We start from the raw sequence: 72,089 nt of genomic DNA on the forward strand, positions 1-72,089 counted from the left end.
TTTACCATTCCAAATAGAAGCCTTTTAATTAATTTTTAAATTATCACGTTTGACACTATCATAACATTTGTCTGTTGAAGAAACTTCGCCCTTTTTTTTATAGTCAACCAACAAAAATAGTATATGCATTTATCAATGCAATTATATTTTACTTTCTCCCACAAGGGCACAACAAACTTGTGTCTCAGATCTCTTCATATTCAGACTTTAATTACATTTGGTCCTTTGCAAGAAAGAAGAGTATCAATAGGGTACTTTACTTATCACAGGCCTTCATTTCTAGACAACCTTTAGTCCTGATGGGATACCTCAAAACTTAGTGTCAAATTAGTTTTGTTTTTGCCTTGATTGAAGTAAACATTTATAGAATTTAAACACTCTTGAAAGTCAGCTGGAAAGCATCTGAAGACAGATGTTGTCCAGCAGTCAAGTGGTAATTTTTCATGAGTCATGACGTGTTCATATAACCTCTCCTAAAAATTCTTTGGTCTATGCCAAGATATTTGGTAATTTCTATAGCTTTTAATTGTTTTGCCTGACATAGGACAGGCAATCTTTTTTTTTTTATACACATTTATTTTTGGCTTTGTTGGGTCTTCGTTGCTGCACGCGGTCTTTCTCCAGTTGTGGCGAGCAGGGGCTACTCTTCGTTGCAGTGCGCGGGCTTATTATTGTGGTGGCTTCTCTTGTTGCGGAGCACGGGCTCCAGGCACACGGGCTTCAGTAGTTGTGGCTCGCGGGCTCTAGAGCGCAGGCTCAGTAGTTGTGGCACACAGGCTTAGTTGCTCCGCGCCACGTGGGATCTTCCGGACCAGGGCTTGAACCCGTGTCCCCTGCATTAGCAGGCGGATTCTTAACCGCTGTGCCACCAGGGAAGTCCCGGGACAGGCAATCTTTTTTGCATGTGTCTCAATGACAAGGGCATAGAGTTTTGCCTACTTGTGGGTATCTTCCCTTTGTTTTTCCTGTCATGTACACTTTTATATCATGAATTTATGCCATGAAGATCTGTTTCTCTGCTCGTTTGCATATACAATGACTTTTCATTTTAATGCAGCATCACTGGCACATCCAATGTGCCATTTCTGTGAAAACATTTTAAGCTAAATGTAGAAATCCAAATGTAAAACTCAGTAATTCGTCGGTACTATTAGTGCAAATATTACAGTAAGACGATCATTAGGTAAATAGATACATTCTATCCTTGTATAAGTTTATAAATACAAACAACAGTTCTATCAAGATGTTCTTCTTTTAAGAATGTTAAAATTTTAATGAAATATGTTGTAAATTGAGGGAGTAATATAGTGACTGCCTACCCCATAAGGAGCACTTTCGCGTCATCCTTTCTTTAAGCTTACCAACAGCCCTTTTGGCTTCCAAATGAGGAGACTAATGCTCGTGAAGCTTAGATAACTGTTCAGGCACGTAAGAGGTAAGAAAGCCACTCAGAATTTAATTCTCATTTTTCCCCTTCAAATACTGTGCTCATTCTAGCACACACTGCTGCTTCTCAAATGATCTTATTGATTTTACTGTAGTCTTTAGCAGTATCAGTGAGAACAAATTCTGTTTGCTTTCAGCTTGGGAAATGGAAAAGGATCTATACTCCTGCTGCCGTCTCCATAATCACTCTGTAACTGAACTCACACTCTGTGTGCAAGCCTTTCTGGATAAAACTTCACACCTTTTCATTTTAAAAAGCTCTTCTAGCTTTGGTTTCAGAGAGTGGTGAAAAAAGAAATGTCAAAGTGATTACCAGCAGGGAAATCTAAGAGTTTTCTAGAAAATAATTAATTTCACCCACTGTAACTCAAAAAAGTGTCCAAAATGCTGGTTGTTGATGGAAGATATTGCCTTTGAACATCTTACAGATGAGATGCTGTTATGCCTAAAAAATCTGCACGTGTGAACCAGGAAGTGCTAGAGGTAATGCACTTGCTCATAGAAGCACATGTGTAACAAAGAAAGAGCTTTCATTCTGTTGCCTCCATTCCCAGGATTTCTCTCCAGTTACTTAAATAAAATAGTTTTTAATTAAAGGGACTCTCTACAGGGAGACTGCATGATTCAAATAAGGATGAAATTCCACAGAGACACCTTAGCAATTTAGGGTGACATGTCAGCTAGAGTTAAGGAACCATTTTTCCAACCAGTTAGCTGCTGCTTTATTTAACTTTCTGGTCAACCCATACCTATTACAAAATCTAAGCGTACATCTACTTTTATATCTTAATTTGCCTGTAGAAAACATGATGGAGCTTTTTCTGAGGATGATTAAAGTTATCATGTGCCTTCCAGATGCAATGAGGGTCTTCTCTAATTTTGGTGTTTAATTTGAAACTTCATGTTAATGTCTCATTTTTTTTAGACTAAAACTTTGTGTGCCTACCTCAAAAATATTGTAGAATTTCCCCCCAAATAAAGAAAATGCCATAAAACAAAATAATTGTATAAATAAATAATTTTGATAGTAAACTGCCAATACTTATAGATCAGACTATAACGCGTTATAATTTTTAGAAGTCATGCTGACTAGCTTCTGTACTAGTTGAGGAAATTGAGTTTAGTCTAAGTAATATGTTATTCAACCACATACATTTTTTAAATGATGAACGTACTCTCTGTTGATACCTGCTCCTCTGGTGATTTCATCAAACCTCATGGCTTTAAATGTCATACGTATGCTACTAGCACCCAAGTTTATATTTCCAGGCTGTACCTCCTCCCTGAACTCCAGACTCAGATGTCCACCTGTCTACTTGGCATCTTCTTTGTGACGTATACTAGGCATCTCAAGTTGATTATATCCAATACGGAACGGAGGCCCTGACCTTCCCATCAAAGACTGCCCCTCTCTGTCTGCCCCATTTCACTGAATGGCGGTTGATTCTTCTAGTTCTCTGCAACACAAAATGTGGAGTCATCCTTGATGAGTCTCTCTCTCCCTCTCATAAGCACATACTATTAGCTCTACCTGCAAAATAGATACAAATAGTCCTTACCTCTTACTACCTCTACCGTCCCTACCCTTGTTCATGTCAATATCAAAACAGCCTGAGTGACTGTGTTAAAACCCAAGTCAGCTTATATCCCACCTCTAATCAAAACCTTCCAAAGGCTTCCCCTTCCACCCAGAGTAAAAGCCAAAGTCCTGCGGAGGTTATGGAACGTGTACCCATCCTTTCACATCCTTCCCTCCCCCCTCATATTGCTAACCCCTTCTATAGACTCTTGCTATTTATACTTGTATTTACTCTGTTCTGGTCTCACTGGTTTCTTGCAGTGAGTCCTTCAAATGCGCCAGGCACGGTCCCCTACCACATGCATTTGCCTCATCCTGGAACATTTTTCTCTCAAATACTCACGTGGCTAGCTCCCTGTCTTCAAATCAATGCTCAGATGTCACTTTCTCAGTGGGGCCTTCTCTGACACTCTCTTTAAAATTGCAATCCCAGTTCCAGCTTCCTTATCACCCCTTTCCTGCTTCATTTGCTTCTCTAATTAGAATGAAAGCTTCATAAGGGTAAAAATTGTGTCTGTTTTGCTCAAAAATGTATACATAGTACAAAGGACAGTGCATGGCATATAATCTGTATTCAAGAAATAACTGAATAGGTGAATAAATGAGTGAATGCTTTTTGTTAATTTCTAGGAATCAATGAATACATTAAAGCCTTAGAAAAATATCTGCGCAAGATGCCCTCACTTATCATATATATATATATATATATATATATATGATAATTACCCAACAGGAAATGTTTTTTGGATATGAATTGCTGTTAGTATATTAGTGACTTTTTGGTTACTGAATGATTTAAAGGCTACGGTACCACGTAAACAGTTTTTTCATTCATAAAGTGCCAAAGTCATCTCAGGATCGAATGCCAGTCTGGGCCATATGAAGGTATACTGTCTATCTTTTAAAGAAAATGATCAGGAATTACCTTCTTTGATAGTTATGGTTTAAAAGGATGTTGTAGATGGTGGTGGAGAGATGGTAGATATCTGACTGACATTCTCAGTTACAGATTAGAGGAATTATAACTCATATTTTTAAAAAATATGTTTAGGTCTAATAAGGGACAGCTGCAGAAATCCACCGGACACGTCCTTAGAATACTCAAACCCTAGCCCCCACTTAAACCATCTACCCAAGTGACTTTTACTGCATCATGTCAGAGCATTTATGCAAGCGGTTAACTTATTTATAAATCTAGAAATTTAAGGAATTATGAATAAGTTGTGACGTCTCTTATGGAAGGAGTCTGTTCCGTATTTCTCTGAACTTGACAGAGGACTTGAGACTCAGCACTCAAATGATAGCTGATTTGATTGAAAGCCAATCAAAACAAAGAATATTTACTTGAGAAAACTGTCAATTATTTGTGTATATGAACACAATGTCAAATGTTTCCTTCATTTTATTGGTTTAATGCCGTGCTGCGTCAGTGCTGTCCGTTCTTCAGCATAAATTCCTAGCAGGCAGGACTTTTGGCTGCTGGACCTTTCTCTGAACAGAAATATGCGCAAAGCGATGTTTAATAAATGCCATTAGACAATGACTGTCTGTGTTTAATATTTATTGAGCACCAATAGGGACCTTGAGACCTTGGTCCAGGATAAAAGGCTTTTAAGAAGTCTATACCTAATTAAGAAAAACATGGTCCCTGCTCACAAGAAGCTTATCTGCTAAAACAGACAACGGCGGTGTGGGTGCACAGAGAAAATTCATTTTTTTACCTAAGTGCAGCAAACCACCGCCACCTTTATGAAACTGCAGGATTTATCTCCTTCTCTCTTAAACTTGTTTTCTTTGTGAGGGCCTCATGTTAAATGCCTGGCAAGGAATGAAGGCAGAGGAGGCTGGAAGAAGGACAGGGGAATGAGGCAATGAAGAAAAGGGATGGTAACAGATGGTGAGGCAGTAGGCTATATGGCCCGAGGGAAGGAGCAGTTGCAGAAGAAATTCCTGTAGAAGAATTCCTGTAGCTGGTTGCTGTGTTTTCTGTATTTTAAAATAAGTATAATGTACCATCATCATCATGATTAATTAATATGTAAGTTCAGGTTGCAAAAGAGACCAAACAGGAATGAATCAAACATTGATTTTTTTTTTCTTTTATGCATGCTAAAAAGCACAGCTGTGACAGAGGGCAGGACTGGTATGGATTTAAAACATATCCCAGTTTATTAGGAATGATTTCATAATGCATCCATATTTATACTACCAGAGATTAGAGAACTGAGAATAAACTGGGAAATAATAACAAACTATGGTTCCGTTTATACTTCCAAAGCACAAATTACTATCTGTTAGCTTATTTTTGTTCCATATCTTAAATATAACAGGGTCAGCACAGGAAAGTTTTGCTTATGTGTGGAAGATACGTCTGGTTGTATAATAAAAATGTCTGATACAGGAAATTTTTCGATTCAATCAAGAAAATAAATTTAGTCCCCCAATCTACACGTGCCAAAAGTTATCTTTTGCCACATCAATTGGTATTTGATTTTTGTGTGATAATTGCATTCCTGGTTTCCCAGTTCAGGATGACAGTGAATGTAGGGAGACAAGATGAAGAGTGAAAATCCAAAGGAAAGGCTGGAAGTGAAGTTTGGGAGAAACCAAACAGATGTTAACCTCCCAAATTGCAGAGAAATAAGAGGCAGAGACAACAATCGTTTTTCAAGGAGAAGGAAAATATCAAGATAGAGATGGTGGAAACTAGCAAAGGAAGCAAACACAGTCATGTTCCCGAAGCCAGTGATTCTTGGGCAGAGTTGCTCTTAGATTAAAATCATAAAAGGCACTGCAATTCAGCTCATACGTACCTACCCACAGGAACACGCGTGTGTGCGTGCACACACACACACAACATCCCTCACACAGTCTCACTTACACTGAGTCAATTAAAGAAAATAATATCCGAATAAAGTTGAGGAAAAACCACCCATCCAAGTATATTCAACAAAATGACATTCTTTTGCCACAAAAATTCCTTGGGAGGATGAAAACCCTTTCATCACGTGCCTGAATTCTCTGTTGCTGGTCCCTTTGTTAACTGTTTCCTATTTCTAATCACTTTACTTTGCCATCAAATTCTATCGTTTCAAGGTCTTTCTCAAAAGCCACCTCTATGATCTTTTATCTGATTCATCCGAACAGATGTGATTTCTCCTTTGACCCCTCAATATTTTGTTTCAATGATTCATATGAAATGTATTATATCCCACTGTACATTGTTATTATTTTTCTATTTGTTCACTCTTCAATAGAATAGAAGATCTTTAAAGTAGGGCTTATTCATCATCGTGAATCCTGAACTGTTTATCATCAAATACCTGCATCTAGTCAGGAGTCAGTAAAATTTTGTTGTGACATTTGTAAATGTGGAAGAAAAGACTTGGCTTTAAACGCACACCTGGAAGATCACGTGTACCATCATCCTATCTCTTACCTGTGTCTAGATTCGTCCACTTGATAATCCTTAGGTACCCACTGTAGTGAAGGCCCTCAGCTATTACTAATAATCTATAGGACTAGTAAGATATTTTGGATACGTTATGGACTAGGAGATAAAAATAAATACTTCTCTATACATTTTGATACTCAAGCAAATATTTTACTGTAGAAATGTGTAACTTTTCTCTTTGGGAAAAAAAGCATTCACAGTGAGGATCAAGATATATAATTCCATTTGAATTTCATGTATGTCCTAGAACTGTCTTTTTCAAATTCACCTTTTCTCCTGTGATACATCTATGTTGTGGATCTGATCGCTCACTCTCATTTCAGGCTGACACGGGCTTGAATCATCTCAAAATATTTATTAAGCTTTCAATTTGTGCCAGTCCCTACAAGGTGTACAGAAATGAATCAGACACAAATGCTATTCCTGAAAGCTTCCTAAGGTGGTAGGGGCTCAAGTCTGCTTGAAGAAAGAGTTAAGTGCCATGAAAGTTGCAAGAGGATGGGGGGAGAAGGCGGAGGAGGCATTTGCCTTGAGTCTTGAAGGATGGGTACACTTTTATAAGAGAAGGGGAAAGAATGGTCCATTGAGGAAACAGCAGCTGTCGTAGGCAATGGACTCTCATATTTGTCTCCCAGGCAGAAACATACCTGAACGTGTCCAGGAGGATGCCTGCTCTCTAAAACTGTGTCCACGTCGTCTTTCCTCCATGGAAGGTGGATCATAAATCATTTCTTCATCGCCTTCATTCTCCTGTCAAAGGGGACACTTTATTTTTTATTAATTTTTATTGAAGTATAGTTGCTTTTACGATGTGTTAGTTTGTGCTGTGCAACAAAGTGAATCAGTTATACACATACCTCCTCTTTTTTAGATTTCCTTCCCATTTAGGTCACCACAGAGCACTGAGTGGAGTTCCCTGTGCTATACAGTAGTTTCTCATTAGCTATCTATTCTATACATAGTAGTGTATGCATGACAACAAAGGGGCACTTTAAATGTTAACTAAATCCATGACTACAGAGTAACTGGAACTCTTAGAGGACAAAAAAGTGCAAGATAAATCGAGTAAGGTGAGGTGATCTTTCTGTCTCTAACCTCTCCAATCTTTTCAGCGTTTTAGCAGTAAAGATGCAGAATTTTTTTTTTCTTTCTTGGGGAAGGGGTGGGACGTGTGAAGCAATAAAAACCTATTCTGTGTTGCCCTGGGAAGTCTCTGTTCAGTGGTTAGTAGCACATGGCTGGCACTTGAGATTGAGGGTTTGGGGAGTTAACCAGAGCGCACTAAAGCTTGGAGGAAAGGCTCCCTTGGGGAATTAGATGCTTTAGTGGGACAATGAAATTTCATCAACTGAGAAGGGATAAACAAAACCTTTTACCAAAGGTTGTGGGAAGTGGAAAGAGCACTTGGGAGAACTGTGATGCAGGGGAAGATACTGTATAATGTGTCACAGAAGGGAGAAGCTCTCTCCTTTCTGCCACGGTCTGCCTGAACCCAGACCAAGTGCCTACACCCAAACCCTGGTCTGGAGGACCCTACTCACTTACCTCACCACCAGCCAATCAGAAGAACGTCCACGAGCTGATCACGCCCTCTTTGAACCATTACTATAAAACTCCTCACTACCCTCTCCAGGTCAGGACACAGTTTTGAGGGCATTAGCCTGCTATGGCCCCTTTTACCTGGCAAAGCAATAAGCTATTCTTTCCTACTTCATCCAAAACTCTGTCTCTGAAAATTAATTCAGTGTCAGGGTACAGAGGCTGGATTCAGCTTCATGAGCAAGTTAAATCCACAGAAAATTATTTGTGTGACTATTTCCTTAGTTATTCCCAGGATGGTTATTTAGTAGATATATTCTAGTTAGTAGACGTATTCTAGATGCATAGGAGAGAAGTTAATTCATTACATTCAAGGATGCCTTAAGTCATGAGGTCTTAAGTTTTTCCTGGACCCTGAGGAAGTCTCCCCTGGGTGCTAACAGTGCCATAAAGTGGAAAGATCCCAAATCCCAGAGTCACTACTTGGCAGGGAATTGCCAGGTTTCACACTTAACTTCACAGAAGGGAAAAGTAAGCTACTTTCGCGCACACTCTCTAAGACTTGGGAGTTTAAGTATTTAACAGAATAGCCTAGCCTACTGGATAATTCATCTCCCAACCAGCTTTATCAGTAGGAGTATTTCTCCTCTCTTCTTCAAAGTATGCCCACGTTAAAGTGTGCCTGTTGTGAGATAAACTTTTGTGTAACTTTCCTGTTCTGTTTAGTCCTCACTGTGCAACATGATTTCTTTGTCCCTGCTCTCTTTCAAGTCCACTCATCACATCAGGAACAGGATGATTCAGTCTGGCTTGAAGTAAGAGTCATCTAAACAGGCGATGATAGAAAATTTGTTCCAAGAGGCAGACAAAGTTTTGTCTGAAAAGACAAAACTAAATACTTCAGAAAGTAAACCTAGAGAGGAATATTTACATTCCTTGAAGAGAAGTTTCAGAAATGTGGCTATTGGAACCTCCTTGGTGGCGCAGTGGTTAAGAATCCACCTGCCAATGGCAGGCGACATGGGTTCCATCCCTGGTCCCGGAAGATCCCACGTGCACCACAACTACTGAGCCTGTGCTCTAGAGCCCGCGAGCCACAACTACTGAGCCCGCGCACCTAGAGCCCGTGCTCTGCAACAAGAGAAGCCACCACAATGAGAAGCCCGTGCACCACAACAAAGAGTAGCTCCTGCTTGCCGCAAGTAGAGAAAGCCTGTGTGCAGCAACAAAGACCCAACGCAGCCAAAAAAAAGTGCCTATTGTTCCAAGAAACCGTGAGTTTTTTCAAATTTTTTTTTAATATTCATTCATTTATTTGGCTGCGCCAGGTCTTAGCTGTGGCACACGTAATCTTTTAGTGTGGCATGTGGGATCGTTAGTTGAGGCATGTGGGATCTAATTCCTTCACCAGGAATCAAACCTAGGCTCCCCGCATTGGAAGCACACTCTTAACCACTGGACCACCAGGCAAGTCCCCAATTGTTTTAGTGGTTATGAGAAATAGGGTGAGACTGTTATGACTCTGATACATAGACTAGGTTAAAGTCTAACTCTAAAAGGAGGTGAATTTTATGGTTTGAATCTGGTGTGGGTGGGAGAGGGCAATGTAGACTGCAGTGTTTTATAGACCCAAAGGTTTCCTAAACTCTGCCAGTCACCTTATATTAGCAGCAAAAGCAAGGAAGAGGGAGAAGAGGGGTCAATGTACCTTACCTTCCAGAAGCTGCTTCAAAGTCCTGTCTTCTCTGGGAGGGAAGTTAGGCTAAAGATCTCCAAAATTTCTGATAAGTTTAAAACTCCGATAGTTAAGAAACAGAAGAGATACTGACAATGGTAATGCAGCATTTGCTTATGCTCCATCGCCTCAAGCCTTGTGGCGTGGACTGAATGATGTAACATTTAATGAAAGCCTAGGCATTCTTCTCTCATTGTCTGCTTTCAGGATGGGTGGGTGCCGGGGTTGGAACAGAGCCCCACTCTACAAAGAGAGGATGACTACTGCCTCATTGTTTCATGTGTTCCCAACTAACCTATACCCTACTTGAGCAGAATTCAATTTTATATTCCTTTTTTACCCGCTTACCATCCCTACCCAGTCGTACCTAGGAAAGCTTTCAGTATTTAATAGGTGCTGAGACTGATTTATTGGTCTCCACAAGTGACGAACTGCATGCTCTCATTATGTGAGTCACATTTATGAATTGTTAGAAAAATAATGACTAATTGTATTTTTGAAGACTAACATGAAACGTGGTGCTCTTGATTTAAAGACATTTATTCAAAACTTTATTATGAAGGCAGTCTTTATTATGTGAGCAATCATGCAAGGCTTAAAGCCTCCAAGTTATAATAACAAGAACATTAGGTTTATAGCATGAATATTAAAATATGGGAATTCTTTAATAATGCAAAGTAGTAAACACTTTTGAATTTAACTCTTTTCTTCTTACTCCCCCCAACTTCATTTGAATAAATTGTCACTTTAAATGTTTGTCTATAGTGGTGATCATTTTGTAAAGTGTAGAAATATTGAGTCACTTTGTTGTGTACCTGGAACTAACACAGTACTGTAGGTCAATTATACTTCAATAATGAAAAAAATGTTTGTCTATAGTATTTTCCTTTTAGTACTACAGCTCCAGATAGGGAGTGTGTCATCATTTCAGACTTGTGTAGTATACATATGGTGCCATTCTTCCCTGGAGTTTTAATATAAATAGTATTTATTGAAATAAATGTGAATTTTCGATCACAAACATTCATTGGATATCTTTCATTTTTCAGGAAATGTGTCAAATGCTTTTGGCCATGAGAAAACGTAAGGAAATAGTAAATTCGTATTAAGATACAAGAGCAATTGGGGGAAAGAAGATTGCTAGTTCTTAAAGAAAGAAAATTTTCAAGAGTTGTTTTGTAAGTTAATGCATGGACCATTCAGCTCCCTTCAGTATGGCATGGGGTAAGTCCTAATTTCCATTCTGAAGGGCCCCTCCATCTGTAATTAATTTCTCAATCAGGGTAGATGACTGGTTAACTTAGGTGATTAGAGAACGCAGGCCTAGGGGTTTGTGGCTTCAGAGTTGACCTTGTTGCCAACTTCACTCATTTCAGCGATACAAAATGTGCCCACCCCCTGTCCCCTAAGCCTACAGCAGTGCCACTCAAAGTGTGTTGGGTTTTTTTTTCGGGGGGGGGGAGGGGAGGGCACTAATGGTCCATGGTACATAAAGAAAGTGACAGTAAGCATTGAGAAAGCACTTAGAAATTTTTGTAGCAATTTACAGAGTAACTGCAGGCATGTTGAATCTAATGGTAATTTAAGAATTTGAGTTCCAGTCTGGATATCTTTTAACTTCATTTTTCTACTGATTTTTAGTGTAGTTTATAAAAGTATTTGCTCACAATATGTTATAAAACAAAATAAACCTCTGACCATAGATAGTATGAGAAGAACTGGCATGAGACACATTGTCCTGGGTATAAGCACGTGCCTTAGAGGTAGAGTTCACGAGTTCAAGTGCCAATTCCATTGTTTCCTGGTGGTGAGACACCAGGCGAATTGCTTAACTCCTCTGTGCTTCACTTTCATTGTTTCATTATGGGATATCATTAGTATTACCACCTAGGATTACCTGAGAATCTAAAGTGCTTAAAACAGAGTCTGGTACATTGTGAGGCTCCTATTGTCCTCGGACACTAAGGGGACAAGGCTGTGGCAAGGTAGTTCAGTCATGACAAGAACTCAGGAGGGCGGAATCTAGGAAAAAGGTTCTGTCAGCCTAATGGATCCCGCAGTGATTCTCTCCAGAAAGAGACTTCTGATATGCTGAAGGGATCTAACCCTTCAAAAAGTGTATCACAAGAGTTTAATAGTTTAATTACAGTCTTCCTATCTCCGCTTGTCAATGGATGGTAACAAGGCTGTACAAAAGCTAACTAGGTCTAAGGTACAGAGGTGGATAACTATTTCTAACCCTTTTCCATATAATTCTTCTCCTCCTGATTCAGGTAGATGAACCACATATTATGTCCACATCCCCTCTCTATAGATGATGTGTTCAGTCCTTCTTTATACTTTTTCTCAATCTAAGAACTATGTCTCTATTCATTTATCTTAAGCTTGTTCTATGAAATAATTTAAGTGAGTGCAGGATATATTTGATTCCTATGTCATCCCCCCTCCCCTAATTTCCCTTCCTTCTTCTACTACTCATGGCCAATTACATCATCATCCCTCCAATGTATTGATACCTCTTTAATAGTAAGCACATTCAATTAAGGACTAAAATCTCATGCAATTCAGAGAAAAAAGCCAAGGCAAAGAACTGGAGGCTTTTAAAAATTTTTGGTTATCTGTCCAATTTCTGAGTTCTGGAGAGATGGAACTAATTGTTTATATATTTGAGTGATGTGTTTGGGTCTTGGTTTTTTTTTCTTCCAGCTCTGGATCCTGGGCAAATCACTGAAATCTGAGCCTCCATCTTCTCACTGATAAAATGACAATCATCCTAAATCACATGGCTCTTGCTAAGTCATGAGTCGCCATTTAATGAGAAGCTCTATATTCTAATAAATGTGGGATTCAGATATAACACTTAAACTACATACGGATTTTAATCCAAACAATGACTTTAGGAAGGTGGGCATGATTACCCTCCAGTTTATAGACAGAGAAACTTTTGTGTTAAGAGAGCATTAATAATTAGTTCTAGGTAACACAACTAGTAAAGAGCAGAGCTGGGATTTGAATTGAGATCTCTGACTGAAAACCCATATTTTTGCCATTATATCTTCAAAGAAGTTCATAGAAGTGAGTGTGGTTTGTAAACCAAGTTTTTTATAAATATCTCATAATCTCATCACCGATTCCCACTTCCAGAAAACTCCATTCCTACCCATAGCAGGTTGATAGCATGATCTTCAAAGCCCAGGAACAATCAGTTCCAATTACTTTACTAGGCAGGAGGAGACACCTTGACACTGTTGTATTCCACGGCAGCCATAACCATTTGCCATTTTTAGCCTCCAATACCAGTTGCTTCTCCTACGGTCATCTTCACTGGTGCGCCAGTTGCCAAAGCAGATCTGTCTCTTTGAGGCTTGCTTTTGCTCAAACTCTATGGGCTCATTTGATAAAGAGGCTGACTCCAAGCCATGCTTAATCTTTTGCTCCATGGGCTATGCTTGGGAGTTGGCTCACAAACTGCCCCTCAAAGGGAGGAGGGAAAGTGACAGTAAAAGGAGAGTGGACTGTGAAACCTTGCCCAACAGGCTCTCTTTCCTGGGAATTAGCTAGGAAAGCAGAAATGTATGTTATTAGAGGGCAAGTGTCTGGCGTTGCAGCTCTCACTGGGCTCTGTCATTGGTAAGACTCCTTAATGGCTGAGCTTGGAAAGACTACACAACAGCTGTGCCTGGAGATAGCACACACAGTGTGTGATTAGGGTAATGTTTTCTTCATTGCTTAAGCAACAGAAGGAAAGAGCAGAGCTAATGCGTCAGGCTTTCCTCTCAGGCACAGGGGGGACAAAAGGATGCCAGACAGCTACAAAATGGTAGATCCCTGTGATCCAGATATAATTGAGTTGTTCAGCCCATGCAAAATCAGAAGGGGGAAAAAATATATCACCTCCTCTTATAAAACAACAAAAAAACCCCTCAGAATGATCTATACAGAAATCATGTGAAAACCATGGAGTTATTTATGGGATTGTGGAAGGAAAGTTAGAAAGTCTAATCCCTTTTTAGACCTGCCTGCCACTCCGTTTTTGTGTAACATTAAGAAATACATTATCCAGAACTGTGTCTCAGTTTTTTCACCTGTAAATTGGAGATAAGACACTTATTCTATCAACATCAGAGCCATTTTGTGAGAATCAAATACATTAATGGATCTGAAAGTGTTTTGAAATGTATCTATATATTATTGTATTCATATTAGGAATTTGATGGTAAAGCATATTCAGTGTCTGACTGCATAAAACATAGGAGAAAATATCAGAAAACTCTTATGTGTATTGTGTCAGGAGTTTAAAAATGAACTCATTTTTTTTTTTTTGCGGTACACGGGCCTCTCACTGTTGTGGCCTCTCCCATGGCGAAGCACAGGCTCCGGACGCGTAGGCTCAGAGGCCATGCATGGCTCACGGGCCCAGCTGCTCCGTGGCATGTGGGATCTTCCCGGACCGGGGCACGAAACTGTGTCCCCTGCATCGGCAGGCAGGCTCTCAACCACTGTGCCACCAGGGAAGCCCTAAAAATGAGCTCTTGAAAATCACACTTAGGTAACTACTTCTAAAGCCTTCTTACATTTTTGTTTGTTTTGATTTTTACCTGCTCAGCTTCTTTTAAAAAGTGCTAATTACACACAATGCTTTTCAGTGCTTTTCCCAAGAAAATGGCAGTCGTCAGAACTCTTCTAAAGGTAAAGAAAGCCTTGATTCTACTTTATGTGTGCCTCATCTGCCAGTGGAGGAATAATCAAGAAAAAATGCAAGAGTCAATTTTGATACACTCACATATATTTCTATGGCAATACAAACCCTTCCATATATATGCCCCAAGCCACGGCAGGAGTAAAATGTCTACTCTGTGTTTCTTTTACTCTCAGTTCAAGTCAACTGGATTACGTACCTGTTTGGTTTTTCATGTAGCCTAAACTTAGTTTTGGATTTCTCTTCTTGGATGTCCTTATCCTTTGCAAAGACACTTGACTTAACGGCATCATATAAGTATTTTTGCCACATTATTGTTATGAACATTTTTTTTCCAAAAGGAAATAACACTGAAGGTCCACATTCCACTTGGTGTTTCTGGAGGGTGTTTTTGGATGAATTAGCATTTAAGTTGGTGAACTGAGTGAAGCAGATTACCCTCCCTACTGTGGGTGGGCCTTTCAAGTCAGCTGAAGGCCAGAATAGAACCAAAAGGCTGACCCTCCCCCAAGCACTCAAAATAAACCATCAACTCTTCTGGGTCTCCAGTTTGGCAACTCACCTTACAGATCTTGGGATTTGTTAGCCTCCGCAGTTGCATGAGCCAGTCAGCCAATTCCTTATAATGAATCAGTCTCACATAAGTCCTGGGGATGTAATGTACAGCATGGTGACTATAGTTAATAATACTCTATTGTATATTTCTAAGAGAGGAAATCTTGAAAGTTAATCATCACAAGAAAAAACAATTTGTAACTAGGTGTGGCTGGATGTTAATTAGATTTATTAACAATATATACAAATATATACAATATATACAAATATTGACTCGTGTTGTACACCTAAAACTAATATAATGTTATATGTCAATTATAACCCCAATAAAAAAATTAATCTCTCTCTCTATATAGATATAGGTATATGTGTATATATGTAATATAGTTTTACGTACACACATCCGTTTAGTTCTGTTTCTCTGGAGAACACTGAAGAATACAGCCAGTTACATTTTGTATTTTTAGATTCCTCATGAGAGAAGGTAGGCCGTTCCTCAATATTCCATTGTTTTCCATCTTCCAGTGTTTCCTGCACTGGTTTTCCATGTAAATTTCAGACTATCTTGGTTGGAAAGAAAAAAGATATTACTCTGTGTGTGTGCATGTAAACACAGACAGTTCATATACAGAGAATTTTGCCAATGTAAAGGATCTTCATTATATTTAAACTCACACTCTTTTATGTACATCTCCTACCTGTTAGCTGTTTTCCTTCACTTTTGGTCAGTAATCCTTTTCTTGGCTAGTTTGCTGACGTTTTCCATCTAAGATATGCCACAAGATTGATGGCCTCAAACCTTCAACTTCAGCTTTCCTCCTTTTGCAAGTTAAGATTGGGTTTGGGTCAACTCTGGGTCAAAAATATATTAGGTTAGTCTTTTCAGATTGTGTTTAGGTCCATATATCAAGAACATACTAAAATTGAGATGGCTTCCTTGGCTGCCCTATCAAACCATTCGACCTTTTAAGATTCTTTTTCTAGTTTTGGTTTTCTCTCTGCACTCTGCCTATACAGTTTCTGTTGAAAGTGCAAAAGGAAATCATTTCTTAAAACCTCAAAGCGCTACACTTATTTCATTTTTTAAAATTTCACTTTTATTCCAGAAATCAAAGTGCTCCAAACAATTCTGGTAGTAGTATGTTAGCAAGAACACTGTGCTAGAGTCAAACCACTCTTAAGGTGCTAGAGTCCTAGCTTGGAGCTGTGTTACTTTAGGTAAATCACTGAACTTCTCTGACGAAAATTGCACTGCCTACCTTAATGGAACTGAGGAACAGATGATATTGGATTTGGAAAATTAATTTGTAAGCTGTCAATGAATGTAAGTGTATTAAATTTTTCTTCATTTCCTAACCTATCTACCACTTTCCATTTTCACATTAAATCAAAATTATAATCTCTTATATCCTTGGTGTTGGATAGTGAATAGACATACTGAAACCTCTAAGCATATCTGGTCTAGGTGTTTCCCAATGTCTTCTTGTATATGAAAATATATAATGTAATTTCATTGGAATTTACAATTAAAATATGACCTGGAAGTTTCATACCAAGGACATGAGGTCTCCCCATTCCATATTTCTTCTAGTGCGACTGGTTTGATCCTATTATCTCAGCACCTCTTGTGGTGATAAACTGATCCCCACAGAGAGGACCCAAGTTTTCATAGGATAGATAAGGTATATTAAAGACATAGAAAGTAAAGCTGCAAGACTGTAAATAATTTAACCTAGAAATGCTAAGCTTGGAAAGCAATTCATTATAGACAAAAATTTATAAAAAGAAAAGAATGATTTAGTTGAATGAATGATGGAAAAAATCTAGAGATCTGGGTTCTAACCCTGTCTATACCATGAAATAGCACTAGGATTTTAGGTACATTTTTTAGCTCAGATTCAGAGTTTTCATCTGTTTAAAAAATAATGAAGATGTCCGTACCAGAAGATCTTTAAGAAACTTCCTAGCACTAACTCTCTGATTCTGCCCCTCTCCTCAAGGCTCTAGTTCCCAGGACAGCCACCATGCTATCATAACAGCAGCTTCCTCTTTGACTCTCATATTCCAACCTCCAGATAAGCTTATGTGGAAACTGAAAGAATTGCCCTCTCCAGCAGAATATATATTATAATCCATTCAATCATTCACAATAAAAACTATGGCACCTACCTTTACAAAGCTTCTTTTATTGCTACCATTTAAAGGTTAGTTCTGATGCAGGAGACTGTCAATTTGAACATCAACTGGATCCTGTTGATAACAAAAAATACAATTATTAAGATTGATAGTAACTTCCATTTATTGAGCACTTATTATACTCCACACTTAACATTCTTATCTCACTAAAACTTCACAACAATGCTGTAAAATAGGCACTATTACCGTGTTTGAGATGAGGACCCTGAAGTTAACATGGTCAAATCAGACGGGTGGTAAGCACATCTCCTTCCAGATGGCTTCTTTGATGGGTCTTTCTGTTATCTAACAGTCATCTAAATTCAACAGCAACATTCACATGAAAGCCAACGTGTGAATGTCTTATTCTTGATCTACTGTGCATCTTTAGTTTTTCTTTCTTTGAAACAGGAACACTGAAGTTCATGTAAACCTCACATGGACACTGTGAAGGTAATATGTGACACAACAATCAGACTTCAATCATAGATACTGCCAAGTTGTCTTTATTTTTTAAAAATTTTAATTTTATATTGGAGTGAAGTTGATTTACAGTGTTGTGTTAGTTTCAGGTGTATAGCAAAGTGATTTAGTTATACATATATCCATTCTTTTTCAGATTCTTTTCCCATCTAGGTTATTACAGACTGTGAGTAGAGTTCCCTGTGCTATACAGTAGGTCCTTGTTGATTATTTTATATATAGTAGTGTGTGTATGTTAATCCCAACCTCCTAATTTATCCCTCCCCCACACCTTTCCCCTTTGGTAACCACAACCAAGTTTTCTGTATTGTAACACTGCCCATCCTGACTTTGATTCTGAATGGATTCCCAACCATTTTTTAGAAGTTATTTTAGAGATCAAATAACAGAAAAGAGACAGAATTTTGACTATACTTAGGGTGATCCTGCATGTGCAGAGAAGGCTCAATAATTTTCAATTCTTGATAATGATAAAATAAATTAATGTAAAAAAAGAACAAAAAGTATTAATTTAACCCTACAGAGGGGTTCCATGTTATACTTGTTTGCGGTTTTTGTGTTTTCCACCTTACAAATGAGGCATCATCTTAAGAGATACACAGGTTCTAAATAAATGGTGAAAAAAATCACCTTGCAAGAGAGATTATTTCCAAAGGAAGATTAATTTGAAAACAAACTATTAAATATTTTCTTTAGTCATTCAGACCCTCATTATCAGACGTCTGTGCCCTGTGTCTGAAATATTTTCTGTTTCTTTACTCACAGACTCTCACTTGCTGTTAAAAATTCTCTTGAGGGGGGGACCTTGAAGATGGCGGAAGAGTAAGACGCGGAGATCGCCTTCCTCCCCACGGATACACCAGAAATACATCCACACGTGGAACAACTCCTACAGAACTCCTACTGAAGGCTGGCAGAAGACCTCAGACCTCCCAAAAGGCAAGAAACTCCCCACGTACCTGGGTAGGGCAAAAGAAAAAACAGAGACAAAAGAATAAGGACGGCACCTGCACCAGTGGGAGGGAGCTGTGAAGGAGGAAAAGTTTCCACACACTAGGAAGCCCCTCCGCGGGCGGAGACTGCGGGAGGCGGAGGGGGGAGTTTCGGGACCGCGGAGTAGTGCACAGCGACGGGTGCAGAGGGCAAAGCGGGGAGATTCCTGCACAGACGATCGGTGCCGACCAGCACTCACCAACCCGAGAGGCTTGTCTGCTCACCCGCCGGGGCGGGCGGGGCTGCGAGCTGAGTCTCGGGTTTTGGTTTTGGACGGAGCTCAGGGAGAGGACTGGGGTTGGCGGCTTGAACATAGCCTGAAGGGGTTAGTGCACCACGACTAGCCGGGAGGGAGTTCGGGGAAAAGCCTGCACCTGCCGAAGAGGCAAGAGACTTTTTCTTCCCTCTTTGTTTCCTGGTGCGCGAGGAGAGGGGTTTAAGAGCGCTGCTTAAAGGATCTCCAAAGACGGGCGCGAGCCGCGGCTAAAAGCGCGAAGCCCAGAGACGGGCGCGAGCCGCGGCTAAAAGCCCGCCACTGCCGGGTTCCCGGGATCCAGGGACAACTTCCCCGGGACAACGCACGGCGGGCCTCAGGCTGGTGCAACATCACGCCGGCCTCTGCCGCAACGTCATGCTGCCTCTGCCGCCGCAGGCCGGCCCCGCACGCAGTGCCCCTCCTTCCCCCATCCCCCAACCCCTGGCCTGAGTGAGCCGGAGGCCCCGAATCAGCGGCTCCTTTAACCCCGTCCTGTCTGAGCGAAAAAACAGACGCCCTCCAGCGACCTACACGCAGAGGCAGGGCCAAATCCAAAGCTGAGCTCCTGTGAGCTGTGAGAACAAAGAAGAGAAAGGGAAATCTCTCCCAGCAGCCACAGAAGTAGCGGATTAAAGCTCCACAATCAACTTGATATACCCTGCATCTGTGGAATACCTGAATAGAAAACGAATCATCCCAAAAATTGAAGAGGTGGAATTTAGGAGCGAGATCTATGATTTTTTTCCCCTTTTCCTCTTTTTGTGAATGTGTACGTGTATGCTTCTGTGTGAGATCTTGTCTGTATACTCTTGCTTCCACCATTTGTCCTAGGGCTCTATCCGTCCATGATTTTTTTTAAAAAATTCTTTTCCTTAATAATTAAGTTTAATTGTAATAACTTTATTATACTTTACCTTCGTTCTTTCTTTCTTTCTTTCCTTCCTTCCCTCCTTTAGACAACGAATCACCCCAAATTGAGGAGGTGGTCTCTGGGAGCAGGATTTATGATTTTTCCCCCTTTACCTCTTTTTGTGAAGGTGTATGTGTATGCTTCTGTGTAAGATTTTCTCTGTATAGCTTTGCTTCCAACATTTGTCCTAAGGTTCTATCCGTCCCTTTTTTTTTTCTAAATATTTTTTAATTCAGTAACTGTATTATACTTTATTTTATTTTTACTGTATCATCTTTCTTTTTTCCTTCTTTCCCTCCTTCCTTCCTTCCTTCCTCCCTCCCTCCCTCCTTTCTTTCCTTCTTTGCTTCTTTCTTCCTTCCTTCCTTTCCTCCTTTCCTTCTTTCTTTACTCATACTTCTACTAATTCTCTCTACTTTTTCTCCCTTTTATTCTGAGCCGTGTGGATGAAAGGCTCTTGGTGCTCCAGCCAGGAGTCAGGGCTCTGCCTCTGAGGTAGGAGAGCCAACTTCAGGACACTGGTCAACAAGAGACCTCCCAGCTCCACATAATATTAAATGGTGGAAATCTCCCAGAGACCTCCATCTTAACACCAGCACCCAGCTTCACTCAACGACCAGCAAGCCACAGTGCTGGACAACCTATGCCAAACAACTAGCAAAACAGGAACACAACCCCACCCATTAGCAGAAAGGCTGCCTAAAATCATAATAAGGCCACAGACACCCCAAAACACACCACCAGACGTGAACCTGCCCACTAGAGAGACAAGATCCAGCCTCATCCAGCACAACACAGGCACTAGTCCCCTCCACCAGGAAGCCTACACAACCCACTGAAACAACCTTAGCCACTGGAGACAGACATCAAAAACAACGGGAACTACGAAAGTACAGCCTGCAAAAAGGAGACCCTAAACACAGTAAGATAAGCAAAATGAGAAGACAGAAAAACACACAGCAGATGAAGGAGCAAGATAAAAACCCACCAGACCTAACAAATGAAGAGGAAATAGGCAATCTACCTGAAAAAGAATTCAGAATAATGATAGTAAGGATGATCCGAAATCTTGGAAGTAGAATGGACAAAATGCAAGAAACAGTTAACAAGGACCTACAAGAACTAAAGATGAAACAAGCAACAATGAACAATGCAATAAATGAAACTAAAACCACTCTAGATAGGATCAATAGCAGAATAACTGAGGCAGAAGAACGGATTAGTGACCTGGAAGATAAAGTAGTGGAAATAACTACTGCAGAGCAGAATAAAGAAAAAAGAATGAAAAGAACTGAGGACAGTCTCAGAGACCTCTGGGACAACATGAAACGCACCAACATTCGAATTATAGGGGTTCCAGAAGAAGAAGAAAGAAAGAAAGGGACTGAGAAAATATTTGAAGAGATTATAGTTGAAAACTTCCCTAATATGGGAAAGGAAATAGTTAATCAAGTCCAGGAAGCACAGAGAGTCCCATACAGGATAAATACAAGGAGAAACACACCAAGACACATATTAATCAAACTGTCAAAAATTAAATACAAAGAAAGCATATTAAAAGCAGCAAGGGAAAAACAACAAATAACACACAAGGGAATCCCCATAAGGTTAACAGCTGATCTCTCAGCAGAAACCCTACAAGCCAGAAGGGAGTGGCAGGACATACTGAAAGTGATGAAGGAGAAAAGCCTGCAACCAAGACTACTCTACCCAGCAAGGATCTCATTCAGATTTGATGGAGAAATTAAAACCTTTACAGACAAGCAAAAGCTGAGAGAGTTCAGCACCACCAAACCAGCTTTACAACAAATGCTAAAGGAACTTCTCTAGACACGAAACACAAGAGAAGGAAACGACCTATAGTAGCGAACCCAAAACAATATAGAAAATGGAAATAGGAACATACATATCGATAATCACCTTAAATGTAAATGGACTAAATGCTCCCACCAAAAGACACAGATTGGCTGAATGGATACAAAAACAAGACCCTTATATATGCTGTCTACAAGAGACCCACTTCAGACCTAGAGACACATACAGACTGAAAGTAAGGGGATGGAAAAAGATATTCCATGCAAATGGAAACCAAAAGAAAGCTGGAGTAGCAATTCTCATATCAGACAAAATAGACTTTAAAATAAGGACTATTAAAAGGGACAAAGAAGGACACTACATAATGATCAAGGGATCGATCCAAGAAGAAGATATAACAATTGTAAATATTTATGCACCCAACATAGGAGCACCTCAATACATAAGGCAAATACTAACAACCATAAAAGGGGAGATCAACAGTAACACATTCATAGTAGGGGACTTTAACACCCCACTTTCACCCATGGACAGATCATCCAAAATGAAAATAAATAAGGAAACACAAGCTTTAAATGATACATTAAACAAGATGGACTTAATTGATATTTATAGGACACTCCATCCAAAAACAACAGAATACACATTTTTCTCAAGTGCTCATGGAACATTCTCCAGGATAGATCATATCTTGGGTCACAAATCAAGCCTTGGTAAATTTAAGAAAACTGAAATTGTATCAAGTATCTTTTCTGACCACAACGCCATGAGACTAGATATCAATTACAGGAAAAGATCTGTAAAAAATACAAACACATGGAGGCTAAACAATACACTACTTAATAATGAAGTGATCACTGAAGAAATCAAAGAGGAAATAAAAAAATACCTAGAAACAAATGACAATGGAGACACAACGACCCAAAATCTATGGGATGCAGCAAAAGCAGTTCTAAGGGGGAAGTTTATAGCAATACAAGCCCACCTTAAGAAGCAGGAAACATCTCGAATAAACAACCTAACCTTGCACCTCAAGCAATTAGAGAAAGAAGAACAAAAAAACCCCAAAGCTAGCAGAAGGAAAGAAATCATAAAAATCAGATCAGAAATAAATGAAAAAGAAATGAAGGAGACGATAGCAAAGATCAATAAAACTAAAAGCTGGTTCTTTGAGAAGATAAACAAAATAGATAAACCACTAGCCAGACTCATCAAGAAAAAAAGGGAGAAGACTCAAATCAATAGAATTAGAAATGAAAAAGGAGAAGTAACAACTGACACTGCAGAAATAAAAAAAATCATGAGAGATTACTACAAGCAACTCTATGCCAATAAAATGGACAATCTGGAAGAAATGGACAAATTCTTAGAAATGCACAACCTGCCAAGACTGAATCAGGAAGAAATAGAAAATATGAACAGACCAATCACAAGCACTGAAATTGAAACTGTGATTAAAAACCTTCCAACAAACAAAAGCCCAGGACCAGATGGCTTCACAGGTGAATTCTATCAAACGTTTAGAGAAGAGCTAACACCTATCCTACTCGAACTCTTGCAAAATATAGCAGAGGGAGGAACACTCCCAAATTCCTTCTACGAGGCCACCATCACCTTGATACCAAAACCAGACAAGGATGTCACAAAGAAAGAAAACTACAGGCCAATATCACTGATGAACATAGATGCAAAAATCCTCAACAAAATACTAGCAAACAGAATCCAACAGCACGTTAAAAGGATCATACACCATGATCAAGTGGGGTTTATTCCAGGAATGCAAGGATTCTTCAATATACGCAAATCTATCAATGTGATAAACCATATTAACAAATTGAAGGAGAAAAACCATATGATCATCTCAATAGATGCAGAGAAAGCTTTCGACAAAATTCAACACCCATTTATGATAAAAACCCTCCAGAAAGTAGGCATAGAGGGAACTTTCCTCAACATAATAAAGGCCATATATGACAAGCCCACAGCAAACATCATCCTCAATGGTGAAAAACTGAAAGCATTTCCACTAAGATCAGGAACAAGACAAGGTTGCCCACTCTCACCACTCTTATTCAACATAGTTTTGGAAGTTTTAGCCACAGCAATCAGAGAAGAAAAGGAAATAAAAGGAATCCAAATCAGAAAAGAAGAAGTAAAGCTGTCACTGTTTGCAGATGACATGATACTATACATAGAGAATCCTAAAGATGCTACCAGAAAACTACTAGAGCTAATCAATGAATTTGGTAAAGTAGCAGGATACAAAATTAATGCACAGAAATCTCTGGCATTCCTATATACTAATGATGAAAAATCTGAAAGTGAAATCAAGAAAACACTCCCATTTACCATTGCAACAAAAAGAATAAAATATCTAGGAATAAACCTACCTAAGGAGACGAAAGACCTGTATGCAGAAAATTATAAGACACTGATGAAAGAAATTAAAGATGATACAAATAGATGGAGAGATATACCATGTTCTTGGATGGGAAGAATCAACATTGTGAAAATGACTCTACTACCCAAAGCAATCTACAGATTCAATGCAATCCCTATCAAACTACCACTGGCATTTTTCACAGAACTAGAACAAAAAATTTCGCAATTTGTATGGAAACACAAAAGACCCCGAATAGCGAAAGCAATCTTGAGAACGAAAAAAGGAGCTGGAGGAATCAGGCTCCCTGACTTCAGACTATATTACAAAGCAACAGTAATCAAAACAGTATGGTACTGGCACAAAAACAGAAAGCTAGATCAGTGGGACAGGATAGAAAGCCCAGAGATAAACCCACGCACATATGGACACCTTATCTTTGATAAAGGAGGCAGGAATGTACAGTGGAGAAAGGACAGCCTCTTCAATAAATGGTGCTGGGAAAACTGGACAGGTACATGTAAAAGTATGAGATTAGATCACTCCCTAACACCATACACAAAAATAAGCTCAAAATGGATTAAAGACCTAAATGTAAGGCCAGAAACTATCAAACTCTTAGAAGAAAACATAGGAAGAACACTCTATGACATAAATCACAGCAAGATCCTTTCTGACCCACCTCCTAGAGTAATGGAAATAAAAACAAAAATAAACAAATGGGACCTAATGAAACTTCAAAGCTTTTGCACAGCAAAGGAAACCATAACCAAGACCAAAAGACAACCCTCAGAATGGGAGAAAACATTTGCAAATGAAGCAACTGACAAAGGATTAATCTCCAAAATTTACAAGCAGCTCATGCAGCTCAATAACAAAAAAACAAACAACCCCATCCAAAAATGGGCAGAAGACCTAAATAGACATTTCTCCAAAGAAGATATACAGAATGCCAACAAACACATGAAAGAATGCTCAACATCATTAATCATTAGAGAAATGCAAATCAAAACTACAATGAGATATCATCTCACACCAGTCAGAATGGCCATCATCAAAAAATCTAGAAACAATAAATGCTGGAGAGGGTGTGGAGAAAAGGGGACACTCTTGCACTGCTGGTGGGAATGTGAAATGGTTCAGCCACTATGGAGAACAGTATGGAGGTTCCTTAAAAAACTACAAATAGAATTACCATATGACCCAGCAATCCCACTACTGGGCATATACCCTGAGAAAACCAAAATTCAAAGAGAGTCATGTACCAAAATGTTCATGGCAGCTCTATTTACAATAGCCAGGACATGGAAACAACCTAAGCGCCCATCATCGGATGAATGGATAAAGAAGATGTGGCACATATACACAATGGAATATTACTCAGCCTTAAAAAGAAATGAAATTGAGCTATTTGTAATGAGATGGATAGACCTAGAGTCTGTCATACAGAGTGAAGTAAGTCAGAAAGAAAAAGACAAATACCGTATGCTAACACATATATATGGAATTTAAGGGAAAAAAATGTCATGAAGAACCTAGGGGTAAGACAGGAATAAAGACGCAGACCTACTGGAGAACGGACTTGAGGATATGGGGAGGGGGAAGGGTGAGTTTTGACAGGGCGAGAGAGAGTCATGGGCATATACACACTAACAAACGTAGTAAGGTAGATAGCTGGGGGGAAGCAGCCGCAAGGCACAGGGATATTAACTCGGTGCTTTGTGACAGCCTGGAAGGGTGGGATGGGGAGAGTGGGAGGGAGGGAGACGCAAGAGGGAAGACATATGGGAACATATGTATATGTATAGCTGATTCACTTTGTTATAAAGCAGAAACTAACACACCATTGTAAAGCAATTATACCCCAATAAAGATGTTTAAAAAAAAAAAAAAATTCTCTTGAAATCTTTCTTTATCACGAATGTTTTAGCCTTATTGCAAAGAAATAGGCAATTTATTGATGAATTTACTAAGAATGTTTCAAGAATATACATATATTCATAACGTTATTACTTGTTATATACATTTATACATTATATATTACATTATATTAATCATATAGATATATATAGGTATCTCCTAAGACTTGTTTTGGGTTATAGGACAAACATGATTTGATTTTAGCCAATATACTTGCTGGCGACACACTATGTGTATCTGTTTGATCTTTTATGTGTAAATTACATTTCTCAAGCCACAGCTACCTGGAGGAGTACCCTCAAATGAGTGGGTGCGGCTCATCAGAGCCTTAGTCTTTAGCTCCAGGGCGTAATGGCTTAGCTGTTTGAACCAGCCTATCCTGTCCCTCCTTTTCTGTATGGCAGTGGTTCTTAACCCCTGCTGCACATTAGAACTCCTAAGGATCCTAATCACTGATCACAAGGTTTCATGCCAGACCATTTGAATCTGGATCCCTGAGGGTAGGAGTCAGGCATCAGCGTTTTTAAAAAAGTTCCCTAGGTGATTCTACCCCGCAGCCAAGGCTGAGAAACACTCCTTTACAGGAAAAGACTTGAGCCCTGTTGCCGTCCTGAGCTACGATCTCTGTGAAGCGTTCTCTGCCCAACGGGGTACTCTCCTGCTCCCTGTTGTAGGGCCTGTTACTCTCAGCTGGTCCTGAAGTTGAGTTTAGGGGTTGTAGGTATCATTTCATGTGTCATCTCCAGTGTTGCTCTAGTTACTAATGTCTAGTCTCACTTCAACAGTCACCATGATGGAATGGAGAAGAAGGACTCTATCCCCTCTGTGTTAGGATTACTTATTAAACCGCAAACAGTAGGGGCTTGGACGTCCATTGCTTGTTTTAAAATCACTCACTGTATTACTTCTGTTATTTAATACTGCTTGTTCAGTTTATTGAGACAGCACCTGTGCATGTCTTCCCTGAAGGACTAGGTCACATAATGCTTTAATTAACATCACACAGGCCCCAGCACGGCCTGCTCCCAGGAGCACGTGACCGTGGGAGGAATGACACAGTCTGGTTTATTCCTCCAGATTAAACCAGTGGAGACAGGGCACGGGAAGCGGGAGGAGAGGACACAGCAAGTTGGTGAAGGCATCCTCCTGGTCTGTCAAATCATTTCTTATACTGATATTTACGATAAGATCACAAGCTCTTAAGATATTCAAGATCATAAGATACACACCAACTTTATTTTCCTTTGAAGTGATTTCCTCTACTAATAAACTTCCCAAGAGTTTAAAGGACTATTACTACATACGGTTATTCCACTGCTCCAACTCTGGCATTGGCCATTTACCACCATATACCTTAACTGTTTCTCGCATTAGGTTTTTGTTCCTTAAAATTTATTTTATTTTATTTATTTTTGGCTGCATTGGGTCTTCATTGCTGCGCGCGGGCTTTCTCTAGTTGCGGCGAGCAGGGGCTACTCTTCGTTGTGGTATGCGGGCTTCTCACTGTGGTGGCTTCTCTCATTGCAGAGCATGGGCTCTAGGCACGTCGGCTTCAGCAGTTGTGGCACGCGGGCTCAGTAGTTGTGGCTCGCGGGCTCTAGAGCGCAGGCTCAGTAGTTGTGGTGCACAGGCTTCGTTGCTCCGCGGCATGTGGGATCTTCCCGGACCAGGGCTCGAACCTGTGTCCCCTGCATTGGCAGGTGGATTCTTAACCACTGCGCCCCCAGGGAAGCCCTCGCATTAGGTTTATTGGGTCTTTGTATAAGGAGAATCTCCAACAATTTACCTCCACGATGCCCAATTCCAGCAGAATAACCCCTTTCCCTCTCCCTGGGATCTAGATGAACAGATCCATATTGTTCAGTTCAGATTTCATGTTGGTAAGAATCAAGGTCTTAAAAGACAGTTGCTAGAAACCTATAAACAATCTCAATAAACGTTGGGTGAATGAATGAAGTCAGTGAACAGTGTCCAGTAAAAGGCAACCAGCAAGTGAAAGTCTCAAACATTATTGCTCGGGATGCTCATAGAAGTGGAGTTGGGCGTTTTGAAGAACAGGAGCACAATTTCATATCCCTTTTGCTCCCTTCCCAAGTTCAGCACATACTCCGTCCCTGTCTACATATTTACTCTATCCCTATCACACAGATCAAGTAGATGCTGGTCCAGGACCTTTCAGGGAGAAGCAGTCCCCTGGCCAAATGAGGGGGAGAGCATCTCATGTTTGCCCCAAACCCCTGCCTCCTTCAAAGACTGGTTACAATAATCAATGCTGCTGTGACAGGTAAGCAACAAATTAGACATCAGCGCCATAGCTCAGAGAACAGAAGCAGATAGTCACCCTCAAATGTGTAAATCCATTTAGCTGTAGTATCTGGCTGCCTCAGCTAGAGTTAAGTCCCTGACAAGTTAAAAGGATGCCTGACATGTATGCTTGGTCCTCCCTGGGGAGCTGATAAGAGGGGGGCAGGTGGGAGGGAGAAGGCATGGGAGGAGGGGAAATTGAGTCCTTTGGGATTTAATTTACAAGCTGTTTACTGAAAAATTTAACATCTGAACATACCCTGCTGGGTGGCATCCTCATCTTTTTGTGCTCAGTTTCTGGCCATTCTCCCTCCCTCTGCCCGCCAGCCCCCGCCTTCATTGCTGTCTGACTTGGATGGGAAATCACCATCTTCTTTCCCAAAGACCCATTAAAAATCAGTAATGTAAGGGATCAGTCAGGCCAGCCTGCTGGCCACTCATTCCTTATGAATCATCTGACAATTTTTTAGTTTGACAATTGCACCTCATATATTTTAATATTGGTTTTCAAAGAAGAAAGCAGAGAATTTCCATTTCTTTACAGCTCCCTGTAATTTCAACTTGCTCTTTACTTATATATGAAGTCGACTTGGGTGGAAAGGTTAGAGGCAGATGAATTTCTAGTTTCAGAACCGAGGAAAGGCCAATAACATGTGCCATAATCTTAATGCTAAGGTTTCATGGAGCTTAAAGTATGCTTTATATTCATGGATGACACTCATTGAAAATGATGACAAGGATCTCATATTTCTAAAGGTTTTTAAAATTTTTTTCCTACATCCTAACCCCTGTTTAAACTTTCTTAGACAACTGTAAAAGACAAAATAAAATAAAGCAAAATTGAAAACAAGCAAAAATTTTAAAAAATGAAAACAAGCAAAATTTAAAACAAGCAAAAAATAAAACAAAATGAAACAAAACAAGCAAGAGCCCATCATGACTGAAAAGTTTTCCTGATACTTTCAGGTCCAACAAGCAAGGAATACGTTAGTTTGATTTTAACCCTCCTTAGACCATTCGGAAAAGACCTGACTATTTTTCTAACCCCAAATATTTACCAATCTTCCTACCTATGAACTTTGCTTTCTTTAATTTTTATTCATGAATCAGCTTGCTTTTTATTGACTGCTGTGAACAATTACAGGATTGGATTAAAAATTCCGGAAGACATAAAAGAGGATTAGATATCTGTGTTTTATAGGTGTAAACATAACATCATAGGACAACAGTTACTTATTTAAATTCTTACATTTACCATGATAATGAAGTAAAAACTTTGTCCCTTCTTTCCTTCCTATTGCCCTAGGTAAAATAAAGGAGAGACTCAGGAATTAAGGGAAGGAAAGAAATGAAGAGATAGGATGTCTTTTCAAACATGAATTTTGGGATCTGAACAACTATAGCATATGTCTACCCTAAAATCGTCTGTTCCATCCTATTCTAGAAGTTTAGATCCTATTCAGTGCCAGCAATTGTACTTATCACTACACTACAAAACATCAAAATAATAGCGTATTTTTATGGAGATTCATACTTTTCAAAGTACTCTCATTTTCATTATATCATTTTATCTTAACAACACCCCTGAATCATAAAATTGTATACTTAGAAGGACCCTCCTATAACATTACCTCTAAAATAGTCCCCCAAACTATGGTCTCGTCTCTAATTTTGGAGAATTCACTATATCACGAAACAAACAATTCCACTTAAAAAAAATATACTTTTTTCTTTGTAATAAAAAGTAGCACTTGTTCAGTTTTAAAAGTTTAAGAATTACAGAATAACAATAAAAATCACTTTCATTTCTACCACCAAGAATTAACTGCTATTAATATTTTGGTAGACCCCCATGCTTTCATCTATACAAATATATATATAATTAGTTGGGAATATTATCACTGTAACAGGCAACATACATATAACTGTTGCAGGCGTTCAGAATGAGCCTCCCCTTAAATGTGGTACTTTTGCATGAGGATTAGGATTACTTTGAGCAAAAGGCAATCGAGACCCTGCAGGTTCAAGAGAAACTACTGCCCTCTCTTAGCTACCTAGAAGAATTTAAACTGGGGATTTTTCCCAGAGAAGAGTTATTATCAGACAAAAATTTTATGTAAGTGGCTCCATCTCTATGGTAGAGGGCAAACAACATCTAATCTCCAAACTTCTGCTCTTCTTCTTATTGTCCTGTGAATGACCCTCCTGTCCTTGGAAGCCCCAGGCCCCTAGTCCATTCCTTAGCTCAGGATGGCATACAAACCTCATTTTACCTGTCTCTAACCCTCTCATGTATGCGGGATTCTTGTACATACGTAATGAAATTTGATTTTCTCCTGTTAATCTGTTTTATATCAATTTAATTCTTAGACCAGCCAGAAGAACCTAAAGGGTAGAGGGAAGTTTTTTTTCCTCCCCAACACTGTATTTGTTGATCCTTGAGGCAGAAGTTGATCCCTAGGCAGGGCCTGGTGACACCAAGGCACCAAGAGGGAGGGAGTGAGGACCAGGGGTGAGAAGAGGGGAAAGGGTGGATGAGTAGGAAGTGTGGAGGCCAAAAGAAGTGGTGGAAACTCAAGGGTACTGCAGTGTAACTCCTCCCTGTAACCCCCAGCCTCTTATCTTCAGTGAATTCAATAAGAATTCATCCACTGCTTAGTGTGAGTGGTTATTTTATGGAAACTGATAAAAGGGGGGAACATTCTACCCGAGGTGATGAAGCCTGAAAAAGACATCATCCATAAATTTAGGCACTGGATCAGGAGTGCTTGAGCCCTTGGGAATGAGCAGAAAGTTGGGAGGTTGTGCATTTCCACAAATCATGACTAAAGGATGGAAATCAAGCTTTAATGGTTCTCTGAGAGCCAGTGTGCTCCTGAAAGACCCCTGAGTTGTATATGCATTTGTAATGTGACTTTATACAATGCTGTTCAAATGATCTTGTATTTTGCTTTTGTCTTTCAGTTTTGCACATTATTTATCTTGTAATTACATACTATTTATAATGTGATTTTTTATTGAAGTATAGTTGAATTACAATGTGTTAATTACTGCTGTACAGCAAAGCGACTCAGTTATACATATATATACATTCTTTTCCATATTCTTTTCCATTATGGTTTATCACAGGATATTGAATATAGTTCCCTGTGCTATACAGTAGGACCTTGTTGTTTATCCGTTCTATATACACCAGTTTGCATCTGCTAATCCCCAGCTCCCATTACTATCCTCTCCCACCCCCCACTCCTTTGGCAACCACCAGTCTATTCTCTATGTCCCTTATTTTGTTTCTGTTTCATAGATAGGTTCATTTGTGTCATATTCTAGATTCCACATATAAGTAATATCATATGGTACTTGTCTCTTTCTGACTTACTTCACTTAGTATGATCATCTCTAGTTGCATTTAATGTGATTTTTAAAGTGTGTTGTTTTTGACATACATTCTATATGTACGTGTGTATGTATATGTAGCTGTATGACTGATGTGCTCAATTTCTCATTTTTATTATTTCAAACAATGTAATGAACATTCAAGTATATAAAACACAAAAATTAAACAGCATGACTGGTTATTTCTTTGAAAATATCCCTAGATGTGAAATGTCTGGTTTAAAGGTTTTTTTTTTTTAATTTATGTTTTTGATATGTGTTGCCAAGTTTCAAAAAAAACTGTATCAGTCAATTTCCAATTTCATCAATAGTGTATGAGAAGACCCAGCACCCATTCCACAAGTTAAATTTCATCCACCAAATCCAGTTTGTTGAAACAGTTTTGAATTTTTATTTTGTTATCCACTGCATTAGCAATCTTAATGGATTGGGGAATCAAAATAAGCATGAGATCTACCTCATTCAAGACAACAACTACAAAAATGTTAAGTGAGGTGAAGTATGGTTAGAGCCTTTGGGAAAGCCATATGAAAATGTCATCCAGAAAAATGCTTATTGATTTAATAATACTTTTGAATATGACCCATCAATCACCACCTCATCTATATTTGTACTGTATTTTTACAATCACCATAATCTATTATAATTATTGATTACCATTTATAGCTACTTTACCAACTGCAATCTACTTATTCACTTGTATATTTCCCTCTCCCACCATACTGTGAAATAATACCAATTGGTACCACACCCACACTCTGAGCGGAAGATGGTTCACTCTGCCAACAGAAACAGGGATGGGTGCCTTAAAAAATGCCTCAGAGAGGAAGTGACATCTAATGTTGGCTTTGGAAAATCAATCCAAGCTCCCTGCATAGGAAGAAGGCTAGAGAATTTTAGGAATAGAGAACATTATCATTAAACAGCACAGAGATATAAAATAGATTGTAGGGAACACACAAAGAAAATGGTTTGGTATAACTAAAGCACAGTGTTGGGGGAGAGAGAGGAGGAATCTGAAAAAGTAGAACAATACAATCTCCTTGGCATCCTCAGGATAAATGTTGACTCAACTTTGGCTAGACTTAGCAGGCTTCTCAGGTTGATTTTAATTCAGACTACATCAGGTTCAAAAGCAAGAGATTCACTCCCAACTTCCAATTTACAGTCAACTAAATAGTAAGAAATGAGGAGGGATGAAAGGAAAATGGAGCTCTCCATATCTACTCTGCTTCTTATCTAGGCTTTGTATTAATCTGTTGGTTTACTAGTATCATTCCTTCTCCCTCCCTCCCTTCCTTCCTTCTTAATAGACCAATACTATTTAGGCCCTTTTAGATAATGGGACTGGATGGAGAAAGCAGAATTATTTCCCCTATTCCAGCTCCCCATTTGTTAGAGATGCCTTGGACTTTTGTTCCCTATGGCCTCCTTCTCCTCTTGAAAAATGGGTCTACCTTTCTCTTCCAGCTGCCTGAGCAGCCAAACAGGGTAATGCTCAGGGCACGATATTTGGGGTGTGCTAATTGAGGGTACTGGGTGTCTCATAAGGAAGGCTCAGAAATCCACATCAGTAGTCCAAGTGCAAGCTAATGCATCTGTTCTTGCTTATCCTGCTGTTGTTAGCCCGAGGTGAGGATGAAGGGTAGGGGGTGGAAATCAAGACTGAGTCAGCATGGGGTGCAGATAGCATCAGCAGTGTCTAGGCAGTCTTAGGGATGGGCATCAGCATTTGGATATGTTCCAGTGGGGCTCCATTCACCCTCTGAGACTACAGGGCTCAGATCCAGAATATGGGGCATTCGACACTGGTATAAACTAGATGGAAAGAAATGAGTAGGAAGTTAAGTTCCTCAATCAACTGATCTACAGTTTACTCCAAGGTTCTAGTCTTGGTAGGGAACTAAATTTTCCACTGAAACTATGTAAGAGGACAAATTAGATTGATCGGGACTTAACAAAGCAGTTTGGTTCTCATGTGGGTGCCCTCACGTAGAGGCTTAAAGCTATGGACTCACCTACTCATGAGAAAGGTTCTCCTGATTTCTGTCCAGAGTTAGCTCTCATCGATTTGGGGAACTGAGTAGAACTGAGTTAGTTGTAGGGTAATGGGAGATACCTGGGGGCTGACATCCATTACAGCTGGGGCAAGTGTAGGTTGGATTCCTTGATGAAGCTCTGCTCCCTACTGTTGTGAATTCTTTTGTGGCAGCATCTGAGGTGAAACATTGCCAAACATCGTGCCAAGAGGCTTTTCAATGGGTCATAAAAATGCTATAAAAACATGAAAATTGCTGCCATGGGAAAGAATTATGGCAAAACAGGGAACCTACTAAATTCAGAAGCTAAGAAATACTGAGAAATGAAACCGTTCCACACAGTCCAAGGAGTTTGTGGGTACGCCCACCTAGCCATTTACACAGGTAAGAATTACTTGTGTTTATAATATACTTCAGAAAATCTCTCAGCATTCTGCCATTAAGTATGTGGTCACCTAGCTTTCCCTGGAATTCATTCTTCACTTGAGTCCCTTCTTGGCTTTGCTGGCTAAATTGAAGAGTGGGAATTTCTTCTACTCTGCTCCTACTTCGAACTGACCCATTTCATGGGAACGGATCTTTATATCCATTTGATGCCTGGGAGAAATGAAGCCATGTTAGAAGCATATTTCATCATGAGGTCATCAATTGGCAATTAATAAGACATTTACTTGAACTATCCCTTACTAATAAATCTGAGGATCAATCTTCCTGAAAACTACACCTTTGCTTTTATATCCAGTATTTGTTTTTCCAATAAAATTTCTGGACATCATTAACACTGGTAATTTGGGGTAAAGTGTACAGAGGGAATTCATCTCCATATGCCTTTTATGCAGATGTGGTTATACTGAGATCCAGTAAGTACCATTCATATCTCTGTATATAAAATTCTGAACATGCTTAAGCAATAGTCATAAACACATTAAATAACACCATCCCAAGCACCAAGAGCCTCTGTCTGCTAGCTGGGGGAGCCCCTTCTATATGTCATTTTGATGTAATACACTCCCATTTCTGCTGTTATTAGATGCAAAGTATTTGAAAAGATGCTAGATTGAATGGAAATCTGGTTACATCTTGGGTTTTTTAAAACATTGCCTATATTCCTCAGATACACTGTTCTGTTTTCTTTTTAATCTCACAAATATGTACAGACATTCCTACCCTCTCTTTTCTATCTTATCTTCTCTACATTCATAGATCATATGGGATTTCTGATTCTTATTTTAAAATGTAATCGAGATACAGAAATGATGAAGCAGATCATAGATTCCAACACAGAGAAAGCAAGAAATAAAGAAAGAGAGAGAAAGAAAGGAAAGGAAAGGAAAAGGAGAGAAAAAAAGAAAAAGAAATGTTTATAGCCTTTTATATGGTCATAGATTAATGGTCTGCTGCATATTGGATTAAAGTCCAAAGTATGTCCATTCATACTTCATTAAACTATAAACCTGTAGGTCATTTAGGAACATGTCTATAATCATAAATTGTTTCTTATAGTATTTGTTTTCCTTATGCAAGCACCTTTCATAAGGGAAACTTAAATCAACAGGAACATATTTGATTACTTCTCACAACTGCTTTATCGTCTGGAAGACAAGGAAGATGTGGTAGTTCAGTATGGGTCACCCAAGACCGCGTGAACTGAGACCTTGGGACTCTTTCAGTTATTCTGTTAGACTTTCTCTTTGAAAAGTGACATCCACTTATGACTACTTAATCACAATCAAAATGTGAGCATATGTCAGGATAATTTTCTCTTTCATACCTTCCAAAATGATCAAATCACATCAATTCATTTATGTGAAATTTCAATTCCTTGAATGAGCCTCCAAGGATGAAACAGAGAAGTTACATCTTAGAATAGGGATAGTCCTGTCTCTGTAGAGGATTGTAGTTTGGAGCACTGTGAAATGTGTATCACATAAGGAAACTGCAAAGTTAGTGTAACTAGCACCAAGGCAGACCCTAAAAGGAAGCCTGATCTTGGTTAATTGGGCACAGCGCAGAACTGGTCTCAGAACCTCTATCTTGTCCAAGCCCCAGAGTTAATCAGACCCAGTGAGACACATTCATCTAATCTACAGGGAACATATGTGTAAACCAGAATGCCAAGGCTTCTTGTACCATGGGGAAAGTACTTTCTAGAGTCTGTATTATTCACGATCTCTAGCCAGTACTTTCCTGATATGTGTGTGTGTGTGTGTGTGTGTGTGTATACACACACACATATATATGGGAAACCAAATAAACAATTAGAAATTTGATTGGTGAGCTTGGGTACAGAATAAAGGAAGGTGGATAATGTTTTAGAGATTTGAGTGTCCTAAGCATACAGGATACACGTTTGCAGACAGTCTCTTCTTTTACATCCACAGATAGCCAATCTCTACCATGAACACCAAAATTCACTACATTAAGTCTCCTCCCTCCCTTCCTCCCTCCTGCCCTCCCTCTGTCTCTGTCTCTCACTACTTGTAGGACACCATATCCTGCCCACATAGCATCTACCTAGTAAATGCTTTCATCCTTCTTCACACAACCAGCTATGTTGTACAGTCATCAAGTCCTGTCTCATCTTTAAAACATGTGAATTCCAGTACTTCTCACCTAACTTCTGCTTCTGAACATCGCCTGTTGGAAATTTTTAATATCTTATAAGATTTCCCTGCATTCAATCTCTCTTCTGGAACTCTTGAACTTCCCAAATAATTCTGCATATTGACACCTAATCAATTTTCCCAAAACAACAGACTTCACTCAGCAATTGACCTCTTTTAAGTTTGATAGTTCTCTGTTTTATGAAGTCCAGATTCCTCAGTTTGGTCTTGACAATCTAGACCCAACCTACCTATCAAATATCACTCACCACAGTCTCCAACAAAAGCAAACCTCTGTTCCCTCGGTCTTCCATCATACCATTCTGTTTTCACTTTACCCCTTTCTTGATAATATTAGTCTCATTTTGCTCTATTTTTTTTTGAAATCACTATTATCCAAAACTAGATGAAGTGTCATTGTTAGTTAACTCCGTTTTCTGACTTTCTATGTCATGTCATGAGCACTTGTGCTTGTTCAGAATTTATATTTATGGATGTCTGTTCCCAGAACTAGAATACAATTCCTAGGTGATTTACAATCTAGTTAATTTATACCAAATTAGTATGGCCACAGCAATGAATACATTTTATTGATAACTCATGACAAATATACTTTTAAAAATCTTTCTCCCGTTTGCCTTAGCCAGCGCTGGCTGTCCTGTGTGATAAAAGCTCAAGGAACAAGAATTGACTTTGTCATTTTGTGTCATGTCACAGACACTTAATAGTTTACTAAGTGATTTGCAATGACAAATATAACGAGAAGGACTTCTCTCTGACTTACAAAAAGCAAACAAAAGAATCCCCCCAAAACAGAAAGTAATTTTGAAAATAAAGGTGACAAGAATTCATCTATGGCACTATTTTCTGGTAGTCAGATAACGGGTCACTTAGCATTTGTGAAACCACACCTGCACTGAGCCGTAACCTGTACTGACTCCTCTCTTAATCCTCTGCTTGCTTTTCTGTTTTGTCTCCTGGCAGTTCTGATCTAGTTGACCTTCTCTGTCTCGCCCAAGAGCACTGTCCTACCAGGCACAGACCAAATGCTTCAGGATTTCCTCTCCAACCTCCTCAACCAGCTGCAGTCTGAGGAATGAGTACCAGACAAGAAAAGGGCTCTTCCCGAATTTCCATATTTGGAGATTTTCTGTTGAGTACACAACACAGAATAACTAGTCTTAATGAGCGACAGTTTGGTGCAGCAGAAACGTGTATCGGTTCTGAAACCACTCAGAAGAATTTCAAACCTTAGCTCCATCACGGACTCTGTGACCTCGGACAAGTTATTTCAATTATCTGATCTTGTATGTCCTTAGAGTTAACAGAGGAAAAAAAAAAATTTTACTTACGTCACAAGCATACAATAGGGACTAAGGTTGTAGTTTTGAAGACAAAGAGCCCAGGCACGATCATGGCTCTACTACTGATCAGAGTCCTTCCAACTCCCCCACCAGTAAAATGGGGAATAATAACAGCACTCATCTCCTAGGCTTGTTGTGACGACTGAATGAGTTAACGTATGTAAAATGCATGGAATAGTTCCTGCCATACGGTAAGTGGGTAAATGCTCACTAAGGGTCAGATATTAGTATTGAGAGGACTAAATGAATTAACATAAACTAAGTGTCTACCATAGTGTCTGGAAAGTTGCAATGCTCTACAAATATTACCCAGGTTTCCATTTTCTGTAGTGAACCACCAGGCTCCCTCTTATCCCTTCTATTCTCAAATTTGGAGTCCCCTGACTCCCAGCTGGACACTCAGCCCCCATGCCACAGTAGATCCAGGTTCTGTGCAACCCAAAATGTATACAATTTGGGGAGCCCTCTCTGAGAAAAAAGACTACAAAGTTACGAATACAAAATTGAGTGCAAAAATGAATATTTATAAAGAGAAAGCTATGGCAATAAATTATATATTTAAAACATGATAAATAGCACAATCATCAGAAAATTCAGAAAAACAGCATAATCTTTACTAATTAACTGCTTGACACTTCTAAACTCCTTATTATTCTACATGTTTTAGCTACACACTCTTTGAAAGCCCCTTCTTATAAGGGTTTTAAAATACAATTTCCTATAGAAAAAAAGATAACTGAATTGGCTATGACTGACTAAAACTATGTTTTAATGACTGATAGTTTAAAAAAGTATCAGCTTTACAACTCATTAATAAAGTCATATAAAACTTTTAGAATACTGTCAACTTTTAGAACTTTTTTTGAGTTTTTTTTTTTTTTCATAAATAAGCTGTATAGTTTGGAGAATTGTGCCAAAGATTGACTTCTGGCTTCACGCATTTCGCATTTTGTTTTTGCTCTATTGTCCACATCTTTTGGTACACCAGACACATAGTGTTACCTTTATGTGGCTGGACAACCTGTGGTCATGCACTTGAATGTGATGGTTCCCAGTGAACAGACAAGTGGATGATAAGAATATTCCTGGAGGATATTTCTATGTTGAAATGATGGACAAAAATTAATTTGTACATGGGAGTAAGCCACATCTTATAAGCCACATCTCTATCTCACTAAAAGCAAACTAAATTAAACTCCACTTAGATAGCTCCCTTAAATGCCCATAGCCATTCTTTGGCCACCCGAGACAAGGAGAGGCATGATGAGAATGAAGCTGGAGTAGAAACACATAGTAGTCTTTACCAGTTACTTATAAAATATCATATGTTTTTGAAATTGTACAAACACATATGACCAAGCATAACATTATTAGGGTCCCTCTGACAGGAGAAGCCCGTGCCAAGTCAAAGTTCCTGAAGATAATATATATTAGCTTCACCATAAATCTCCTTTGAAGTCGGTTTCCTTAGTCATATGTAACCTAATAAGCCATAGCCCTGCTTCAATATTATAGGTAAACACAAGCAGTTATTTTCCCTTTACGTGACTTAATTTTTCCTCATTTCTCCAGCACTATTCAAACCCCCTTCTCTCTTTGTTCTTTGAACTTTCTCTCTTTACTGGCTCTTTTCCTTTCAAACTAAGAAACTGATTCAAGAATTTCCCATTACAAAAACAGTGTTTCCACCATTGCCTTAATCTCATAATCAAAATCCAGTCTTACGTCTCTTCTATCCTTTGCCACTAAGTTATTATAAGAAGTTACAACCACTGTCCATCCTCTTTCACTTTTATTCTTACCTCAATCTATTGCACTCTGGCCTCTTCCTCTGTAAGCTATTAAAAATATCTGTGTGGTGATCACCCATGACCTACTTGTTAAATTCAAATGCCCTTTAACTTCCCAATCTGTAAGACATCAACATGGCATTTTGATTGCATGTGACATGTGGGATTTTGAAACTTTGTAATTATACTAATCCTTTCTGGCTAAATAGACACATCCTGTCTATAGGAAGGTTCATCTCTGAGCATGTGACCCACTGAAATTGCATATGTGAAGTTCCTGGATCCCAGCTCATCCCAGTCTGCCTTACTCTGCTGTCTGCTGAGATCTAAGTTCTTGTTGTGACATTTCCCTCCTTGAGAGGCTGTAAATAACATTTTCAGACTACATATGGGGCACTGTGAGAACTGATGCTCATTAAGCGTGCTAAGTGAAAATCATGAGTAGAGTACCAAACATTAGCTATAAATCAAAATTAACAAATGTGACTTGCATTCTCAGGAGGCAAAACACTTTGAATCTTAAATAATATGGCTGTCGGGTATCACACTGAAAGATGCATTTCTCCCCAAATATGTGCACAGATGAAATGCAAAGAAGTAAGCTGTCAAGATAGTCAAGAAGAAGGAAATATGTTGCTTGGCCCTTGAAACAAGTTAATTTAGCGTTATAAACCTTTGGAGTTTCCTTTTCAAATGGATCCATGTGGAAAATCCAGATGGCCGAACACTCAACTCCTCAATGTGGAAACTAAGCTTCAAGGCCTGAATATAGTCAAAACATTTTACTTACTTATTGCTGAACGTTTTTAATCACTTTTATTTTAAGAGAGAAACATTTAAATTATTCCTTAAAAAAACCAATATTAGTTCATGATGACTTTCTCAATGGGAATCAGCTTGCAGGGTTGGTAGGATAGGCAGTAGTACTAGAGGAAGCTGGATCATTTAGAAATCAATTTAAAATTTACCAAACATCAACTCCTTGCCAAACACTCTGCTGCTAGATCTCGAGGGTAGAATAACTTAGTTCTTTTTGGGAATTTTATAATTCGGTGTATTGCTTAAGCCATAAAGGTGGAAATCATCGTAGATTACTTCTTCTTCTTTATCCCCTTTCCTACCGTCCCAAACATTAACAAGCAGTATTGGTTTTACCTTTTGGAAATCTCTTCAACATCTTCATTCTTCTTACCCACTGGCACTGCCTACTTTAGGCTTTTCATAATCGCTTAGCTAGACAATTACAATTGCTTCCTACTTCCAATCCATCCTTCTCCATACCTTCCAAGAGCCCCTCAAACTAGAAAATCAGTTTGTGTTGGTCTCCTGATGAAAATTTCTTAATGGCCACCTATTGCTCATGCGATAATGTTTTAATTTCTTTGCATAACCCAAGGCCCCTACTGCTGGATTATCTCAGTTCTCACCTTTATCCTTCACACAGGCCAGTCTTTCTGAGTTACTGGCTATTCTGAACATGCCATGTTCTAGCATGCCTTCGTGCCTTTGCAGCTCTACTCTTTCTGCCTGGAAGAACTTCATCCATCTTGTCTGCTTGGAAATCTGCTAGTCATCCTCAAATTTCACCTGCAGGATTACTTTATCTCTAAGTCTTCACTGACTACCAGGCAAACTTGGATAGTTCTTACTTTCTATTTCCTCTTATACCAAATCCCCCCAGCTCCCCACTGAATTGTACCTCCTTCAAGGAAGGGACTGTGTCTGTATGTTTTCATAGCCTAAATACTTACTACAGTAGCTGGCACCTCATAGGTAGGCATTAAATACATACCAAAAGGCAAGAAACGCCAAGGAAGCACATTCTCTGCCTTATAGGGTATCTTAACCAGGTCTCCCCAGCAAGCAAAGCTAGAAACCAAAAAAATCACACACCCTTACTTTATCAGGAAGCACAATATCCCACCAAATAAGGGGAAAACTTGTGAAATAGGGCAGGAAGGAGCCAATATGACTGGTACATCATTGAGCAGGCTACCACAACTGACGGTACGGAAGAGCAATCCGTCTGGCTTACAGTCTACAGTAGTGGCCTCCATTTTCAAGAGAAAAAGATAATCCTCAACTTTTTCTCAAGGAGGGTAGTGCAAGAAATTTCTCTAAACAAGCTGTACTCTCTGCTGTTGCAATTTGTTCTGAGGATGTAGCTGATTTTCATCCTCCCTCCTATACCCTCCAAACAATAGGTATTCAACCTTTGCCAGCATTTTGTGCTTTGACTGCTCTGGTAACTTGCCTAGTGGAATGACCAAAATCACATCCCTAAAGGGTCTCAGCCCTTATAGACTTGTTTTTCTTGGGTCATGGTTCCAATAATTCTCTATTGTTATTAGCGGTCAGGAAAACATCATGAGATGTTTCTCAGTAAATCCCAAGATCCAAATATACTCCTAATTTCCTACAGTAGTTAGTTCCAATTCTATATATGTTTTTAATTTTTCTGGGTTAATTACTCCATGAGTACATTAAACACTTTCCTTGCCTATTGATCTTTTGGCATGAACAGCCCAAAGTAACCACATGGTAGTGGTACAATCTAGTTCATTGGAATACTTACCCTACTCTGAAAAGAATTATTCCTCTTTTTGGAATGAGAAATTGTAACCTAGCAGAAGCCAAGTTTGTTAAGACAGCAAGCAAAGTTCTAGAAGTAGGTCTCTGAGATGATGGTGAAAGGCCAATGTTATTTCTCATGGTTCCCAGATCCATGTGTGTTAACATTTGAAGACTCAGAACCAAATCTTGGCCTTTGGTTCAGCACAAGAGATTGCTTGATCTTACAAGAATGTCCTGTGAGGCTATACAAATTCCTGAGTCTGAAAACAGTGTATCTAAATTAAAGAAAGAAATAAAAATTTCTCTATGGTTCACCTACTGGGGTGCATGTGTATAGGTATCAAGCAGATCCTCTGACATCTCATACCTCCATATAAACAGGAAAACTTGGGGTGAGAAGTGCCTGATGTGAGCATAAGGCTAGGCACAACTGAATTTTTTCATTTGAAATCAGTCACAGACCAGCTGGCGTAAAGGAAGTAGCCAAAAACCTCAGAAGTGATACATAAGAGGTGTCTGATACACAGGGATTTACATTATAGATGGAAAGATAGAGTGCAAATAAATTCTCTCTTTCTTTCTCTCTCTCTCTCTCTCTCTCTCACACACACACACACATACACACAGAGGCAGTCCTTGCTTTGCACCATTCCAATATAGGGGAATTTTAGTTACCATGATACATAGTTTACTCAAATAACACTACTCCCTCAACAACACGGTTTAAATTTAACTTCCACAGTATATTAACTATGAGTAATTGCAAAAAGTACAAACTCCACTGCTAGCTCTTCCATTCACAAATCATAATGTGGATAACAGATGTGAAGATGTGATATGGTCAGTGACTAATACATCAATTCTTTTTACGTTCTGTCAGTGACTCCTCACTGTGCACCCTTAGGCACAGACAAAAAAGTGTGCAGTTGTGTTGTTTTTTGTCTCCTAGTTATAAATCCACGTGTTATTTTTTAAGTATGAGTAATTAAAAGAGGAAAGTGGCTAACAAAGATAAAATCTCAACAAAGAAATAAAAAGTGATGACATTGGAAGTGACAACTGAATTGAAGTTAAATAGAATTACAGAAGAAATAGCTGGCTGAGGGAATGTTGACACGGCTGCCATTTGAGCGACCCTAGCTATGCAGCCAGAAGAACTCAATAAAGGCAAACTTGCCGACATAAATGAGAAAAGAGATTGTAACAAAAAGGATGAAGATATACCAGAGGAAGTGACCCTGGCAAGAAACTTCCTGTTAAAGAGAACCTTTGAGATACTTCATGACCTTGAAAGTTCAAAGAACAAAATGTTGGAAGCTGATCCCAACTTAGAAAGGATATGACAACTTGCCAAGGCATAGAAAACATGCTTGCTCTGTACTGAAAGTTACAGCATGAGAAGGAGGATGAAAGCACTGCTACCTTCTTTACAAAGAAATAAAATATTTTCAAGTTCAATTTCTAATGTTTTTAATCATAATGTGTTAAATACATATTTGTTTTATTTTTTTTACTTCTCTATACATTTATAACTGACACTGAGGCGTTTTAATGTTTTGACAAAAAGAATTTCAAAGTTCATGAAACAATTATAATTTTTCCCACAGATTAGTAACATAACCTTGTTTTGTTTTAGCTTGCACCGTCATCTTATGGTCCTGCACTATTGTTCAAAATGAGGACGGTCTCTCTCTCTCTGTGTATATACGTATACACATATGTATATATACAGATGTAAAACAAAGAATGTTGCCCATCATCTTCTCCTACAAGGATTGAGTCAGCCGCTGCAGTCACTAATGTACAATATACCCTGGAAGGAATTCAGGGTGAAGATCAGGAATGAGGCACTCTGTGCTCTGGGAAAACAGGCACAACAAGTCCTCAGATGGTTAGAAATATTCCAGGAGAAATTTTTTATGAACCCAGATTCTAGCATCTTCCCGTATTTAGAAAAGCACTAAAATGATAAACTGAGATATTGTTCCTCATGACTAGCAGTAACCTTCTACTGAGATGTGTGCTTGAGTCCATGTACCCCTTTGCCAAAATCACACATGTACTGACCTCTCCCCCCACCTCTTCAGAGCAGTTACTTAGAGTTATCTGAGAGGCTGTCTCCAGGATACAGTCCTCAGTAAGACAGTGAATAAACTCAGCTCACAGCTCTCATGTTGTGCATTTTTTTCCCAGTTGACAATACATATATCTATACATACCTACTGTGAGAAAAGACGGTATTGGATCCCAGTCTTAAAGGAAGGGTAATTGCTCACCAGTGATAAAAGAGGTGGGGAGGTTTATAATATAATGGTCATCACAGACAGATGAACTGCATGTACAATGACCTGAGGTAGGATGAGGTATGGCAAGTTCGGAGAATTAAGGAGGTTTGGTACGGATGATGCTCAAGTGTGCACTAGGTAAAGAGCAGCAGGAGATAAAACTGAAAAGGTCATCTGGTGCCGAGTCTAACAGGGATTTCTCTGATTGACTGAGGATTTTGATCTTTATCCTTTAGGTTATGGGAAACTGAAGGGTTTTCAGCAGATGAGTGACACGAGCAGACTTTTAAGACAACCACTCTGAGGAGTTTGCATGGGGTGGGAGCCTACAGCTAGGAGGCAGGAACATCAGATACTGATTAGATGGCTGATGCAGTATTACATGTAAAAAATGACGAGAGACTGAACTAAGATCCATGTGAGTATGCAACCCCCTCACTTTGCCCTTGGTCATCACTAAAAGATGGCTCCTTAAAATCCGCTTTCCCTAATATGTCTCAGTAAGTCTGCATTTAAGCAGACTGAATAACACCTCCTCATGGACTAGGCTACAGTGACACTGCAGTCCACCAACTATGCCAGGGATACCTACACAAATGTAGCTGAAGTGCCATCCCCGCTGGTTAGGCTGAATACCAGCCACTTTCTCACTTACATAATCAGTGATTCCTTCCCGTCTCCTGCATGGGCACTTTTTGTTAAACATAGCTTTGTTTTCCCTAGCCTGATTAGTAAAAACTTGTTCAGGTAAGATGCTTCATTAACATATAGTGTTCTTTTGTTCCTTTCAAACTGTCTCCTACATTTTAATTTAATGGGCAATCCTAATGAACTCAACAGGAGACCTAGTAGTTTCCCCTGGGGAGAGAGAAAATTAGAAAATTGCCAAGTAAACATAGGACAGTGAAGACAAAGCAATGCCAAATTCAAATTTTAATGAAACCACCTGTTGCACAGGTGGTTTCATTAAACCACAGGATAAGAATGTCACCTAAGTTTGCTTCTTCATGTATTACCATTTTAAAGGACTAACCATGCTCCAGGAACAAACTTGCTGTATCCTTTTACATACAAAATGATTGAAAAAAATGAAAATATTTTCTTCTTTACATTATAGGTTCCAGCCTCCCAGCCATCGTCATCATAATCAGAAGTTTTCTTCATCAGAATTTTGCTTTTTGAATCCAGAAGCCAATGCCCTCTCCTAATAGTATTCTTTGAATTATATGGTTTAGCCTTGTGGATCTGAGTTTTATTCCATAAGAAAGGGAAAGAAACCTATTATAAGTATGCATTGTTATTTTATAATCCTGGGTTATGTCATTTTCTCCAAAAGTATGCTCACCACCCTTCAACCAATGTGTTTGTTTCATTCATATTGACTCTATATTATTAGTTCTGCCTTTGGATGAGACTCTCTTCTTTTCCAGAGAAAAAGGAAAATCCTTTTTCTAATTTTTTTTCGTTGTTAAGACATTTTCTCTTGTAGTAGATGGTGGTTTGTGATCTCACTACACACTTGGCAGATTTCCTTATTCCTCATAATAATTGCATCAACATCAGCAATGAATATCAATGATAATAATGTCCCTCTTCAGACTCTTTCCTCGGCTGATGCATCTGGCCTCCTTGAATGGCATTCATCAGAGCTCAGGCACTAAGGTAATAATATGCCAAAACCAGTGATGCCAGCTTCTCTCTCTCTGACCAATTACCTCCTGGACCTGGTTCAAACTGAAACCAAAACACCCTGAGTAAGTTTATTCATCTTTATAAGTTATCAAGATATATGAGAAGCTACAAATAATATTTCAGAGCTCTTTTTTGATGATGGAAAAGAGATACTCACTGTATCTGTATAATAGCAGCCGTTTAATATATTATTGTCAGGCACTGCAGTGCAGAGAATGATAGCTTTCCACAGACATTCAAGGTGATAACGCACAGAATACTGGAAGTTCAGGGCACTTATTTATATCCACAACTATAAGACCACTTCATAGTCATTAAAGTCCTATACTATAGAGAAAATGGATTAAGAGTTCTCTGAATTTCTATATCAACTGAAATCAGCATATTATTTTAATGATTAATGGTTATATATCTCAGGTGCTTATCACAATATAATTATGTCAAGAATGACACGAAAAATAAAGGGGAGTAGTATGACATTCATGTAGGAAAGGCAACTACTAATTTTTCAGACTCAAGAAACACAGTACAACATGGTAACTGGGAAACAACCACAGTAAAGGAATAGAGCTGTCAGAAACATTGCAACACCAGACTGAAGATAAGTCAACGTGTCACAGAGATGATACACTTTTGTGGAAAGAAAGCAGCTGTAGTTTCTCCTCAAATCACAGGCTACACACTTTGAAAGGACTAATTTCCAGTACTGACATATATACAAACATACCATATGGTTGCCATTTTACAAGTGTATTTGCATGTATGTCGGTGAACATATTTATATATAGATACAAGCGTAATTATACATATAAACTCCTCATATAAGGCTTAGCACAGCTTTAAATGATTCTATGCCAAACCCTATAATCTTGATTATCTGATATTCTGCTAATCATAACTTTCTTTTAACTGGCATTTCAGAAGGTATACAGTACTATCATGTTTATAATAATGTCAAATAGCTTAATAATTAAGAGAATGGATTTTGAAGTTATTGTTTAGAAGCCAGTGAAAGATAATTCTTTGGTAAATATCAGCATTTAACCAGAATATTCCATTTTAAACAGTACTAGATAACAGAAGGTTAATGTTTTTGTATTACTTATACATTTATTTATGTTCACTGACATCTGCATTTCTGCATTCAATTTATAAGTTACTCAAGAGCTACGATTTTAAAAAAACTTTATTTCTAGATCTGTGATGGTCTTTGAATATGGACTCAGGGCTTACCTCAAATGGTACATTTCACATGAGATCTTATAGGTTGTGCTAATTTAAATACTATTGTGTCTTAGCGGTTATAGCTCAAGGCCGTGGGTAACAGATGTCTAAGACTAGGTCTGCTTAGAAGTTGAATGATCAGTGGCCTACTCACGGATTGAATGATGAAAGAGCTTATTAACCATGAGCTTGGCACATATGAATTAGTAAGTAATGTAAATCTTTGCTAAAAACAGTTTAACTCTGATCATATATATTAAGTGTTTAGGGAAGGAAAAAATGCTTGGTTTCTAGAGAGAAACCAAACCAAACCAAAACAACAACAACAAAAATAGTTACAGAACTTTAAAGTATTGAAGAAAATTTAGCCACGTCTCCCTAGTCTAGGGGGAGTAAAGCATGTTTCCAGACTGTCTATTTTCCAACTGGGTAAAGTGTTAAAGAAATGAGAATTAACATTTATATTAGTATTCGGGCGGTCACTGCCTTCTAGCCAAAAAAATAGGTAGACTTGGTGGTTTAAAAAAAAGATTAAAAACAAAACAAAAAAAGAACACTTTTTTTCCCCCTCCCGTTTGAAAAGAAAAATACAGAAAGTCATTAGAGAAATAAATATTTGGAGATTTGGAGGAAACTGAAAATAATAAAAAGCCCATCACTTTTTTTTCACAGATAAAAGTCTCTGCAATTTCCTTACCTTAAGTCTATTCTATCACCTACAATCTACTAGAAAAGCCAAAACAGGTGGAGAAAGAGGGAAGCCAGTGCCTCAAGGTGGAACAATAACTAAAGCTCTATCCTTGCGGCATCACCTATGGAGTTCAGAGTGGGCCATGACATCAACAAAGCGTAATTTCTGAAGGAAATAATGTTTATGGTTGAGAAAGGGGAAATCTTGTATTTCTTGAGACGGGGAATGTAAGCATTGAATTCCAGAGAATGAAAGCTTTTCTGAAGGAAAGATGAGCGCAGTGTATCTAGGCAAAGACAACACAGCTCTCACACACACATGCAGATACAGGTACACGTCCACCACACACCCTGTACACGTTGGTTAACCTTTCCCTGGGCTTCATGCCTCCCTCTGTCTGGAAGAGAAGCAAACTTTTGGGCTGCCACCCATGAGATAGAGTTGATGATACCTTTTAACTCGGCTCATAATCATCTAAATATCAAAGAAACACTCTCTATGTATGCTATATATAAACAGTTTCTGGATTTCAAGATACCTGTTTGCTGGGGTTGCTCTCTCTTCCCTACACAGGCAAGGTTAGTTCTGGGTGTGGGCTGACTAGGTGGGAGGGCACTACCTGTACCCTGTGATTTGAGGGCTGCTGACAGCCTTTCACCAAAAATAGATTCATCATATGCCTGTCTCAGTGACCAAAAGACAAAACAAAACTGCGGCAGGGTCACTCATTAATAATTATGACATAGAGAATCATAGGCTATTAGAGGAAGAAAGATTTTGAAAAATCATCTGGTCAAACCCCCTCATTATACAAAGGAGAATATGAGGGCTAGAGGTAAGGTAATTAGTCCACATTTTTTTCCAGTTACTTCATGATTATCGTGTGTCAGCAAGTAAAGAACGGGGATCTTGGGTATAGGAGTTTCTGAGAGATATTAATGCAAGAAGCTTCATGAAGGCATAGGATCCCGTAACAGAGCTAAAAGGGTGGCCTCAAGGGAGGAAGACCCTCCTCTTCTCTTATTCATTAATCTACCATCTAAAGGTAGCATATATATAATTTCTTACATGTATATGTATAACTTTAGCATACTGTATCCAATATTAATAACTATACATCTACATAATTCTTTTTAATGACCTCATTAGTAATCCACGGCATGAACATACCATGATTTATTTAGCCAATGCTATTAGTTAATACTTAGGTTGTACCCTATTTTTTTACCTTTACACATGACACATATTTTTCAAAGTTTTCAGATTCCCAAGATGTAGTATTTTACACACACCTTTTTTTAAAATTGAAACGTAGCTGATTTACAACACTATATGAGTTTTAGGTGTACAACACAGTGATTCAATATTTTTATAGATTGTCCTCCATTTAAAGTTATTATAAAACATTGGCTATATTCCCTTGCTGTACAATATTTATACACATCTTTGGTTCTTTCCTAAGAATATGGTTTTACACATGATATCTCTTAAGTCAAAGCTAACTATTATTTTAAAGATCTGATACAATATAACAGCATTTCTTTATGAAAGTATATCTATACCAGCTCCACTGGTAGGAAAAACGATTCTCAGAGATCCATCACTACTTCAATGCACAGCCATTGCCAGTAAGAGGATGGCAATCTCAGGCTCCCTTCTACCCCTCTGTGTCCTGCTTGCAGTTTCTTTTTGACATTCTTGTTTTGAAAAGCCATCTGAAGTGGACAGAAATCAGACAGAATAGGGGAGAGGAAAAGGACTGAGAACAGAAGAAAGACCATGGAAATAACCCTCGTTATCAGTACTGCAATCACAGCAACCCCAATTACTAAAGGGAAAAAAGGAGATATGGTGGGGCATGCAATATCACAGGAAGACCAGCCAATCAGAGCAACTGCAATGTTACCTGCCATCAGTACCAGAAAGATACAATTTTTACTGGGAGTGGAAAATGAGAGGGTGAGAGAGCTGTGACGATTGTTGACTGGAATTTCCCACAGTCCTTTGTAGATTTCAGCCCCTTCCCTGTGGGAAGGGTAAGCCCTCTTCAAAGCTCAAATAAGGCAGGCTCCAAGGTAACATTTAAACAGCTCACGCTATGTCTTGAGTCACAAGCAAAGGTAAATTTGTCAATTTTTCCGGCCATGTCGCTCTTGGGAAGTGTTTGCTTTTTTAACTGCTCAGCTAGGGTTCCTTGCATATAACTGAACAGCTACCTGATTAGAGGGCACAGGCTGAGGACAGCAGGAGTAGCTGACAGGAGAGTCTCCCGCACTTTGAGTGGCTCCCTCTGCCTGCTCTGCCCCTGCTGCGGCGATTGGAACTGAACCATTCGCTAATGCTACCTTGACTGGAAAGGAGGGCAGGAAGTCTGCATGACCCATTCAGCCAGCCAGCAGTAGGAATACAGCCCGCCAAGAGGTTCTCTATCACAGCCAGATGTTAACCGAAAGCCTCAAATTTCAGGGATTTCATTAAATGTGAGAATCACACCTTCTTCTTATCACCTGCAAAGAGCTGCAGGCTCCCTGAGGGAGAATGGCAGCTCCACTGGCTGAGTGCCTCTTTCCTAACTCCCTGCTGACATCTTTCAATAGGGCTGATGCCATGAAAAGGATCTTGTTTCTACTCTTGAGAGGCCTCAGGACAGGAAGCATTCACATGGAAGGAAAGAGAACATTTTCTGTGAGCATTCATCCCTGCCACTGCCACTGTTACACTTCCAGCAATGAAAAGTTCCTCCACTTCTGAAATACAATTGTCTTGCAAACAGCTGCTCCAGCTTGATTTTGCAGACAGTTTTCAAAACATTTCAGGCAAAAACTTCTTCTTAGCCCACCCACAAATTTTCATTTGTATCTCTCACACTGGCTGAAGCCAATCTCTCATAATTATCCATAATTTCTCCCATTCTTTATATCATAACATGATAGAATTTTAGAATTGGCGGGAGTGAAGTTTTTGGAATAGCCTTACTTTCATGGAATTTATTTATTTATGATAGCAACAATAAAATTGTTATCAAACCAGGTTTGTTTGCCCAACAGGCAGCAATCCAAAAGCTGAGACATCGAGGTTTGCAACAGAGAAAGGGTTTATTCATAAGGCAGCCAAGCAAGGAGACAGGAGAACAAGTCTCAGATCCGCCTGCCCAAAGGCAAGGAGCTTCAGATATTTATGAGTAAAGAGTATAGGGTGGTCGGAAGTGCAGGGGAAGGTGATCGGAGGCAGGAAAAAGGTGAGTAATTGGTGCTCTGAGTTACATGCTTCTTCATGGGAGGCATGTTCAGAAAATGGCGACATTAGCATGATCTGAGATTGGGGTTTTTGTCCCTCTGACATCAAAAGGTCATCCATCGGACACCTGCCCAGGCCCGTTAGAGGGGTGGTGGTTCCACCCAGTCTATAAACTGGCTTGAGGGACTTCCCTGGTGGTGCAGTGGTTAAGAATCCGCCTGCCAATGAAGGGGACACAGGTTCGAGCCCTGGTCCGGGAAGATCCCACATGCCGTGGAGCAACTAAGCCCGTGCACCACAACTGAGCCTATGCTCTAGAGCCCATGAGCCACAACTACTGAGCCCGCGTGCCTAGAGACCATGCTCCGCAACAAGAGAAGCCACCGAAATGAGAAGCCCGCGCACCGCAACGAAGAGTAGCTCCCACTCACCGCAACTAGAGAAAGCCCGTGTGCAGCAACAAAGACCCAATGCAGCCAAAAATAAATAAATAAAATAAATTTAAATAAATAAACTGGCTTGAACTCAAACTGGACAAGAGCTGACTCTAAGTTCCTGAAAAACAATTTCAGCAACTGTTAGTATAGCGACTCATATCAAAGGTCTTAGCTACAGAGGGGCCGTTAAAGGAGTCTTGTGACATATTGTCTAAGTTATGTGACACTTGGAGGGTATGTAATTTGCAGAACGATTAAGGCGCGTATGTAATTTGCAGAACGATTAAGGCAAGCTTGATTGGTGAAGGCAGGTTATAGAGTATTATTTGCTAATAAGCAAGTTATAGCTCAAAGATTCTAATTGATGACTGTCCCTTGGTTTCAAAATATAACCTCATGTGATTGAAGATGCAAAGAATAAGGCCAATTGCGCATATGCTGTATTTGATTTAGTAGATTATTTCCTTTAACTTCTTTCCAGTGATAAACGGAATATTCATAAATGGAATATTTCCTGCCATATCAATAAACAAAGGATGTCACAGTCACCAATGATTGCAGCCCTCCAACGTAAGCTGGTCAGCCCTGAGGAAACTCCAGGCTGTAAAGAACACCTGCCATCTGCTGCCATAAGACTGCAGCCACTCCCTGCGGTGAGCGCAGAGGAAACGCATGATGTGAAAATACAGGCCCCAGATGGCTAAGGTGCATATCAAAGGAATGACTTCAGCGAGCCCAGACTCTTGCATCTTCCCATACAAAGAGAAGCGCTCAATTCCTTAACTTGAGATATCTGGTTTTCTATATTTAACAATAATCTTTTGATGTTCCCAGTTACCTATCCTTTGTGGCAAAACTCCTCTATATCCCGGCTCCTCCCCTCGCCTCCTCCGAGCAGTTTCTCAGCGTTATCTGAGATGCTGTCTCCCGGAATGCAGTCCTTATTTTGCCCCAAATAAAACTTAACTCACAACTCTCACACTGTGCATATATTTTTTTTTAAGTCAACCCCAGCAACTCTTCATGGCCAATGTAATAAAGGTGGTGGAAACCGGCCACAGTCTAGACACAGTGTGAGGCTCAAGTTGGTGGCAGCATTGCTCTTCCAAAAGTGCGATAATATTTTGGCATTTGAAGATAGGGTAGCATCTTGTTTCTGTGAATGTTCAGTGATGCATTGCCCCTAAAGCACCCAAATAGGAAGCACTGGCCCACTGCTTCCCTTGGGAAGCTTTCTTCTTGTAACATATTGAGAAATTATATCGGGAAAGAGAAATGTCTCCTCCAAAGACTAGACCTACCTGTTCCTCTGGGATCACCCTTATTTTATCACTACACTCCGTATCAGCTACATAATTTGTAAGACCTGGTGCAAAATGAAGATATAAGTCCCCTTGTTCAAAATTATTAAGAATTTCAAGACAGAAGAGTCATCAACCAAAGACAGGGTCCTTCTAAGCATGGGCCCCCCTGTGACTGCTGTTGGGGAGAAAACATATTTTTTCCTCTACCCTTCTAGGTGCTTGCCTGAGACCTCCCCCTTCCATAATAAAGAACAGATTAACCCGAGAAAAACAAACAATAATATGTATACCGCCTATATACATGCGAGATACCCTGGAAAACTAAGTAACTCTGAAATGGTTCAAGCCACCACCTTAAACACCATCTACAGCTAAAGAAAGATTAAAGAAGAGGTGTGTGTGCCGGGGGTGGGGGGTGGGGAGGTGGGTGGTATCCAGTTATGGGAGGTGACCAGGAAAAGTATAAAAAACAAGGGCAAACTCGTTATGCATATTTAAGTCCTTACCTTCTCCAACAATAAGAGTTTCCAGAGATTTAGTCATCCTCCTCTTCCAGGTACAGAGAGGGGACACCCTTACAAATGGAGATTTCCCTTATAAATGTCAATGTCTCTTACAAAAGGGTAACTCCTACTCAGTTTTCAGAGCTTCTCCTGTTTCTGCTGTTTCTTAAAAATAGTCAGTCTTACACCAAAGAGGCATATTTGTGGGCAAATTCTGCTCCCCTCTATTGCAGAAGTTTCACATCTAGGAACCTAGCTCTGACTATATTATATTCTTTTCTGTCCCGTCATCCCCTAAAGTCCAGCATTCTTGGTCAATTTAAATGCACAACTTATTGTCACAAGAGTAGGGAGGTACTTTAGAGAACACATTACCTAGAACTGAAATAATTTAAAAATGTAATTTCATGTTATTTATTAATTTGGCATAGGCTTAATTCATTAAATGAGCCCTCTTGGCTTTCACTCCTTTTTCTGTTGGCAGGGTCCATCTCTAACCCTAAGTTTTGGAGTTACTGGTTTAACCTGCTAGTCTGTCCTACTTATGTCCCTAAACTGAAGATGTTCCATTATTTTCACTCCCTAGACAAACAATGTCTTTTCTTGTCTGATACCAGGTTCATCCCTTCTCGATTTTAACTTGGTTCTTTTAAACACTCTTTCTCATTTTCAGTATTTCTCAACCCCTTTCCCCCCTTTTTAAACTTTATTTTCCCCCTATGGAACGTTTTTGGATAATTTTTTCCTAATTGCACCCTCTATGAAATTTTACTACTACAGATACACTATAGCATATAGCATATATACATATACATATGATATATACTATTTTATATGTATATCAACAAAAACTGATTCCTTTGTGGTGAAAAAAGGTACTCATATATAAATATATATGTATATGTATAGGTGTGTGTATACATATATATGGATATGTGTGTATACAGTGTAAAAGGAAAATCAAAATGGGGTCCAGTTTGCAGGGAGAGCTCCCCAATATGGAGCTGGGGGGCCATTGAGGCAGTGGGACTTACATGCATGTCTCAGCCTGGAGAGCATCTGAACTTTGACCGCTTATTGTCTTAACGCAGGCATCCAAAAACATCTGCCCAGTGTTCCAGAAATTCAAGATACTTATCAGACTCTTATCCTAAAATAACTCCTGTCAGCCTATCCCTTAAGGACAAATATTTCCTTTCTCGCATCAAACATAATTCCTACCAGACAACTTTAACAACCTTGTGCTTTTGCCTTTGTAAATCCCTGACTGTTTTCTCTTCCCTGGAACACTCTTTGAGTTTTACCGTTTCTCCTGAATTGCAATACCTAAGACCCCAAATAAACTCTTTTCTGATTTGCAGCCTTCTGTGTTTTTCTGGTCGACATTACATAGATGTAACTTTCTTCACCACACAAGAATCAATTTTTGTCCCTCAGGGAGTGATATTACCTCTTTTGAGAACACATGATCTAAAGAAACATGTCTCAGGATCATTTTCAACTCTACCTACACAAAGCTTCTCTCTCAAAAAATAACAACAACAAATCCAAAACACTAGCTTCCACATCCTCAGATTTCTTGACTGAGCTCAGAAAGCATACCATCAACTGGGAAGTTAGCCTACAAACTTTTGTGTACGATCACAAGTCTATGCTGTGAACCCATCTGCATTTTAATTACAATTTCATGTTCTTGACTTCTGAGGTCAATTCTATTCATGGCTACCCTTAGAAGGGGATGCTTTTAGGGGCATATATTAACACAAAGATAGTGATGGGGTTCAGGACAAACTACTCCAAAATATGGTACCTTTGCATACTGAATATTTTAAGCTGAAAGAGTTTGAAAAAACAGCAGAAGCAGGAAGGTTAGTCTGACTTTTCCTCTACCCTTCTCCCCTGAAACTGGTCATAAACCCTCATGTAAGCAGCGCCCTCCCTACATCTGGAGGAAAGGAACATCCTTATTCCCAAAGACAAAGGGACACAGAGAACAATTTGAACAAACAGGCCTTACTGTTTCCCTTGGTTTATTATACTCACTCCATACCCTTTGACCTATCACATTTCTCCATGACTGTCCACTCTTCATCAAACCTAGCATGAAAATACTTGGGATTAACCATTTCTTCAAGTCTTCATTTCCTTATGAAGGCTCCTGTGTCATGTAAAGCTTATATTAAATAAATTTGTATGGTTTTCTCCTGTCAATCTGTCTGTCAGTTTAATTTTCACACCCAGCCAGGGACCCTAAGAGGGTGGAGAAGAAAAATGTTTCCTCCCTACAATAACAAATTATTCCCTGCAATCATGAAAGGGCCATGATATTATGCAAACCCTAGAAAGATGAGCTTCCTTCCAGCTTGTCAGTTTCATGAGCAATAGACTGACTGACATTCTCTAGAATATAGATAGATACCCATCATAAAGCCAGTTTCCAACACGAATGTCTTTTTCGCTGGATAATGGGAACACTGCCACTCGGTTGGACAAAGAGTTGGATGGAAAATTACCTGAGGGAAAGAAAAAATTACACTGATAAAGGACTCCAACACTTCTGGTCAGGTCTCAGGCAAGGAAAGAATGATCTAAAAGTAGTTGTAAAACACTAACATCAAGTACCACTTTTCCTAAAGACAAGATACAACTTTCCTGGATCTTTTTTGATGATATTCCATAGCTTGATAAATTATCTCTTCTCTTGCATGAAGACACAGCAAGAAGATTAAAGTAACTACAAAGTATTTACTTCCATATAGCAACTAGCTAACCATGGAATGCAGTTTAAGTCAGCTTGAAACAGCATAATTTGAAGCAATTTTTTCTCTTCGAATTATATTGCTTGGGCCACCTTGAAATTATATTGCTAAAGCAGGACAGATAAAAATCAACCCCTCATTTTATTTTGTTATATCAGTTTCTTTTATGTCTAAACCTACCATAACAACCTCCCCGCAGAAAAGAGAGATACAAGTTTTCTTTTTCCATCTAAGGAGGAGCTATATAGTAAGCAATGAAAGACCAAATGGGAAAGGATATGAGAGAAACTGAAAGCAGAGTCTGTCAAGAACATATGCTTCCTGGATGGAAAATCAGGAAACGATAATTCACAGGGTAGAACCCCATGATGTTTATTGCTTATTCTTGGCTTTTATGTCTTTGCTCAACAAATGGTCATTGAGTACCTATTATATACAAATGATTATGCTAGATGTTCTATGAGATTGGACTCACGCTATAGAAGATATTTCTTTTAATCCTGTCTTCTGAAATATTTATATATATTTTCAAGGTTTGCTCTCAACTGCAATTAAAGGCTCCCTCCATTTCCCCACCTCCCATCCACCACAGACCAAGCTCTAAGGCTCTTTCATAATTAGCTGCAAATGGCTGTGAATAAGGCACATCCAGGAACATACATAATGACTAACCTTCACGGGTCTATAAAATATTTAGTGGTTCAGTATCATTTCTCCTAGTTATATTAATCTAAGTTTGGAGTGAGAAAGGAAGCAAGGAAGATGAAGTTGGACCTCTTAACTGAGAAACTATGTTTCTCAGAGACTCAAGCCCTCCAGTTCATAGTTTTTTGTTGGTGTAAGATCTATGTTGGCTTTACCATTTGGGGTACAAGTAAGGTCACTTTTAGTTTTTCCAATTAATTACTTAAAATACCACCTCCTGGTATAAATAAGGGAATATTCAGCACCTGTCTCCTAATGCTTTCCATCATCACAAATAATCCAAGAATCTCAGTGGGGATGACAGTCTTTGTCAGGAGCCAGCATTCTCCATCCACTCTCTATACTACTATTCTGCTTTATTTTCCTCATTTTGATCCCATCTTAAATTATCGAATTTCCTTAGTTGCTTGTTTATTTTATGCCTCTGCTACTAGAATTTAAGCTCCTTAAAGGCAGAGATTATGTCTGTTTTGTTTGTTGCTATATCCCCAGTGCCTGGAGATGAGATGAGATCTCATTACACTGTAGTCACTCAATAAATATTTATTAAATGAATATTTGAATTGTCAAGGCAATATCACTAGTGAAAATAAGTCTCATCTAGTTCTAAGCATCCTTGCCCACTGCTGCATTGGTTTTATTAGTCCAGACATCTGTACATTTGCAGTGATGCTACACACTTACATTTGCTAAGTAGCAGCCAATTTTATTTCCTAATCACATTCTCAGCTTTTGCACTGGTAAGGGAGGAAAAAATAATTTTCCTTCTACCCTTCTAAATTCTTGGCTGGGGCTTCTATAACAAAAAACAAGAGAAAATGTGTCTACCTCATCTTGAGTACGACCTTTCAGAGTCCAAGAAACCCTTGGGTTATTGGGCCAGAACTTAGGAAACTAAGTTCTCCCTTAGTTTTCTTGCTGGTTCTTTCCTGCTGACAAATCTCAATTAGGAGTATCAGAGTAGACAGAAGATTGTCTCCTTATAGTATTAAACCTCAAAAGGGAAGAGGTCGGGGTCTCTAATTTTTCCCTCCGGTATAGTCTTTAGCAAATTTATCAGTGACCAGTTTTGCTTATCAAAGTATATTTGGAAAAGAGGTCTTCCAGGTCACAAAAGGTCCTCTTGCCCATTTCCAGGGCAGTGGGTGACTACTAAAATTACATTTGTATAACTAAAGGGGGTTACTCAAGGACTGCTCTCTAAACAAAGATTTGCTCTGAGGTGAATCTGTGTATCCCTCTAAATCTAGGTGGGGTACCCTGCAATGTGTGGTCGGATCTAACTCTTCTTTAGAAATGCATGTTTGAGCACAGCTGCTGGGAGAGCCAGCTCTCAGGAGTCAGCTCGGTTTGGGGCTTGCCTCTGCTGAAAAAAGCCAATATCCTACTCCTCCTGAGGGGCTGCCCACATAAATGACTGATCCTGTGTGGGAGGAGAACCGACTGGCCCTCTCACATCAACTTGGAACAGCTCTGCAGCTTCAGAATTCTCTGCAGAGTTGGCTGCCACTTCTATCAAGTCCACATCGCAGTTCAACTTTTCCCTCTGACCAATTCTGCTTCCTACCCTTTCCTTCCATGGTTGTTTTTCCTAAGAGTTCTCCCAAATAAACCTTTTGCAGGCAGACACATTAGACAGCTGGTAAAAGCTGCTATTTTTATTGTTGAAAAACTCACCCCGTTATAATGGGAAATAATCTGTGACAATGTACTTACACTTTGTTTACAACTGGAAATTAAATATAGTTTCAGTGGTGGGTCCAAGCAATGTCTAAGGTTTTGTTGAAATAGAATGAAATAAAAAAGATAGATGAAAGGAAGGAAGTGAGAGAATAGTTCAAATGACTAGAGAGCAGATGAAATCAAGATTGAAATGTATCAGGGAAAGAGGCAGATGGCTGGCCCCAGATTTTGCATGCAGTGCTGACTGGTGATTCAAATAGTAATTCACATTTACATTTTGTTTTACAATTTCTAAAGAATTTTTATATACATTGACGTATTTTGACATCTCAATAGATCTGGGGTGAAGGAGGTAAAAAAAATATTAGATTTGTAAGAATCAGTGAAAGTCCTGTAATACCCCCATCTCTCCAACGTAAGAATATGCCTTAGATTTCTCATCTATAGGGATTCTGTGAGAATGAAGTGAAATATTATTTGTAAAATATTTAAGGTAGTGTTCAAATATAATTAGTGTCTGATCAATGTTAGCTGACACCATCATCATCCCTCCCAGTCCCTTTATAACATCCTTTCTGAAGACAGAGGATAGAACTTTATAGTTCATTACTGAGTTTCCCATCTTACCAATTTTGGAATTTTTACCCAGCAAGGGAAAAACTCTACTCTAGACAAATGAGATAGTGTTATAGGCAAAACTAAACCTCACGAGTGTCTGTCCAAAGCCTGTTCCAAAAGCTTTCACAAAGTATTGGAACTCTGCATTAAGTCTGAGAATCTTGCTCCTTCCACTTGGTAGATACCAAAACTGAGAAACCATGAGAAGTGATATGATCTCAGTTAGAATGTGAGACAAAATCTTCAAGGAATTTCTGTTCCCTGGATACTCAATCCAACCCATCCTATAGCAAGGGTGAAAATAAACACTAGGCATTACACATTCAATAGGGCCACAATGGACTGGATCATTATGCTATGGGATCAGTGAGATCTATAACAGAAACATAAATCAGGTTCTTGATGTAAGTTGATACACATTACTGACTTAACACCCTTAAACCTCTCTCCCCATCCATACCCTTGTCTAAACCTTCTCCCTTTCCCCGCTCTTCCCGCTCCCAATTTTTTTTATAAAACAAAATGACATGTTGCGTTTGTTTCCTTAATGCCTTGGAGATGCTGTTCAGTTGGTTTTTATTTACTTATCTATTTACTTTTTGGGTTTTAAGATGGAGGTTAATTGAGGAGATTTGCGCAGGCTTGTGAGGAGCTTTGGGTATTAACAAGCTATTAGCTTCTGAGATCCTTTAGTCCTGATACTGAGTCACTCTTGTCCACAATATCTGGAGTGAAGTAAAGGGTCTGCCAAGAGTCTCTCTTAGATCAAAACACGTATCTCATATTTTAGCACTGCTTAGGAAAGCCAAACTCATCATTTGGCAGGTTCTGGCTGCATTTCCTAAATTTTAATTTTAATCTTAACAGATAAAACTTTAGATCTCCACTACTAAGGGAAAAGTTGAAGAGCTGTTGAGCTGTTTTATAACTTTATACTTGTTAAGAAACAAAAGGAACGACAACAAATCTCTCAGCACCCAGTTCTCTGAATGAGGACAGTGATAAAGACTGAGGTGTCGCAGGATTTTTTACTGTGGTCTTGCTTAGTGGGTACAAAGAATGCTGGCCATAGTAAAACTGTGGCACATCTAGAACCCACATTTCTCTTCTCATTTTGTGAAAATAGATGTCAGAGCGAGCAGGACTGAAGAAAAAAAAAATATGAAGTCCTTACCCAGGTACAGCCCTGAGGAGAATCCCTGGATGTTTGAACCCTAAAATATGGAAGATACTTGGAAAATGATTACACTCATTTCCTTTCTTCTTATTTAGCCTTTCTGGAAAATTAGATACAAAATGCAGGGAAGTTTCAGTTACTCTTGGTGGAATGGTTTGCCTAAGGTCTCCTCTCAGTGCTAGTAGTGGAAATCAAGAATTGAAAGCAGAAGGAATATCTTGACGTGAATCCACGTAATGACCTTTAACGTTTCTGAATAATCTACTTTTTGTTGCTGACACCAATTTCTAACACCTCCCTCTTGGCCCCCAAACCTGAGATCCTATAGAGGTCTCTTTGTAATTGTTTCATAAGCAGGTCTTAAATTTTAAGGTTTCTCATAAAAACAACAATAGTGACAACAAAGATCAATAGGTATGTTCAATTTTATAGAAAAATTAAATATTTATTCCCTGAGGCCAAAGAACTTTATGTAGTGTTTAGACCAAGAATCAATTTTGGAGGCAAACTGTAAGAACCTCTAAGGCAAGTTTCTAAAATGGAAATGTTGAAAAAGTCCCTGTAACAAAATCACCACTGGAAAAGGGAGCCAGCCTTTGAAAGGTCTGTGTTCCTCCTCTCAGATCTTTGCTCAGAACTGAAATTGCTTCTTTGCCAACCCAAAGAGAGGCAGTTTTTGAGCCTTTTGTTGAAAAGACAGCCTACAGCTGACACTAAAGTAAGACTCTGTCAATAGCAAGGACAGGGTGATTTTTATTTCATTTATTTTATTTTTACTATGTTTTTTGTTTGTGTGCGACTTTTCAAAAAATTTCCCAACATTTTATTAATGAAAAAAATTTAAATATATTGAGAAGTTGAAAGGCTTGTAGGATGAACACCCATGTACTCTCTACTAGATTTTACAATTCACATTTTAGTCAACTTATTAAATACATCCACCAACCATCCTTCTCGCTCTACAGCAGTCCATCTTATTTTGTTGATGCATTTTACAGTAAGTTATAGAAACACTTTATACCATTACACATGTTAACATGAGTGTCATTAGTTTTCTTGTTTTTATTCATTCACAATTCTGACTGCAAGAAAGCTTTGTAAAGAATCTAGACATTCTGAGGTAGATCCACAGCAGTGGTCCCCACGCTCGACTTTTACAATTATTTTGATGTAGTATCAAAGAAGACGATCTACAATGATCTAAAATGGCTATTAAATTACTCCTCCCTTCTCCAGTTGCGTGTCTGTGTGAGGGCAGATTTTCTGCATATATAGCAACCAAAAACACCCAAGTCCTAACAGATTAAATTCAGAAGCAAATATGAGAATCTGGTTGTCTTCTATTTAGGCCATAAAAGAGATTTACAAAAATGTAAAACCAGTGTCATTCTTTTCATTATTTTTTTGTTATTTTTCAGTTACTCTCCATGTTAATTTAATGGCCTTATGACTGTCATTTTAAAATAAATCAATAATATTTATTTCTTTCACTGTTAATTTCTAATAAGATATAGATAAATAAATATAACTTTATAAACAAAAGCTCTTTGGTATGCTCAGGAATCTTCTACTTGGTCCCATTAGCTTTCTGTCTTATACAAATGTGTCAAAATCTCCTGCCCAAACACTTCATTTTTTCTACTACTTTCAGCACTCTTGTGGTGTTATTCCCTTTTAATACTTTTATATACTAGAAGTATAAAGAATAAAAGTAATACTATAGTTATATAATAAACAGTGTTATTATTATTACTACCATCATCATTGTTATTTCAGTAGAATTTGGAGTGAAACAGGAGTTTAACCATGGAGTCAAAAAAGCTACCCTATTTAAAATAAATCATAACGTCTAAAATATTACTTTTTAGATCAAATATATAAACTGGGGTGTGATTTTTGAAAGAATCATTCATTTTATGAAAGAATTAATTGATACATATGAGAGATAAAGATATACATACATCCTTTAATGTAATTTCTATATGTATGTTCAGAGATTAAGTGCAGAAAAAAGCATGATGTAGTAGGAAAAAAACAAAATCCAGGAGTCTTAAAAAGTTACTGTTTAGCTGTGTGTTTTGAGCTCCAACTTTATATTTTTGTGATTCAGCTCTCCCATTTGAAATGGAAGTCACATCAAAGTTCCTAGAAGGTTCTTTTGGTCTGCACATTACTATGCTGCTTCATTTCATTTAGTAATAAATTTAAAAAGTTATCATCTACTACATTAAAAACCTTTAGCTAGGGGCTTCCCTGGTGGCACAGTGGTTGAAAGTCCGCCTGCCGATGCAGGGGACACGGGTTCGTGCCCCGGTCCGGGAGGATCCCACATGCCGCAGAGCGGCTGGGCCCGTGAGCCATGGCCGCTGAGCCTGCGCGTCCCGAGCCTGTGCTCCGCAACAGGAGAGGCCACAACAGTGAGAGGCCCGCGTACCGCAAAAAAAAAAAACAACCTTTAGCTAGGAATGTTGAGGGATGCAGATATATATATATGAAATATAATTCTCACCCACAATAAATTCATAATTTTTTTGGATATGTAGAAAGTTTAAATAAAAAGTAACAGTAATGGGACTTTTGAATTTTCTTTCTTTTCCTTTCTCCCTTTCTTTCTTTTCTCTGTGGAAATAAACAAAGACTAACCAAATGAGAAAAGCAGAGGCTATTTATTCAGAGCTGCTACACCAAGGGAGCCAGACACTGTCACTTGCATTTGGCAGAGACTCAAGGGCAGGCAGAGGAGTGGGAGAGCTTTACAGTGGAAGGAAGCAAAGGGCTCAGGTATGCTACAGTTGGAGGCTGTGGGCATGAGGAAACTGTAGGTGGACCAACTAGAAGTAGGGCATCCTATGCAGTTGGTAGGGGTGCATATTTGACTTTCGCTGGTTGGTGCTAAGTTGGAAGTGAGGACAAAAATGACAGAAGCTGTCAGTTATTAACCAAACCCTGGTCATTTGGGGTGGATCATTAGAGAAATTACTGGTTAGCTTCCTGGATTGTTACTAGAGATAGCAATCCTACTTCCTGTAAGTCTTACTTGCAGCAGGCTAGCATCCTGAGCTGGTTCTTGTGGATGAGGAGTTTGGTTTCTGGGCAGGTTGTTGCAAGTTGTGGGTCAGAAGTCTATTTTTATATAAGGTCTAGCCATTGTCCATTTGTATACTTATCCTCCCTCTCTCTGTTCTCTCCTTCCATCCATCCCCCCTCCCTTTTCCTTCCTAGTGTTTGTTTCTGGTTTTGTTTTTCTGGCTCCTGAGAGGGAGAGGAAAAGGAGAAAGAAGAAAGGGCAGAGGAGAAACAGAAAGAGAACAATGATGGGATAGAGTGAGTCTGGGACTTAATGTGTTATCAAAGTGTCCCCATAGTGAGGTCAATAAAGGACATTTTTAAAAGAGGAAGCCGAATATTTAATATGAAGTTATACATACGCTGCACTGTACATACCACGTGTCACTCTCTCCCTTCCTCCCTCTAATTGCAGTCCCCGACTCCCAAGAGGACCACAGTAGAAAGTACACCTGTGTGTGTGTGTGTGTGTGTGTGTGTGTGCGCACGCTTGGTGCTTTGCCAAAAATGAGCAAGTAGTTAAGATTACTCACACAGATGCCTGGATAGGTTAGTTAGGTTAATCTTCAATTAGCATGTTCCACCATGCCTGATAAGGACCAGAGTTCACTGACGACCATAAAGAAATAAAAAGGGAAAGTCAAAATTGGTTAATCTGAAAACCTTAGCGCATGCCCCTGAGGTAGCTACAATGAGTAAGCAGTTAACTGTAGCAGATGACCTGGGCCTCACCTACCCCTCCTCATTTCTAGCAAGCTGTCCTTTTCAGAACTGCCTCTCTGAGTGATGAAAACACTCTCTGTGACACATGAATCTGCCCTTGAATACAGGCCCAACCTGGCTGTTAAAGTTCACACTCTTTGGTCTGTGATTTACTCCATTTTATAGTTTTCAGCCCTGTGCAACTCCACCCACTCAAGACGCTTGCCTCTGACTCCATTGCAAGATTTCAATTTTAGATTTGTAGCTAAAGGTAGCAAACATTTTTATAAAGCAAACAAAAACAAACAAACAAAAAAACAACCAAAAAAAACCTCCCAAGAAATAGGGAAGGCCCATAAAGTTTGATTTATTCTCCCCACAAATTCAGTTAGATCTTTGGGAAAGAAAACCATAAGAAAAAGAAAAAGTACTAAAACCCAGTTGGAGGCTTCTGATCCACTGAGCCATTTAAAATAGAGACTGTTCATTTTGATCTTACCAAGATGGCCATTCGCTTTTCATGGGGAAGGAGGAAGGCAGTGATTCCTCCAACATTTTAGATTTTTAAATCTATCATTTGATTCTTAAGCCACATGTCTCCCTCCTTCTAAAATCCGTGCTTTATTCACTTTTTTGAATTTTAATTCAGTTTGAGAACATTTTGTTGGAGGAGAGTATACTAAAATGACTAAGGGCACTGGAGCATGGTTTTAAATCTTGGCTCTATCGCTTACTAGCTATATGATCTAGAAAAGTTTTTAAATTTATCTGCACCTCAATTTTCTTCATTAATGAAATGGGATAATAACTGTCTGGCTCATTAGTTTTCTGTAGAGTTAAATGAGATGATTTATAGAAAGTTCTTAGTGTAGTGTCTCTCTAGCATATACCAAGGTCTCAATCAATATTAAAATGAGATGATTTATAGAAGTTCTTAGCCTAGTGTCTCTCTAGCATATACCAAGGTCTCAGTCAATATTAAAAGTAATAATGGGTAAAAACTGGAGAACTAGGAATCACTGCTTTAAGGAATATGGTGTTCAAGAAGCAAATGTTAGGAGAAAGAGACATTCAATAGGTAATGTATTTCAAGTTTTCCGATACAGATATTTTTAAACTATTTGTTCTTTAATTTCCTAGTCTTGCTAAAATTTAATTTGCTTGAACATACAGATAGACACTATGTTTCATGCTTAGGGTATTATGGATATTATTTATATTTTCTGTCCCTCCCAGAGTTCTTTATAATAATAATAGTAACATAAATTATTATTATTTTTAAGATTTTGCGGCTGTGATACAGACTTTAGGTTAAAGACTTATCATAAAGAGTGACTGACTACTAGAAATGTTCATTAATTAAAGTCATGTTTCTCTTCCTCTAGTCATGTATAACCATTCGTCTATCTGTCTGTTTCTGAGGACTCCCAAATTTATTAAAAAATCATTATTGGGAGTGTGAATGGTCCTAACAAGGGGCCACTCTTGGTCAATATTATTTATTGAATTAAGTGTTTTGAAAGGCCAGGAAACTCAAGCAACAAAGTAATTAAATGTTACAATAAATGATTATCATAACTCCAAACATAACTGTTATCTCTAGACCACCAGCTTTTCTGTTAATACCAGAACAAGTATCTGGTCCTGTTCATTTCCATATTCTCACAATCAAGCCCTGTGACACATGGTAGGCGTGTGATATTTATTAAAATGAATTAAAATAAATTATCACAATTCCCTTTTCAAGAGCATGGCCATTACTGAACATCAAAGATTTGAGTAAAAGGAAACTATTCTCATTAGACTAAATAATAAGGTTTCTTCCCTGCTGTGGGATATTATGAATTTTGAATTGAAAAGTAGGTGGTTTGGGAGATGAAAGTTTATTCCAGAATACTGAATTTATATAAAAAGCCCAATGATTAAGGTAAAAGAAAAAAAATCAGAAAGTTCACTTTTTTTCTTAACTTGAAAAAAATTAAGAGACCAAAAAGTCACTAAAAGATGTTGCTTGATTGAAATAAGAAACATGAAAAATAAAGAAAATATAAAAAAATGTATGTTCTAGTTTATTGTTCGTATTTTGAACCTGATGTTATACTCTTTAAGTTTTCCTATCCATCCATCCATCCATCCATCCATTCACACTTCCATCCATTCAACAACAACAAAAATATATACTGAGTTCTTACTAAAGGGAAGTTCCCAACAGACTCTGTCCAAGTTTCATGGAAAATCTGACCTTGTGAGGCAGTGGAGATGAGACAGGCACAGACCAAAGTAACATGTGAGAAGACCGAAGTGTACATGTGAAAAGGAGATGGGTGCTTTGAAGAAAAGGAATCTAGTTTAGCCTGTGGGTCAGGAAAAGCCTGTCTCAGGAAGTGGTATCTGAGTAGAGGTCAGGGGTGATTATGAATTTATTTAATAACAAAGGAAGGGTATGCACACATAGGGACCTGCACAAGTCAAGTTCCTGTTACAGAGGGAATGTGGCACATTGGAGGAATTTCAGAAGGGCTAGTGTGGCAAGATTCCAGAGAGTGAGGCAGAGAATATAGAGAAAGAATAGTCAACGATGGTCAGGAGCTGGGCCACAGTCCCATAAAGACTTTCTGTTTTCCTTATCCTTAGAGGAGTGGGAAACACTAAACGTTTTTGACAGGAACGGCTTGAGGGAACACAGTCATATACTCAATGTAGCTTCATTTTGGAAAATAAATTATAGATTTGGAGGACCCAGTAATAGGCTATTATAGGACTCCAGGTGAGAGAAGATGGTAGCTTGGGCTATGTTAGCAACCATTAAGATGGAAAGAAGGCATGGAATTTGAAAGATATTCACAGTAAAAAAGGCTCTGAAGGGACCGTGGCAATGAAGGGAAATGTAGGTTGGTGAAGAGGGAGAGTCAAGTTTTGCCCCAAGGAGTCTGGTTTATATAACTGGGTGAATGATAATGCTATTCTACTGAGATCAAAGGCACTGAACAAGAACCAGATGTTTTCCCGCTGTACATGGACAGTGCATCATAGAATCAGTTCTGATTATGTTGTATGTCAAGTATATTTGAGGTATCCAGGTAGAGGTCCTGGGTAGGCAGTTATACACAAGGTTCTGGAGCTCAGAAGGGAGGCCTGGGCTGAAGGTCACTGGCATATTAATACTACTTAAAAGCACGGGGTAGGATAAAATTCCTAAGTGGTATTGTAGAGTGAAAGGAAGGGGAGATTCTGAACTTTAAGACAACACATTATTCAATGCCTGGGTAGAGGAAGAAGAATTTTCTATGAAGCATAAAGAGAGTAATCAGAGAGGCAGGAAGAAAACAAAGATATTTAGCTCTCACATGCAAGTTCTTTTCAAAGCCTTGACTTCCCTGGATGCACATGGTTAATGAGAAAATGCTTTGTTTGCTACATTATTTCTGCCATACTTATGGTTTCTGGCAAGTAATTTATTTAGTCACTGTGTTGTTTCTGAGCATTATAGTCTTCTTTACTCACTCAATGTGTAAAGTGTTTTAAAAACCCTGCAACCATCAAAGTAAAAGATGCAGCACGGTGCCTCATCTCCCAGCACTGCCGCCGGGCTCAATAATCTATAGATCATGTAATAATTTCATTTAGCAACACAATAAAAGTCAAATTAGTTTCCATGAGACAGTTATGTATGATACTCTGGATTACTGTGGCCTCCTCCTGACTATATTAGCATTGTAATGCTATTTCCACTTCTGGGATTCTGGTGGAATTATTTCTTTCAGTTTATATTTATTGAATAATTATGAAAACTGAGTTCTTAAAAGTCTTGAAGAAGTGGATTTATACCAAAAAAAAAAATTAATGTGCAGTGATAATGATCTTAACTTCCAATGTATCACTCTCTCCTTTAAAGAAGTGACTTTAACTGCCAGGGTTTCAAAGTAGTTGAAAATGTATCTTAGTGAGTTTGCAGCTAAACACTGACAGCTAAAGCCTGTGTCTCCACCTGCTAGGGCCAGCATTTGCCAGAGGCTTTCAAAGCCATGTCTCAGTGTAAGTCGGAGTTCATGCAAAACTTAAGTATAAGAAACTTGTTTACCTCTCAGGGATTGATAGGACTGCTTAAAAAGCCAGGACTTTTCAATGCAAATCCCAAACAAATCCTAGTGGACACTTCTGTAGAAATCGACAAGCTTAATATTTATAAGAAAATGCAAAAGGCCTAGAATAGCCAAAGAATTTTTAAAAAGAATAACAAAATTGGAATTCTCATTCTACCTAATTTCAACACTTATACCATAAAGCTACAATAAATAATCAAGATAGTTTGGTTTTGGCAAAAAGATAGACATGTAGATCCAATGAACAATAGATACTCCAGAAACATACCCAAACGTATATGGTCAACATATTTTTGGACAAATTGCAAACATGATTCAGTGAGAGAACGGAAAGTGTTTTCAGTAAGTGGTGCTGGATCAATTTGATATCCATACGGAAAAAAAAGTATACCTTATACCACCTCATACACAAAGATGAATTTAAAATGGAGCATAGGCCTAAATAAGAAACCTAAAACTATAAAACTACTGGAGGAAAACATAAGAGAAAATCTGTTATGGCCTTGCGGTAGAAAAAGATTTATTAAATAAAACACAAGAAGTATGAATCGTAAAAGAAAAACTTGACATTTTGGATTAAAATTAGAAATGTTTGCTATTTAAAAGACATCATTTAAAAAACCCAAACAAAAGACATAGACTGGGAGAAAACATTTACCACATATGTGTCAGATAAAGGAGATATATATATATATATATATATATATATATATAATATATAATATTTAAAACTCTTTGAATTCAATAAGACAGACAGCTCATTTTAAAAATAGGCAAAAAAAGGGCTTCCCTGGTGGCACGCTGGTTGAGGGTCCGCCTGCCGATGCAGGGGACATGGGTTCATGCCCCGGTCCGGGAGGATCCCACATGCCGTGGAGCAGCTGGGCCCGTGAGCCGTGGCCGCTGGGCCTGTGCGTCCGGAGCCTGTGCTCCGCAGCTGGAGAGGCCACAACAGCGAGAGGTCCGTGTACCGAAAAAAAAAAATAGGCAAAAAAAAAAATAGGCAAAAGATTTGAACAGATGCTTAACAAAAGAAGATATACGAGAGTAATAAACACACAGGAAAATGTTAACATCTTTAGTTAGCAAAAAAAATGCAAACTGAAACACAATTATATTCTACTACACTCCCATTAGAATAGCTAAAATTAAAAAGACAGAACATCAAGTGTTGAAAAGAGTATGATATAACTGAAACTCTTCAACATGACTACTGAGAAAGTAAAACGGTCAACCACTTAGGAAGACAGTTTGACTGTTTCTTTAAAAGTTAAACCACAAACCTATCATACGATCAAGATAATTCCACTCTTAAGTATTTACCCAAGGGAAATGAACGCATTTTTTCACAAAAAGATTTATACACAAATGCTTATAGCATCTTTATCTACAGCCAAAACCTGAAATGATTAAACCAACTGTGGTGTATTCATACAGTGGAAGACTACTCAGCAATAAAAGAGGTACAAATCATGGTTATTAAAAAAAATGGATGACTCTCAAAAATTGTGTTCAGTAAATTAAAGCAGTCAGAAAGACTACTTACTATATTATTCTATTCATAGAATATTCTTTAAAACAAAAACAGGTTCATAATGACAGAAAGGCCAGTGATTACCCGGAAACAGTGGTGAGGAAGGGCTGGATTACAAAAAGGCATGAGGAAACTTTGGGGGGTTATGAAAATGTTTGTCACTTTGCTTGTGGTGGTGGTATCATGAATGTGGGCATTCATTAAAATGTATCACGTTGTACACTTTTAATATGTACCTTATATTTTATTATACTTCCATTGTAAAAATTGTACAATTCCTAAGTGTAGGAGATAGGCAAATTACTTTACCTGAACCACACTTTTCTCAGCTAAAAATAGGGGGCAATAAGGATCCCTCTCATAGTGTTGTTATGATACAAAACGTGATTTATTTAATGTGCTGGACATTCTAATTATTAATGCTTAATTTTAACTCAAGGTTTAGAGCTAATTTCCAAAATATTGGAAATTCAGAAAACAGAGAAATGAGAAAAAAATGACACTAGGAGAAAATAAAGAGCCAAATCCAGAAAGAAAGAAAGTCCTCTGCAGAATAACAGAGTAGGGTTTTGTTGGTTATGTTTTGTTTTTTCAGTAAGACTCTGCTGTTGAAGAAGGAAAGAAAACAAACAAAAACTCTCTTCTAAAGCAAGAGACAATGATAGGATGTATAATCATATGTGATGTTTGGCCCTGGATTGATTCTGGTTTGGACACCTGACTGCAAAGACATTTTGTGAACAATGAAAGGAATTTGAATATGGGCAGAATAGAGATAACGTTAGGGGATTACTAATTGTATCCACTGTGACCATGTTATTGAGGTGATATGATAAACGCCCTTGTTCTTTAAAACGTGTTGTTTTAAACTCTTGTTCTATACTACAGTTAAAGAAAAAAGAATTCTCGGTATCCATCATCTACTCAAACACATAAGGGAGAGAGAGAATACTGTCTCTAAGGAACACTCATGTGAAGGCAATAATATTTCACACCTCTTCAGAGATACAGAAGCTGTAAGGAAGTTGTTCAAACTCCTCTAACTGTGCTTTATAAAGCAAGTCAACATATACCACATACTACGATGCTCCAGGTTGTCTGCCCTTAGATATGACACAAGTTCATTGGCTGACCCTGAGTTCCATGTACTTTCTTTTTTAAAAAATAATTTAAATTCTTTTTTTAAATAAATAAATTTATTTATTTAATTTATTTTTATTTTTGGCCGTGTTAGGTCTTCGTTGCTGCACGTGTGCTTTCTCTAGTTGCTGTGAGTGGGAGCTACTCTTTGTTGTGGTGTGTGGGCTTCTCATTGCAGTGGCTTCTCTTGTTGCAGAGCACGGGCTCTAGGCATGTGGGCTTCAGTACTTGTGGCATGCAGATTCAGTAGTTGTGGCTCATGGACTCTAGAGAGCTGGCTCCGCAGTTGTGGCGCATGGGCTTAGCTCCTCCACGGCATGTGGGATCTTCCTGGACCAGGAATGGAACCCAAGTCCCTTGCCTTGGCAGGCAGATCTTAACCACTGCTCCACCAGGGAAGCCCCCGTGTACTTTCTTATCCTCTACAAAACTTTCCTTCAAGTACATTGCAATGGAGAGCCCATCACTCTGCCTGAATTTTCAGAATACCTGGCTATAGTCCCCAGTTTTCTACACATGTTCCTCCCATACCTATCTTTTGATCTATTGATCAGTCATCAATCTATCAATAATTGAAGGTCAGGTACAGCCTGGCGTATCCTATGTAACAAATAAAAAAATGAAAGCACTCTTCATAGCATTAGTCAGCTGCTTCTCCATTTTCCGAAGCACCGCAGCTCATACTTTTTATTAAGTCACTTGGGTAATATACTTAGCTACCTTTCAAATTGTTGGACTTTTTTCAAGATTGACACTACTTACGGCAATCCTGGTATGGCTAAACATATCGATGATTAAGAAAGCATTCCACCGTAAGAAAAACATCAATCCTAGGAAGTTGCAGTATCAGTTGCTATATCCTCATATTCAGGTAAAATTTAGTTTTCAATTTCTAAATACCAGGGCATTCTCTCTGTCTGCTTCAGCTGTTACCTAGGAGCTCCTGCTATGCCAGATTGCTCATCTCCATGCTTTGGTACATGTTTAAAGCGTTTCTTCACCCTTCTTACTTGCAGCTGCCACACTTCAGTTCACAAGACAGCATTGTTTGAGTATCCTGTTATTTTAGTGCTGCTGTGTGTGCCCAACTCAGCAAAGCTATGCACCAGAGAGCATCACTTCAGGGCTGTGAGACTTGACTCTGTAGCATGAACCCAGTGAGAATGATCCTTTGGGGCATTTTTCATTAGGCACAGAGGAAAATAAAGGAGAGGAAAATA

Source organism: Phocoena phocoena, chromosome 21 (assembly GCF_963924675.1).
Source record: "Phocoena phocoena chromosome 21, mPhoPho1.1, whole genome shotgun sequence".
NCBI classification, from domain to species: domain Eukaryota; kingdom Metazoa; phylum Chordata; class Mammalia; order Artiodactyla; family Phocoenidae; genus Phocoena; species Phocoena phocoena.